This window comes from Oncorhynchus mykiss, chromosome 20 (assembly GCF_013265735.2).
Source record: "Oncorhynchus mykiss isolate Arlee chromosome 20, USDA_OmykA_1.1, whole genome shotgun sequence".
NCBI lineage: Eukaryota > Metazoa > Chordata > Actinopteri > Salmoniformes > Salmonidae > Oncorhynchus > Oncorhynchus mykiss.
The window spans coordinates 10,511,639-10,583,727 of record NC_048584.1 but is presented as its reverse complement, the minus strand read 5'-3'; positions in this window follow the sequence as shown (position 1 = coordinate 10,583,727).

The window sequence follows — 72,089 nt, the reverse complement described above, 5'->3', positions numbered from 1 at the left end:
ACCTAAAACATCTAAACTGGAACAACAATTTCAGTAATGAGTGCAATAAGTACAAGTATAACATATTGGATTAGTTTAGAAAATGTTACATTTATATTTGAGTAGCCTAATATTAAATAATCAATCAATGTACATGCACCAACATAGATAATGAAACAAATAACTCTAAAAATCTACCTGCAAAAGAGCATGCTGGGAGATTTTCGTTCAAAGTGATGTGTCTGAGTTCCAGGTCCCTGTGTTAGGGTCAAACTCAGGCCTTATGAAATGCATATGGTAGTTTCTCCAGCTCAAAATGCATATCAGCCAATTAAAACTGTTACTTGCACAACATAGAAAGCTACATTGAAGCTGGTCCAATCAGATAACCTGGCATATGATAGCCCTATGATAACCTCACCAGGTGGCAGTGATTATATCCTTCAAGAATTTTTTCATCAGCCTATCAAATATCTATGACTTTATATTTATCAGTCAATGGCATTTCATAAAATAGGTCAAACCTGGCCACAAGAGGTTTTCAACCTACAAAATCAAGGTTTACTTTTGATATATATCACACAGTAGAAGTCGGAAGTTTACATGAACATTTGCCAAATACATTTAAACTCAGTTTTTCACAATTCTTGACATTCAATCAAAAATTCCCTGTCTCAGGTCTGTTCGGGTCACCACTTTATTTTAAGAATGTGAAATGTCAGAATAATAGTAGAGAGAATGATTTATTTCAGCTGTTATTTCTTTCATCACATTTCCAGTGGGCCAGAAGTTTATATACACTCAATTAGTGTTTGGTAGCATTGCCTTTAATTTGCTTAAATAGGGTAAAATGTTTCAGGTAGCCTTCCACAAGCTTCCCACAATAAGTTGGGTGAATTTTGGCCCATTCCTCCTGACAGAGCTGGTGTAACTGAGTCAGGTTTGTAGGTCTCCTTGCCCGCACACGCTTTTTCAGTTCTGCCCACAAATCGTCTATAGGATTGAGGTCAGGACTTTGCGATGGCCACTCCAATACCTTGACTTTGTTGTCCTTAAGCCATTTTGCCACAACTTTGGAAGTATGCTTGGGGTCATTGTCCATTTGGAAGACCCATTTGCGACCAAGCTTTAACTTCCTGACCGATGTCTTCAGTATATCCACATAATTTTCCTACTTCATGATTCCATCTATTTTGTGAAGTGCACCAGTCCCTCGTGCAGTAAAGCACACCCACAATATGATGCTGCCACCCATGTGCTTCACGGTTGGGATGGTGTTCTTCGGCTTGCAAGCCTCCCCCTTTCTCCTCTAAACAGAATGATGGTCATTATGGTCATCTATTTTCGTTTCTTCAGATAAGAGGACATTTCTCCAAAAAGTACAATCTTTGTCCCCATGTGCAGTTGCAAACCGTAATCAGGCTATTTTATGGCTGTTTTGGAGCAGTGGCTTCTTCCTTGCTGAGCAGCCTTTCAGGTTATGTCAATATAGGACTTGTTTTACTGTGGATATAGATACTTTTGTACCTGTTTTCTTCCAGCATCTTCACAGGGTCCTTTGCTGTTGTTCTGGGATTGAGTTGCACTTTTCGCACCAAAGTACATTCATCTGAGTCTCCTTCCTGAGCTGTATGACGGCTGCGTGGTCCCATGGTGTTTATACTTGCGTACTATTGTTTGTACAGATTAACATGGTACCTTCAGGCATTTGGAAATTGCTCCCAAGGATGAACCAGACTTGTGGAGGTCCACCATTTTTTTTCTGAGGTCTTGGCTGATTTCTTTTCATTTTCCCATGATGTCAAGCAAAGAGGCACTGAGTTTGAAGGTAAGCCTTGAAATACATTTGTGGAGTGGTTGAAAAACGCATTTTCACGACTCCAACCTAAGTGTATGTAAACTTCCCACATCAACTGTAGGTTAGAGTCATTAAAACTTGTTTTCAACCACTCCACAAATTTCTTACAATCTAACAATCTATCGTTTTCCACAAGTTATTTTTCCAACAGTTGTTTACAGACAGATTTTTTTCACTTTTAATTCACTGTATCACCATTCCAGTGAGTTAGAAGTTTACATTCACTAAGTTGACTGTGCTGTGCCTTTAAACAGCTTGGAAAATTCCAGAAAATGATGTCATGGCTTTAGAAGCTTTAGAAGGTATGCACGTTGCGGGTGATAAATAATTCCACTTGTTGGATATCCTAACTCTGTCTGGATTCCAATAGGAATTACATTTAAGTTTTTAATCCAGCATAGTGGGACAAGTAGGGCTGATGTGGCCTGTAAACCAGGAGTTTCCTAACACCACTGTTTTAGGGTAGGAAATAGGCCTTCAAAGAAAAGCCTTATGATATATGTAATATCATAATATTTCATCGTAAAGGCTAATAAGGCTGGTGGAACCATTCATAGAGAGTTCTAGGAAGATCCTTTAGAGGATAAAAAGGTTATTGGTAGAACCCTTCATAGAGGGGTTCTTTATTACCAAAAAGTGTTCTACCTAGCACCAAATATAGTGCTTAAGGCAGGGGTGTCAAACTCATTCCATGGAAGGCCTAGTGTCAGCTGGTGTTTGGTTTTTCCTTTCAATTAAGACCCAGACAACCAGGTGAGGGGAGTTCCTGACTTATCAGTGACCTTAATTAATCAATAAAGTCCAAGTTAGGGAGTGAAAACCCGCAGACACTCCGTGGAATGAGTTTGACACCTGTGTCTTAGACACTCTAGGGCAGGAGAGGAGGTGTGAAGGGGGCTGATTACCAACAAATGGTGTAAAGCTGAACTTTGTCCGAGTGGGATTTGACTATTATCCCGTTCGGTATTGCTGAATGTTATCTGAGTTTGCCTGGTTGTGTGTGTGTGTGTGTGTGTATGTGTGTGTGTATGTGTGTGTGTGTGTGTTTGTGTGTGTGTGTGTGTGTGTGTGTGTGTGTGTGTGTGTTTGATAATAATAATTTGGTGGGTGCTTATATTTGGCCTTTTTCACACATGTACAAGCGTGTATTAATGTGTGAATTGCAAATGTGTTTTCTTGCATATCACATCTCCTCCTGAGACAGCCAGGGTCTTCCAATATCAACAGCGACCCTGGAGCAATTATGGTAAAGTGCCTTGCTCAAGGGCACTTAGACAGCTTGTTCACCTTGTTAGCTCTGGGATTTGAACTAGTGACCCAACGCTCTAACTGGCCCAACGCTCTAAATGATAGGCTACCTGCCTTGTGTGTGTGTGTGTGTGTGCGTGTGCACGCGCAGTGGAGGGTATACGCAAGTGTACGCCATGTACTGCACCCACTTACTTAAGGTATTATAATCAATAATGGAACAGATCAGAATGTTTAGCTTAAAATGTTAAGCGATTACATCTGAAACCTGTGAATTTCTGACTAAGTTGGCAGCCTCATTTATCTGTTTCAATAGCATGCCACTAACATTTTCGGTCACTCCGAGTCCAGATCCTTGATATCCTTTGTCTGCGCTTATGGACTGCCCTCTCCAATTCAAATGGCAGGTTTTCAATGGGATTCAATTCCCGGAGAGTGAGATGGCCATTGCAAAATGTTGATTTTGTGGTCAATTAACCATTTCTTTATGGAGTGTGATGTGTGCTTGGGGTTATTGTGGCCAAGTTTCACCTTTCTGGCAAACATGTTTTTGGCTAAAATGCCCTGCACTTGGTAGAGTTAATGATGCCATTGACCTTAATGAGGGCCCAACGGACCAGTGGAAGCAAGATAGACCTGTAACATCAAAAGTGAGCCAACCTATTTTACAGTGATATGTGGTTATTTTCTGCGTTTGCATTCTTTCGACGACAAACCCACCACTGTGGTGCATGGCCAAAGAGCTCTATTTTCATGTCATCTGACCATAGGACGGGCTCCAATCCAAGTGCTGTTTAGCAAACTCCAAGCATTTACATTTGCTGGGTTACGTGAAAATAGAGCTCTTTAAAAAAAATCATTACAATTTGTAAACATTTTTGAGCAAACTATACACTGTAGCTCAGTATTTGCTTTCTTTGATCATCTATATCACGGGGTGCCAATAATTTTGGTTGTGACTGTATTGGGGTGGCAGGTAGCCTAGTGGTTAGAGCGTTGGGCCAGTAACCGAAAGGTTGCTAGATCGAACCCCTGAGCTGCCAAGGAAAAAGTATGTCGTTCTGCCCCTGAATAAAGCACTTAACCCACTGTTCTTAGGTAAATAAGAAATTGTTCTTAACTGACTTGCCTAGTTAAATAAAGGTAAAAAACACATATATGTCTCTGTAGGGTTTTGACCTTAAAGCATTTGGTGTCCCGATCTGCACCATAAAGCATGTGTGAAACACAACTGAACCCTGGCTGAAATGAATCCTAGACCTGCGTGAGAAGTGGGTCTAAGACCAAGGACCAGAGTACCAGGAATGGTCATGTAGAATGTGTGTCTTGCTCATTGCAGCCTGAAATTGGTATTTTCTAAGAACAGTAATGAGGCTCTGTGAACTCTGTACTATCCTCTTTAGACGTGTGTCTCTGACTGTCATCTTTACCTCTCTGACTAGCCTATTACAGTAGCTGGATAACATGAAACTTACCCTAGATATTTATTCATACTTTTACTACTCAACTCCTTCATATAGTGCTAACCCCACGGCAACACACACACTCATGAATGCAGGCACTCACGCACGCACACACCAGATACAGTGGGGAGAACAAGTATTTGATACACTGCCGATTTTGCAGGTTTTCCTACTTACAAAGCATGTAGGTCTGTAATTTTATCATAGGTACACTTCAACTGTGAGAGACAGAACCTAAAACAAAAATCCAGAAAATCAAATTGTATGATTTTTAAGTAATTCATTTGCATTTTATTGCATGACATAAGTATTTGATACATCAGAAAAACAGAACTTAATATTTGGTACAGAAACCTTTGTTTGCAATTACAGAGATCATACGTTTCCTGTAGTTCTTGACCAGGTTTGCACACACTGCAGCAGGGATTTTGGCCCACTCCTCCATACAGACCTTCTCCAGATCCTTCAAGTTTTGGGGCTGTCGCTGGGCAATACGGACTTTCAGCTCCCTCCAAGGATTTTCTATTGGGCTCAGGTCTGGAGAATGGCTAGGCCACTCCAGGACCTTGAGATGCTTCTTACAGAGCCACTCTTTAGTTGCCCTGGCTGTGTGTTTTCCATGACGGCATAGTGTGTTACTAATGGTTTTCTTTGAGACTGTGGTCCCAGCTCTCTTCAGGTCATTGACCAGGTCCTGCCGTGTAGTTCTGGGCTGATCGCTCACCTTCCAAATGATAATTGATGCCCCTCGAGGTGAGATCTTGCATGGAGCCCCAGACCGAGGGTGATTGACCGTCATCTTGAACTTCTTCCATTTTCTAATAATTGCGGCAACAGTTGTTGTCTTCTCACCAAGCTGCTTGCCTATTGTCCTGTAGCCCATCCCAGCCTTGTGCAGGTCTACAATTTTATCCCTGATGTCCTTACACAGCTCTCTGGTCTTGGCCATTGTGGAGAGGTTGGAGTCTGTTTGATTGAGTGTGTGGACAGGTGTCTTTTATACAGGCAACGAGTTCAAACAGGTGAAGTTAATACAGGTAATGAGTGGAGAACAGGAGGGCTTCTTAAAGAAAAACAAAACTAACAGGTCTGTGAGAGCTGGGATTCTTACTGTTTGGTAGGTGATCAAATACTTATGTCATGCAATATAATGCAAATTAATTACTTAAAAATCATACAATGTGATTGTCTGGATTTTTGTTTAAGATTCCGTCTCTCACAGTTAAAGTGTACCTATGATAAAAATTAAAGACCTCTACATGCTTTGTAAGTAGGAAAACCTGCAAAATCGTCAGTGTATCAAATACTTGTTCTCCCCACTGTACATCTCCGTAGCTCCGGTTTTCTAGTATCATTGCCATATAAAGCTCTAACATTTTGTGTGTGTTTCAAGTTTCTATTGTCACATGCTCTAGTTCAGTGAATAGCCTTTCTTGCTTGCTCTTTCCCAACAATGCAGTATTACAAAAAAAAATGATAAAGTCAAAGTAGAACAAAAACACACAACAAAAATAGAGATAAGAAAAACACGAGAAAGTAAGTAAGCTATATTCGTTGTCCGTTCCAGGGTCAGTGCCAATACCATATTTACAATGTGCAGGGATACAGGAGTGTTAGTGGAAGCTCCTCAGAGGAAGAAAGTGACGACCATCCTACTCACTGAATTTCATTTTTAAAAAAAATACATTCACGTCCCCAAAGAACTGATTAAAACACTGTTTTGCATTGAAGGTCAATAGAAGCCTTAACAACATTCTGTAAGGTAGCAGCATAGAGAAGTAGACGAAGGAAAGCAACTTTCCGTCCACGTCTGGGTACATTGATTTCAATACAAAACCTAGCAGGCTCATGGTTCTCAACCTCTTCCATAGACTTACACAGTAATTATGAAGACTTCTGGAGTGTGTGGGTGAGGAAATTGAGTGTGTGTGTTGGAGTGTGAGTGTGTTTGTGTGAGCACGTGAGTGTGCATAGAGACTGTAATGCAAACATGTAAAATTTAAAAAAGAAGGGTGGGTGTGTGTGTGCTGGAAGTGTCTGTCTTCAAGACAAAATATTCTGACGGCCTGGAGGAAAGCGGCAATTAAAACTCGCCTGCAGTAGATTGCTATCATCATTAAAGCACCCCACACCCACCCAACCGCAAGTATGCACGCATGCACCCACAAGCACACACATTGTCCTAGTTCAAGCAAGCTTTGTATTCAGAACGTTTAATCAGCTGATTGTATGTTGGGGAGTCTGTGGAAGGAATGTACTCAGAAAACAACTGAGTTCTGGCCTTGGTCTATAATCACAAAGCCAGTATCACATTGTGTGTGAGGGTGTGTGTGTGTGTGTGTGTGTGTGTGTGTGTGTGTGTGTGTGTGTGTGTGTGTGTGTGTGTGTGTGTGTGTGTGTGTGTGTGTGTGTGTGTGTGTGTGTGCGTGTGCGTGCGTGCGTGCGTGCGTGCGTGCGTGCGTGAGTGCGTGCGTGCGTGCGTGCGTGCGGTTGAGTTTGGGTGTGTGTGTTTGGGTATGTGTGTGGCCGGCCCCTGGGCAAACACAGCTAATGGTGCTCATACTCATCTAATCTGTCCTGAGATTAACAGAGTGCTATTACTGTTCTCTCTTTCTACCTTTTTCTCTCTCCCTCTGTCTTTGGGGCTCACAATGAACAGCACAGTATTTGGAACCAGCCAGGTCGCTCAAGCTTCACTTCGAAATTGGATGTCCATCCATGTACTGAGGATGTCGAGAAATGCCTTCAAAAACCCACCACTAGGGGCAACAGTTGGCTTGGGTTTTGGGTTTTGCTAGAGAGTTGTAGACAGAGGTGATGGATGGTTGTAAGTTGCGAGCTCTGGCTCTGAGGGTTGCGTGTTCAATCCAAGTGCTAGACACTTGTTCAATTTTGGGTTTTTTAACCCTATCTCAAACCTTAACCCTTAACCTGACTATTCTGAACTAATGCAGCAGTAGCAGGTAACTCAAACAATCGACCATGGCAACACAGGCTGTCAATGTTTTTGTTGAAATGTGATGTTTGGAGCAACTTCAGCATTTTTACATTTGGAGAAGGTGTTCAAAACATTTGTATCTGAACTCAAATTGGTCAAACCGTTAATTCATGGGAAAATCATCTCTCCTCATCATTTATCCATATTTCTCTTTCAGCCTAAATAAGATGGCGTGAGAAAATCAAGAGTTTAACGAGAGCTTTGAACTGACCTTGATACCATGCAATCTATCTCTCTCTCTCTCTCTCTCTCTCTCTCTCTCTCTCTCTCTCTCTCTCTCTCTCGAACACGCACAGAAGCATACGCACATGCAGGGGCGGACTGGGACCAAAATCAGCCCTGGCATTCCTAAGACACTGGACCATTTATTTCCTCGAGGCCCCCGTTATTAACCAGATAATGATCGTTTTGACCAAAAAAAACAAGACAGGCCCATTGGGCAAATGTTCCCAAAATGCAAACACAGGTTTGATTTCTTCCACCAGGCTCAGGGGGTCACCCCTTCCATCCAAGCCCAGATGAGGTGGGTATGGTTGGGCAATCAGCCACGACCTGTCCCTGGAGAGGAGCGGCTGGAGGTTGTTGAGATGAGGCTGGCTAAGCAGAATCTGCAGATTAAACACAGGTGCAGTGTGAACTCTCAGCGGGAAGAGGATTTAACAAATGAAACAACTTTAATCGTTCTGAATGTAGTGCTTCATCTCCTAGGATATTTGAAGAAAGGTCAGTTAAAGAAGTATTTATGTCTGGGATGTCTGCCTGTAGTGTAATATTAATAGTTCATTGGACTGTATTACAGTGAAGGTCTACAGTATGTGTGCCATTTCAGTTGCTGACTTTTGATTTCTAATGTAAACTGCTGGATTTCTTTAACTTCTTATGGCTGGGGGGCAGTATTGAGTAGCTTGGATGAATAAGGTGGTCAGAGGAAACTGCCTGCTACTCAGGCCCAGAAACTAAGATATGCATATTATTATTGGATTTGAATAGACACTCTGAAACACTCTGAAGTTTCTAAAACTGTTTGAATGATGTCTGTGAGTATAACAGAACTCATATGGCAGGCAAAAACCTGAGAAAAAAATCCAACCAGGAAGTGGGAAATCTGCGGTTTGTAGGTTTTCAAGTCTTTACCTATCCAAGATACAGTGTACATTTGGTCCGATTGCACTTCCTAAGGCTTCCACTAGATGCAACCGTCTTTAGAACCTTGTTTCAGGCTTCTACTGTGAAGGGGGATTTATTTTTTGAAATCTGACACAGCGGTTGCATTAAGGAGAGGTATATCTTTAATTCTATGCATAACATTTGTATCTTTTATCAACGTTTATGATGAGTATTCCTGTAAATTGATGTGACTCTCTGCAAAATCACCAGATGTTTTGGAGGCAAAACATTACTGAACATAACGCGCCAATGTAAACTGAGATTTTTAGACATAAATATCAACTTTATTGAACAAAACATACATGTATTGTGTAACATGAAGTCATATGAGTGCCAACTGATGAAGATCATCAAAGGTTAGTGATTAATTTTCTCTATTTCTGCTTTTTGTGTCTCCTCTCTTTGGCTGGAAAATGGCTGTGTTTTTCTGTGACTAGGCGCTGACCTAACATAATCAGATGGTGTGCTTTTGTCGTAAAGCCTTTTTGAAATCGGATATTGTGGTGGGATTAACAACAAGTGTATCTTTTAAAATGGTGTGTAATACTTGTATGTTTGAGGAATTTTAATTATGAGATTTCTGTTTTTGATTTTGGCGCCCTGCACTTTCACTGGCTGTTGTCAAATCAATCCTGTTAACGGCATTTCAGCAGTAAGAAGTTAATGGCTTAAACGGTAGAATAGTTTTGTGCTCCAGAGTGGCGAGGAAGAGCGGAAAAGAGAGAGAAAGTACATGTTTCTAAAATGAGATACACAACAGGTGTCACGTATACTCACTCTCCGACGCTCGAGGTCGCCAGTCTGCTGATTATTACGCAAACCTGTCACCATCGTTACGAGCACCAGCACCTCATCAGATTACCCTGGACTTCATCACCTTACAGATTTCCTTTTATCCCTGTATCTGTCACTCCATTTGGTTCTTTCCCTAGGCGTTATTGTTTCTGTTCCGTTGTTTCATGTCTGTACACTACTCGTGTTTCTTGTTTTGTTCTAGGTCCATTTATTAGATGAGACGTTTTCAGATGTTCAAAAGGTTCTACAGCTGCACCATCGAGAGCATCTTGACGGGTTGCATCACTGCCTGGTATGGCAACTGCTCGGCCTCCGACCGCAAGGCACTACAGAGGGTAGTGCGTACAGCCCAGTACATCACTGTGGCCAAGCTTCCTGCCATCCAGGAAGGACCTCTGTACCAGGCGGTATCAGAGGAAGGCCCTAAAAATTGTCAAATACTCCACCGTAATAGACTGTTCTCTCTGCTACCGGCAAGCGGTACTGGAGTGCCAAGTCTAGGTCCAAGAGGCTTCTAAACAGCTTCTACCCACAAGCCATAAGACTCCTGAACATCTAATCAAATGGCTACCCAGACTATTGCATTGCCTCCCCACTTTTACGCTGCTGTTACTCTCTGTTATTATCTATGCATATTCACTTTAATAACTCTACCTACATGTACATCTTACCTCAATTACCTCAACTAAGCGGTGCCCTCACACATTGACTCTGTACCGGTACCCCTGTATATAGCCTCACTACGGTTATTTTACTGCTGTTCTTTAATTATTTGTTACTTTTATTTCATATTTTTTGTGGTATTCTTCTTAAAACTGCATTGATGGTTTTAAGGGCTTGTAAGTAAGCATTTCATTGTAAAGTATTTTTGCATTTCAAATCAAATCAAATTTTATTTGTCACATGTGCTGAATACAACAGGTGTTTTGTATTCAGCGCATGTGACAAATCAAATTTGATTTGATTTGAAATACACTCCCTGAACTTACTTCCCAACTCCTAGTGCACACGTTACAGAATAATTCCTCACTAAAGGGGAGCATCAGGGAGTGTTTTTTGTTTGTTTTGATAGGTGACGTCGGGTCCGGGTGCCATTACCGGAGCAACCGAGAATGCCTCAGCTAGCTCGTCAGGCTCCCATGCCTCAGCTGGCTTGGCAGATCCAGCGACTCAGCAGAAGCGATCGGCTCGCTTCTGGTCCCCGGGACCGTCCCTCTGGTCGGCGTCCTGCGGCTGGAGCCGCGCGTCAAGGAGGGGGTACTGTCACGTATAGTAACTCTCCGGTGCTCGAGGTTGCCAGTCTGCTGATTATTACGCACACCTGTCACCACCATTACGTGCACTAGCGCCTCATCAGTATCACCTGGACTCCATCACCTTCCTGATTTCCTTTCCTATATCTGTCACTCCCTTTGTTTCTTTCCCTTGGCATTATTGTTTCTTTTTCGTTGTTTAATGTCTGTACGCTACTCGTGTTTGTTTTTTTGTTCTATGTTAATTTATCAAATACACTCCCTGAACTTGCTTCCCGACTCTCAGCGTACAAGTTACAACAGGCAATAGACCGATAGAGAAGAGAATGGACCTATTTAGTAGCTCAGCCACTCAGCAGAACAACAGAACATTACTAGACTGGACCAAGCCCTGCAGACACACACGATAACACCTATTATGGGCCCGCAGGCTGTCCCTTGGTGTCTCTGTGCGTGCAGATGTGTGGCCTTGTCAGGAGAAGGACAGTTCAACCTTGTAGGTAATGTGACCTGGTCAGTAGATCTGTGTTTTCAGTGTACGTATGGGGAATGGAATGACTGGGGGAGGGAGGAGAGAGGAGGGTAGAGGATAGCAAGGAAAATGCAGAATAAAGCAGGGATGAAGAGGGGAGAGGGAGAGAGTGTGGTGAACTGCAAACACAGAGTACAGTCCCTCACCCTTATTTAAATTATAAATGCTTATAGAGTCAGAGAGACCGCAGGGCACAGAAAGGGCAGGGAGAGGGTCAGAGACACTCACGTACACACACAAACACACACACAAACAGGCATGCACACACGCACACACACACAGCAGGGGACAGTACACACAGAGGAGGCATAGGAGGCAAAGAGATTCAGTGGTGAGGTTCTTGGTTTACACTGACTTTAATATTACAATCACGTTTTGTAGGCTAGCCATTCTCCAGACAGTGCGACTGTAAACTTACAAAGGCATACACTACCGTTCAAAAGTTTTGGGTCACTTAGAAATTACCTTGTTTTTGAAAGAAAAGCACATTTTTTGTCCATTAAAATAACATAAAATGTATCAGAAATACAGTGTAGACATTGCTAATGTTGTAAATGACTATTGTAGCTTGAAACGGCAGATTTTTTTTATGTGATATCTACATAGGCATTGAGTGGCCCATTATCAGCAACCATCACTCCTGTGTTCCAATGGCACATTGTGTTAGCTAATCCAAATGTATCATATTAAAAGGCTAATTGATCATTAGAAAACAATTTTGCAATTGTTAGCACAGCTGAAAACTGCTGTCCTGATTAAAGAAGCAATGAAACTGGCCTTCTTTAGACTAGTTGAGTATCTGGAGCATCAGCATTTGTGGGTTTGATTACAGGCTCAAAATGGCCAGAAACAAAGTACTTTCTTCTGAAACTCGTCAATCTATTCTTGTTCTGAGAAATGAAGGCTATTCCATGTGAGAAATTGCCAAGAAACTGAAGGTCTCGTACAACGCTGTGTACTACTCCCTTCAGAACAGCGCAACCAGGCGCTAACCAGAATAGAAAGAGGAGTGGGAGGCCCCAGTGCACACCTGAGCAAGAGGACAAGTACATTAGAGTGTCTAGTTTGAGAAACAGACACCTCACAAGTCCTCAACTGGCAGCTTCATTAAGTACCCGCAAAACACCAGTCTCAACGTCAACAGTGAAGAGGCAACTCTGGGATGCTGGCATTCTAGGCAAAGTTCCTCTGTCAGTGTCTGTGTTCTTTTGCCAATCTTAATCTTTTCTTTTTATTAGCCAGTCTGAAAAAAAAGCCATATAGCTTTTTCTTCTCAACTCTGCCTAGAAGGCCAGCATCCCGGAGTCACACATAGACTCCTTCCTGTTGTTGATTGAGTTCAAATGTTTATATTGAGGGACATACTGTAAAACAGTTTTGAGTGAGATGAGAAAACACATTATAACATTTGTATCAAAGGGGCAACTTTATTATACCATCCCTCCCACATATAGTGCGCTCTGAATATATTCAGACAACTTGACTTTTTCCACATTTTGTTACGTTACTTATTCTAAAAATATTCTAAAATTGATCAAAATAAAACAATTTCCTCAGCATCTACACACAATACCCCATAAAGACAATTATGCTAATTTTTGCAAATGTATTAAAACCTAAAAACAGAAATACTTTATTTACATTAGTATTCAGACCCTTTGCTATGAGACTCAACATTTATTTCAGGTGCATCCTGTTTCCATTGATCATCCTTGAGATGTTTTTCTATTTTTTTGTATTTTTTAATTGAATATCCAAAACATACAATATACTTGCAGTGAAGCCGCTCAACAACTACATCATACCAGTCATCCAACAGACTCCCATTCAGAGCGACACACAGAAGCATCCAGGGTCAATGCCCTGCTTAAGGGCACGTTGACAGGTCTCCCACCAGGCCAAAAAACATGAACCCAAACCCTCCAAGATCCCCCCACAGTTCCTCAATAGCTGTCCCTCAAACCATTTGAGACCCATTTGAGATTACATGTATGTGTGTGTTCTTGTATGCGTTTATTTGAATGAGAGTGTGTATATGCGTGTGTAAAAACACCTGCACGACATCAGCCTCAGGCAAACCGGCGTTAGTTGTAAAAACACTGCCCCTCAGTGTCATTCAAACATACTTTTAATCATGTTTCATTTTTACTTTTTTTAAATGTTTATCTTTGACCATCATTCTATCTCCCGCACAGCAACTCCACTCCCTGCTGTGATGTTTAACATACAATAATAATCTATCTAATCGAATAAAATCCACAGATTGTGAGTTGATGATAAATACTTTTACGAAGAGTATTAGTATATTAGTAATTGACTGACCCGGTCTCTCCAGATCTCCTAACAGTACTATTTCTAGGGTCAGTTTTAGATCAATGCTATGCATTTCCAGCGGCTCCTGAACCTGAGACCAGAAACAGGCTACCTGAGGGAAGTACCAAAAAAAATGGTCTATTGATTCTGTATCCTCACAACAAACTCTGCAGAGCTTCGATGATTTTATGCCCCAAATATTCAACATTTTGTTGGTGGCAAGAATTCTATATAATCATTTTAGCTGAAAAGCACAAAATCTTGAATCTTGCGTTGTTTTATATATCAACTCATGCACCCTGTACCATGGAAACAGTACATCAAAAATCTCTTCCCAACTATTTTGCAATCTGTATGGCACAGTTGTCAACATCCTAGTCCTCAAATGAAACTGGTATACTTTCCTATTTATGCTATTTTTATTCCTCTGACAGTTTTGATCCTTTATATTGGGCAGACAGACCACCACCCTCCTCCATTTTTGGACTAATTCTGTAATCAATAGGTTGTATTCTTGGATTGAACAAACGTTCCTGTACAATTCTGATAACTCCATGAAGGACATAACTCTACCATTCCAATTTACAATATTTTTTAAGAACAAAATAACCTTTTCAAACATCTTTCCCATAAATACAGGTATTTTATCAACTAGCACATTTGGGTTCACCCATAATATTTGTTGTAATATTTGTCCTATCTTTTCAGGGGGATGAAATTGAAATTGTAGCCAGCTCTGCAATGCTTGTTGGAAAACGAGAGATACTTTGAAAAAAGTAGAATTTTCAATTAATAAAAAATGAGACATGGCAATCTGCACAAAGGCAAAAAGGCAATTTTTAAACAATGGATGAGTTTTTCTTAGTAATCTACTTGAGAACCATTTAGGGTTCAAGTAAAACGTTTGAATAAGTGAAGCTTTTAGAGAGAGGTTTAGTGCTTTTACATTTAATAATCTCAACCCACCAAATTCATATTAATTATACAGATAGATTCGTTTTATTTTGTCTGGTTTAGCCTCTCAGATAAAGCACAATATTTTTGCTCATATGATTTGAAAAACAAATCATCAGGAGTAGGCAGCACCATAAGAAAGTGAGTAAACTGAGATATGGCCAAGGAGTTAATCAGGGCAATTTTTCCATAAATAGACAGACCTCTCCATGTTTGCAGGATCTTGTCTATTTTTACATGTTTTCTAGTGAAATTCATTATGGAGAGCTCTTTTGTGATATGAATACCAAGTATGTCTACTTCACCATCAGCCCATTTTATAGGTAAACTGCAGGGTAATGTAAAAGGTGTATTTTTTAAAGATCCAATATGTAATATTATACACGTATCATAATTAGGGGTACCAAAACATTTCTGCAGTATTGAAGGTCCCCAAGAACACAGTGGCCTGTATCATTCTTAAGTGGAAGAAGTTTGGAACCACCAAAAGTCTTCATAGAGCTGGCAATCGGGCGAGAAGTGCTTTGGTCAGATAGATGACCAAGACACAATATGGTGAGCTTCAGAGTTTTTTTTGTGGAGATAGGAGAACCTTCCAGAAGGACAACAATCTCTGAAGCACTCCACCATTTAAGCCTTTATGTTAGAGTGGCCAGATGGAAGCCATTCTTCAGTAAAATGCACATGACAGCCCGCTATGAGTTTGCCAAAAAGCACCTAAAGACTCCCAGACCATGAGAAACAAGATTCTCTGGTCTGATGAAAACAAGATTGAACTCTTTGGCCTGAGTGCCAGGCGTCACATCTGGAGGACACCAGGCAAAATCCCTACGGTGAAGCATGGTGGTGGCAGTATCATGATATGGGGATGTTTTTCAGTAGCAGGCACTAAGACCAGTCACGATCGAGGCAAAGATGGATGGGCAAAGTACAGAGAGATCCTTGATGAAAACCTGCTCCAGAGTGCTCAGAACCTCAGACTGGGGCAAAAGTTCACCTTCCAACAGGACAATGACCTTAACCACATAGCCAAGACAATGCAGGAGTGGCTTCGGGACAAACGTCTGAATGTCTTTGAGCCCCATCCAACCTGACAGAGCTTGAGAGGATCTGCAGAGAAGAATGGGAGAAACTCCCCAAATACAGGTGTGCCAAGCTTGTATCGTCATACCTAAGAAGACTCGAGGCTGTAATCGCTGCCAAAGGTGCTTCAACAAAATACTGAGTAAAGGGTCTGAATACTTATGTAAAATGTGATATTTCATCATTTAAAAAATACTTTTGCCAACATTTTGATTTGTCATTATTGGGTATTGTGTGTAGATTGATGAGGGAAAAAACAATTTAATACATTTTAGAATAAGTCTGTAACCTAATAAAATGTGGAAAAGGTCATGGTGTCAGAATTCTTTCCGAAGGCGCTGTTTTTAGACAATATAAGGACACACGTGCACGCACAACTGGTGCAGCTGATGACAGATGAGACTAAATACTTAGTCTGTTCCCTCCCTAGCCCTCCAAAGCCATCTCCTGCAACCCTCCTCCCCATGGGACCATCTACATCACCCACCTCCTCTACATCCTCCGCCGCCCTCTGAAAAACTCCTCTGCACTCATCCGTCCCCCATCCATCCCCCAACCACTCTCATCTTAGAGTCCTGTACAGAGTCCCAGGAATGGTCACAGGTGCAAAGAGCAGGGACACGCTGCAGTAAATCTGTCACACACACACACACACACACACACACACACACACACACACATACACACACACACACACACACACACACACACACACACACACACACACACGAGTCCTCCTGCCCTTTATTCAGGAAGTTGAAAAGACTTATAAGTGTGTCTGATATAGGATAGGGCAATTGAAGCTACATATACCAATACAAACGACATCCCTCTACTCAGGGGATTTTATCACATCAATAAAAGTATGAATGATAGTGGGACTGACCAGTTGTATTTATTTTTGGCTTGCACGCACGCATGCGCACACATAAGTACACACTAACGTGATATAAAAATAAAATGTAATCCTGTGACGGTTTAGCAAAATGCCATGCATTACAAAACATGCTTATGTCAGTACACTGTAGTCAATGGGATGAGAAAAGATCCGCATCACCAAATTGAAGCATATATCAATACAAAGATAAGCATCACCAGATAAATCAATACATTGCATTCAATGGGAAAATATGAGTGCCACAGGGTTGACACTTAGGTCAATACATTGCAGTCAATGGAAAAGAGAAGCTTCACAGTGGTTGATGCCTATGTCAATACATTGCATTCAATTGGAAAAAAAATAGCGTCAGTGTTGTTGAAGCTTATTTCAATACATTGCATTAATGGGAACGATAAGCCTCACAGTGGTTGATGCTTACATGACCGGTTGGAGTCATTAAAACTTGTTTTTCAACAACTCCACACATTTCTTGTTAACAAACTATAGTTTTGGCAAGTCGGCTAAGACATCTACTTTGTGCATGACACAATACATTTTTACAACAATTGTTTACAGACAGATTATTTCACTTAAAATTCAATGTATCACAAATCCAGTGGGTCAGAAGTTTACATACACTTGGTTGACTGTGCCATTAAACAGCTTGGGAAATTCCAGAAAATGATGTCATGGCTTTAGAAGCTTCTGATTGGCTAATTGTCATCATTTGAGTCAATTGGAGGTGTACCTGTGGATGTATTTCAAGGCCTACCTTCAAACTCAGTGCCTCTTTTCTTGACATCATGGGAAAATCAAAAGTATTCCACAAGTCTGGTTCATCCTTGGGAGCAATTTCCAAACGCCTGAAGGTACCACATTCATCTGTACAAACAATAGTACGCAAGTATAAACACCATGGGACCACGCAGCCATCATACCGCTCAGGAAGGAGACGTGTTCTTTCTTCTAGAGATGAATGTACTTTGGTGCGAAGAGTGCAAATCAATCCCAGAACAACAGCAAAAGATCTCGTGAAGATGCTGCAGGAAACAGGTACAAAAGTATCTATATCCACAGTAAAACAAGTCCTATATCGATATAACCTGAAAGGCCGCTCAGCAAGGAAGAAGCCACTTCTCCATAACCGCCATAAAAAAGCCAGACTAAGCTTTACAACTGCACATGGAGACAGAGATCGTACTTTGTGGAGAAATGTCCTCTGGTCTGATGAAACAAAAATAGAACTGTTTGGCCATAATGACCATCGTTATGTTTGGAGGAAAAAGGGGGACGCTTGCAAGACGAAGAACACCATCCCAAACGTGAATCACTGCGGTGGCAGCATCATGTTGTGGGGGTGATTTGCTGCAGGAGGGACTGGTGCACTTCACAAAATAGATGGCATCACGAGGAAGGGAAATTATGTGGATATATTGAAGCAATATCTCAAGACAATCAGTCAAGTTAAAGCTTGGTTGCAAATTAGTCTTCCAAATGGACAATGACCCCAAGCATACTTCCAAAGTTGTGGCAAAATGGCTCAAGGACAACAAAGTCAAGGTACTGGAGTGGCCATCACAAAGTCCTGACCTCAATCCCATAGAACATTTGTGGGCAGAACTGAAAAAGCGTGTGCGAGCAAGGAGGCCTACAAACCTGACTCAGTTACACCAAAATTCACCCAACTTATTGTGGGAAGCTTGTGGAAGGCTACCCAAAACATTTGACACAAGTTAAACAATTTAAAGGCAATTCTACCAAATACTAATTGAGTGTATGTAAACTTCTGACCCACTGGGAATGTGATGAAAGATATAAAAGCAGAAATAAATCGTTCTCTCTACAATTATTCTGACATTTCACATTCTTAATATAACGTCGTGATCCTAACTAACCTAAGGCAGGGATTTTTTGCTGTCGGTTTGCATTAATACGTTGAAATCAGCCCTAGCCTTATCAGGAAGCCAGTGTAGAGAGGCTAGCACTTGAGTGATGTGATCCAATTTTGGGGTTTGAGTCAATATTCTAGCAGCCATGTTTACCACTAACTGAAATGTATGTTGTGCTTCATCTAGATAGCCGGAGGGTAGAGGATCGCAGTAGTCTAATCTAGAAGTGACAAAAGCACGGATTTGCTTTTCTGCATCATTTTTGGACAGAAAGTTTCTGATTTTTGCATTGTTACGAAGATGGAAAAAAGCTGTCCTTGAAATATTCTTGATACGATTGTCGAAAGACAGATCAGGGTCCAGAGTAACGGCGAGGTCCTTCACAATTTTATTTGAGATGACTGTACAAGTGTAATGCTCCGGGTGTCGTGGGTGTGGAGTCAAATGCAGGAGACAGAGAGTTCAATGCTGCGCGTCTTTTAATCGCACCAACGCACCACAGGGTGCTCACAAAAGTTACGTTCCCAAAACACAGGGAATCAAAATGTACAATGGGAAACAATCCCGACCGGGCACTACACGTGCCTATACCACAGAGCCGAAGGTTACATAGAAATAATCCCGCACAACAACCAGGCGGGCCGGCTGTCTAATAAAGACAAACTAATTAAACATACACAGGTGCTACCACTCAACATACAAGGAGGGGGAGGAAAAACAATCAGTGGCAGCTAATAGGCCGGTGACGACGACCGCCACCTGCCCGGGAAAGGGAAACACCCTCGGTCGGACTCGTGACAGTACCCCCTCCCTGACGCGCGGCTCCCGCAGCGCGCCGCCACCGGCCTCGAGGTCGCCCCGGAGGACGAGGTGCAGGGCGATCCGGATGGAGGCGATGGAAATCCCTCAACATGGAGGGATCCAAGATGTCCCTCACCGGTACCCAGCACCTCTCCTCCGGACCGTACCCCTCCCAGTCCACGAGGTACTGCAGGCCCCTCACCCGGCGTCTTGAGTCCAGAATGGCCCGGATCGTGTACGCCGGGGACCCCTCGATGTCCGGGGGGGGGGGGGGGGACCTCCGGTACCTCACTGTCCTGCAGGGGACCAGCTACCACCGGCCTGAGGAGAGACACATGAAACGAGGGGTTAATACGATAATAGGAAGGGAGTTGTAATCAATAACACACCTCGTTTATCCTCCTCAGGACTTTAAAGGGCCCTACACACTGCGGACTCAGCTTCCGGCAGGGCAAGCGGAGAGGTAGGTTTCGGGTCGAGAGCCAGACCCTGTCCCCCGGTACAAACACGGGGGCCTCACTGCGGTGGCGGTCAGCACTCCTCTTCTGCCGTCCACTCGCTTGTCGTAGAGATTCCTGGACGGCCCTCCAGGTCTCCTTGGAGCGCTGTACCCATTCCTCCACCGCAGGAGCCTCGGTCTGGCTCGGATGCCATGGTGCCAGGACCGGCTGGTACCCCAACACACACTGAAAAGGGGACACGTTAGTAGAGGAGTGGCGTAGTGAGTTCTGAGCCATTTCAGCCCAGGGAATGTATAGTGCCCACTCCCCTGGCCGATCCTGGCAATACGACCGCAGAAACATACCCACCTCCTGGTTCACTCTCTCCACCTGCCCATTACTCTCGGGGTGATAACCGGAGGTCAGGCTGACAGAGACCCCCAAGCGTTCCATGAACGCTCTCCATACCCGGGACGTGAATTGGGGGCCCCGATCAGAAACGATGTCCTCCGGCACCCCGTACATGGGTGAATAACGCCTCCGCAGTCTGTAGGGCTGTAGGGATACCGGGCAACGGGAGGAGACGGCAGGACTTAGAGAACCGATCCACAATCACCAGAACCGTGGTGTTCCCCTGAGACGGCGGGAGATCGGTTAGGAAATCTATGGACAGATGTGACCATGGCCGCTGTGGAACAGGGAGGGGTTGTAGCTTCCCTCTAGGAAGGTGCCTAGGAGCCTTACTCTGAGCGCACACTGAACAGGAGGAGACATAACCCTTAACGTCCTTAGCCAACGTAGGCCACCAATACCTCCCCTGAAGGCTCCCCACTGTCCTCGTCACCCCAGGGTGACCCGAGGAGGGTAGGACGTGAGCCCACCGAATCAGTTTGTCCCGAACACCAAGCGGCACGTACCTTCGCCCCGCTGGACACTGAGGAGGCGCGGGTTCAGCCCGTAACGCCCGCTCGATGTCCGAGTCCACCTCCCATGCCACTGGGGCTACCAGCTTCGAGGCGGGAAGGATGGGAGTAGGTTCGGTGGACCCATCCTCCGTGTCATAAAGGCGGGACAGTACGTCAGCCTTCACGTTCTGGGAGCCCGGTCTATAAGACAAAGTAAACCGGAACCGGGTGAAGAACATGGCCCACCTTGCCTGACGTGGGTTAAGTCTCCTAGCTGCCCGAATATACTCCAGATTCTGGTGGTCGGTCCAGATGAGAAAGGGGCCCCCTCAAGCCAGTGTCTCCACACCTTCAGAGCTCTAACCACCGCTAGCAACTCCCGGTCCCCCACATCATAGTTACGCTCCGCTGGGCTGAGCTTCCTTGAGAAGAAAGCGCAGGGGCGGAGTTTTGGTGGCGTACCCGAACGCTGTGATAGCACGGCACTCACCCCAGCCTCGGACGCGTCCACCTCCACTATGAATGCTAGAGAGGGGTCCGGATGCGCCAACACGGGTGCATCAGTAAACAGCGCCTTCAACTTGTTGAATGCTCCGTCCGCCTCTGCTGACCACTGCAAACGCACCGGGCCCCCCTTCAGCAGTGAGGTGATGGGAGCCGCTACCTGGCCAAAACCCCGGATAAACCTCCGGTAGTAGTTGGCAAAACCCAGAAACCGCTGCACCTCCTTTACCGTGGTCGGAGTCGGCCAATTACGCACGGCCCTAATGCGGTCACCCTCCATCACTACCCCCGAGGTGGAAATGCGATATCCCAGAAAAGAGACGGCTCGTTTAGAGAACACGCTTGACGTATAGGTCATGCTCCAGCAGTCTACCAAGCACCTTGCGCACCAGAGACACATGCGCGGTGTGAGTGGCCGAGTAGATCAGAATGTCATCGATATAAACCACCACTCCCTGCCCGCACAGATCTGACCCTGAGAATCTTGTCTACAAAGGATTGAAGAATGGCTGGAGCATTTTTTAACCCATACGGCATGACGAGGTACTCATAGTGGCCTGATGTAGTACTAAATGCGGTTTTCCACTCGTCTCCCTTCCGAATACGCACCAAACTATACGCGCTCCTGAGATCCAGTTTTGTGAAGAACTGCGATCCGTGGAACGATTCCACCGCCGTAGCGATGAGAGGTAGAGGGTAACTATACCCCACTGTGATGGCGTTTAGACCTCTATAATCGATACACGGACGCAAACCTCCCTCCTTTTCTCGAGGAGACGGGTGAAATGGAGGACCGAATGTACCCCTGTCCCAGCGTCTCCGTGACATATGTCTCCATTGCCAACGTCTCCTCCTGGGACAGCGGGTACACGTGACTCTTGAGAAGCGCAGCGTCTACCTGGAGATCTATCGTACAGTCCCTTCCCGGTCGATAAGGTGGTAATTTAGTCGCTTTCACTTTACTGAAAGCGATTGCCAAATCGGCATACTCGGGGGGAATGCACACCGTGGAACCCTGGTCTGGACTCTCCACCGACGTGGCACCGATGGAAACTCCCAAACACCTTCGAGAACACTCCTCTGACCACCCCTGGAGAACCCCCTGTCTCCACGAAATTTTAGGATTGTGCCGGGCCAGCCAGGGAGTCCCCAGCACCACTGGAAACGCAGGCAAATCAATAATAAAGAAACTGATACGCTCCCTATGATTCCCCTGCGTCACCATGTCCAGTGGGACCGTGGTCTCCCTGACCATCCCTGACCCTAATGGCCGGCTATCTAGGGAGTGCGCGGGGAAAGGAGAATCTATCGGCACCAGCGGAACCCCTAACTTAAGGGCGTGTCTGCAATCCATAAAGTTCCCAGCTGCGCCTGAATCGACTAGCGCCCTATGCTGGGAAGAGGGAAAAAAGCGAAGGAAAAAAGTTAAGACAAACATGTCTTAAGGGGGTTCTGGGTGAGTTTGATGCTGACTCACCTGGGGTGACCGAGAAGCGTTCCGCCTGCCATCTCTACTCCCAGACGGACCCCCCCAGCACCGATCAGACGTGTGTCCTCTCCGACCACAGTTGGTGCAGGGAAGGCCTCCTCCTCCGGTACCCCTCGGCGCAGCCCCTCCCAACTCCATCGGAATGGGAGCGGAGGGGCTGGGTGGTGGAACGCACAGGACCCTCTCTGAACGCCCGCGGGCAGCCAGCAGATTATCCAGGCGAATGGACATGTCAATCAGCTGATCCAGTGACAGAGTGGTGTCCCGACACGCTAACTCCCGGCGGACGTCCTCTCAGAGACCACACCTGTAGTGGTCCATAAGGGCCCTGTCGTTCCACCCAGATCCGGCTGCCAAGGTCCGGAACTCCAGCGCGTAATCCTGGGCGCTCCTCCTCTCCTGCCTGAGGTGAAATAGTCGTTCTCCCGTAGTCGTACTACTCTGGGTAGTGCTCCCGCGCTGAGTCTGGGCCATTCCAGACTGCATTCGCCCACTCCAGGGCACGACCCGTGAGGCAGGAGATGAGGACACTCACCCTCTCTGCTCCTGAGGGAGTGGGTCTGATGGTGGCCAGGTATAGCTCCAGCTGAAGCAGAAACTCCTGGCAACCCGCCGCCGCTCCATCATAAGCCCTCGGTAGCGTCAGACGGTGGGTGCTGGAGTCGGGAGATGGGGAGTCCGGAACCGTGGGTGCCGAAGGTGGAGAGAGGAGCCCACTCCTCTCCCATCTGTCCATTCTCTCCATCACTTGATCCATCGCGGATCCGATCCGATGAAGGACGATGGTGTGGTGGAGAACCCGTTCCTCCATCGATGGGAGTGGGTTGGCTGCTGCTCCTGCTGACTCCATTCAATTTGATAGGTGCGGGATTCTGTAATGCTCCGGGTGTCGTGGGTGTGGAGTCAAATGCAGGAGACAGAGAGTTCAATGCTGCGCGTCTTTTAATCGCACCAACGCACCACAGGGTGCTCACAAAAGTTACGTTCCCAAAACACAGGGAATCAAAATATACAATGGGAAACAATCCCGACCGGGCACTACACGTGCCTATACCACAGAGCCGAAGGTTACATAGAAATAATCCCGCACAACAACCAGGCGGGCCGGCTGTCTAATAAAGACAAACTAATTAAACATACACAGGTGCTACCACTCAACATACAAGGAGGGGGAGGAAAAACAATCAGTGGCAGCTAATAGGCCGGTGACGACGACCGCCGAGCGCCACCTGCCCGGGAAAGGGAAACACCCTCGGTCGGACTCGTGACAACAAGCATCAAGATTAATTGCCAGAAACCAACAGCAGATCTCTTTGTTTCTTGGGACCTAGAGATAGCATCTCTGTTTTGTCCAAGTTTGAAAGTAACACATTTGCCACCATCTACTTCCTTATGTCTGAAACACAAGCTTTCAGAGTATGCCGTTTTGGGGCTTCACCATGTTTCATTGAAATCTACTACTGTGTGTCATCCACATCGCAGTGAAAGTTGACATTGTGTTTCCGAATGACATCAACAATAGGTAGAATACATAGTGAAAACAATAGTGGTCCTAAAACGGAACCTTGAGGAAGGCCGAAACTTACAATTGATTTGTCAAAGGACAAACCATCCACAGAGACTAACATATATATTTTCGACAGATAAGATCTAAACCAGGGAAGAACTTGTCCGTATATACCAATTAGGGTTTCTAATCTCTCCAAAAAGAATGTGGTGATTGATGGTATCAAAAACAGCCCTAAGATCTAGGCGCACGAGGACAGATGCAGAGCTTTGGTCTTGGTAATTTCACAAGTACAGTCTCAGTGCTATGATGGGGTCTAAAACCAGACTGAAGCATTTCAAATACGTTATTTGTCTTCAGGAAGGCAATGTATCCACTTAGGCTTCATGTCCGTCATGCCTTTCTCTAGGCATCAACACTGTGAGGATAATCTTCCCACCTTTGAATGCAATGTATTCATTTAGGCATCAACCCTGTGACAATATTCTTTCCCCATTGAATGCAATGTATTGACAAAAGCATCAACACTATGATGCACATCTTTTGACATAGAATGCAATGTATTAATATAAGCGCTAACCACTGTGAGGTCATCTTTTCCCACTTAATGCAATGTATTGACATATGCATCAAACACTGTGAAGCTCATCTTTTCCCATTGAATGCAATGTATTGACTGTGACGTCATCTTTTCTCGTTGAGTGCAATGCATTGGCATAAGCATACATTTGGTGAAACACATATTTTCCCCTGGAATGCAACGCATTGACATAAGCATCAATTTGGTGATGCTCAAATGTTCCCATTGACTGCAATGTATTGACAAAAGCTTAATATTTTGTGAAACCTAACATTTTGCAAAATCATCACAGGATGACATTTTGAAGGTAATAATGGGCAGCACAAGCATACACTCACACACACGCACACGCGCACACACACACACATCCCCTTAAACACATCTGAGAGCTGCTAAACATCTGACTCCCCACTGTCATCTTGGTCTACTCAAATTATCTAATCCCCCACACACACAAACATGCACAGGCACACACACACAGAGCACTATAGGACAGATGGGAGACAATGGGGCAACTGCCAAAAACACAACCACCAACACCCCCCCCCCCCCCCCAGGCCCCATCCCTTTGTGCCCTCTAAAACGGATTAACTAACCAGAGGGGCTGATGGCTAACTAGATTACACTATGGAGATATGGGAGAGGGAGTGGGAGAGCAGATATCTCCTTAAGTTACAGATATGTGATTTTCAAGCCCAAGGTAAAGTGCCGGTGTGTGGTGACCTTAATCCAACACACAGGGTGACAACTATATAATGGATTTAATCATATGAATACGTCCTACGTGTCCCCCCCCCCCCCTCCCCCCCAGAAGGCACAACACAAGAGACCAAAGATATCCATGACAAATAGCAGAAATTGGAATTGATCATAAAAGATTGCACTAGATTTCCCCGTCACTAGGTATGTTTCCATCCAATTGTCCAATTGGCGATTTTACACAATTGGCGAACATACACTAGTTGTATGTTTCCACCAAACTGACTTGTTGCAGATAAAATCAATACCTGATATTGGAGTGCACACAAAATGAAATTTAGAATTTGTTTAAATTTTCACAAAATTAAAAATTGAAAGTTCAATGTGTTTCTCTTGCATTTTCAACTCCACCCATAGTTTTGGCACAAAAGCTGTTGCGTTAAATAGCAAAAGTGCCTACTCTGTGTTGGCACTTGCGGTCTAGCGAACAGTTCGCAGATACAGCTCGGGTATGCTCTGTGGGTAGGCTTGTCTACATGAACAGATTATGGATAGACCCTTGACATTTATTAGACAGGAGCATAAAACTCATACCATGCACTTTCACCAGCCTGTGAAGTTCATCATAAATTAGAGTCGTTTCCACTGTCATTTGTCACATTATTAATTTTACAGACGCAAAAAGATCCCTCCGTTTCGAACGAACAAATGATCTGCCGGCATTTATAAAATATAGTGGGGTTTCAAGTTTCTATCACAGCTGTCGTGATTTATTTTTATACAGTATGACTTTACTCACATAAAAACTGTGGATAGGAACATTACTGAAAAGGAATTAAGGAAAAGAATTCCGTCACTCAAAGACAAAAAAATCCTGTGATCCCGATGGCATCTTAAACGTGATGATTGAACACAGTTGTGAAAAATTCTAATTGACTATCTTAAAATGTTTCACTCTAACATTAAGTGTAGGGTATTTCCATGAGATTTGGAATAAAGGACTCATATCCCCTATCTCTAAGAGATTAACACAAAATGTTTAACCCAGAAATAACAGATGTGTCGATGTGAACAGTAACCTGGGGAAGGTACATTGTACTATATTATACATTATACAGGTTTGTAGCCTAAGCATGTTTCCACATGTTGGAAAGTGGGATTAAAATGTATTTAATTCAAATTTTTGGTCAACGATCTACACAAAATACTCCGTAACGTGGAAGTGGAAGAAATATTCTAACATTGTAAAATATATATCTATATATACACACACAGTACCAGTCAAAAGTGTGGACACACCTGGTCATTCAAGGGTTTTTATTTTCTACGTTGTAGAATAATAGAGAAGACATCAAAGATAACACATGTGGATATGTGTAGTAACCAAAAAAGTGTCAAACAAATAAAAATGTATTGTTTATTCTTCGAAGTAGCCACCCTTTTCCTTGATGACAGCTTTGCACACTCTTGGCATTCACTCAACCAGCTTCACCGGGAATGCTTTTCCCAACACTATTTGTGGAGGTCCCACATATGCTGAGCGCTTGTTGGCTGCTTTTCCTTCACTCTGTGGTCCAACTCATCCCAAACCATCTCAATTGGGTTGAAGTCGGGTGATTATGAGACCAGGTCATCTGATGCAGCAGTCCATCACTCTCCTTCTTGGTCAAATATCCCTTACACAGCCTGGAGGTGTGTTGAGTCAGTGTTCTGTTGAAAACAAATGATAGTCTCACTAAGCGCAAACCAAATGGGATGGTGTATCGCTGCAGAATGCTGTGGTAGCCATGCTGGTTAAGTGTGCCTTGAATTCTAAATAAATCACCAACAGTGTCACCAGCAAAGCACCCCCACAACATCAAACCCCCGACTCAATTGTTCAAGGTGAGAACCACACGTGGAGATCTTTCGTTCACCTACACTGCATCTCGCAAAGACACAATGTTTGGAACCACACATCTCTAATTTATACTCATCAGACCAAAGGACAGATTTCCACCAGTCTAATGTAAATTGCTCGTGTTTCTTGGCACAAGCAAGTATTCTATTCTTATTGGTGTCCTTTAGAAGTGGTTTCTTTGCAGCAATTTCACCATGAATGCCTTTTTCAAGCAGTCTCCTCTGAACAGTTGATGTTGAGATGCGTCTGTTACTTGAACTCCGTGAAGTATTTATTTGGGCTGCTATTTCTGAGGCTGGTAACTCTAATTAACTTATCCTCTGGAGGGGATGTAACGCTGGCTCTTCCTGTGGCGGTCCTCATGAGAGCCAGTTTCATCATAGCACTTGATGGTTTTTTCGACTGCACTTAAAAAAACGTGAAAAGTTCTTGAATGTTCCGCATTGACTGACCTTATGTTTTAGAGTAACGATGGACTGTCATTTCGCTTTGCTCATTTGAGCTGTTCTTGACATAATATGGGCTTGGTCTTTTACCAAATAAGGCTTTCTTAATTCCACCCCGTCCTTGTCACAACACAAAATGAACAAGGTACACCTGTTAATTGAAATGCATTCCAGGTGACTACCTCATGAAGCTGGTTGAGAGAATGCTAACAGTGTGCAAAGGTGTCAAGGCAAAGGGTGGCTACTTTGAAGAATCTGAAATATAAACTCTATTTTTTGGTTACTACATGATTCCATATGTGTTTCATAGTTTTGATATCTTCACTCTTATTCTACAATGTAGAAAATAGTAAAAATAAAGAAAAAGCCTGTAATGAGTAGGGGTGTGTAAACAATTGACTGGAACTGTATACATACATACACAGTACAAGTGAACATATACAATTGAAGTCGGAAGTTTAGATACACTTAGGTTGCAGTCATTAAAACTAGTTTTTCCAACCACTCCACACATTTCTTGTTAACAAACTATAGTTTTGGCATGTTGGTTAGGACATCTACTTTGTGCAAGTAATTTTTCCAACAATTGTTTACAGACAGATTATTCCACTTATAATTCAATGTATCACATTTCCAGTGGGTCAGAAGTATACGTACACTAAATTGACTGTGCCTTGAACATCTTGGAAAATTCCAGAAAATTATGTCATGGCTTTAGAAGCTTCTCATAGGCTAATTGACATAATTTGAGTCAATTGAAAGTGTACTTGTGGATGTACTTCAAGGCCTACCTTCAAACGCAGTGCTTCTTTGCTTGACATCATGGGAAAATCCAAAGAACTCAGCCAAGACAGAAAAAAAATTGTAGACCACAAGTCTGGTTCATCCTTGGGAATAATTTCCAAACGCCTGAAGGTACCGCGTTCATCTGTACAAACAATAGTACACAAGTATAAACACCATGGGACCACGCAGCCGTCATACCGCTCAGGAAGGAGATGCATTCTGTCTCATAGAGATGACGTACGAAAAGTGCAAATCAATTACAGAACAAAAACAAAGGACCGTGGGAAGATGCTGCAGGAAACAGGTACCAAAGTATCTATATCCACAGTAAAACAAGTCCTATATCGACATAATCTGAAAGGCCGCTCAGCAAGGAAGAAGCCACGGCTCCAAAACTGCCATAAATAAGCCAGACTATGTTTTTTTAGCTGCACATGGGGACAAAGATCAATTTTTTTTGAGAAATGTCCTCTGGTCTGATGAAACAAAAATATAACAGTTTGGCCATAACGACCATCGTTATGTTTGGAGGAAAAGGGGGGATGCTTGCAAGACGAAGAACACCATCCCAACCGTGAAGCATGGGTGGCAGCATCATGTTGTGGGTGTACTTTGCTGCAGGAGGGACTGGTGCACTTCACAAAATAGATGGCATCACGAGGGAGGAAAATTATGTGGATATATTGAAGCAACATCTCAAGACATCAGTCAGGAAGTTAAAGCTTGGTCGCAAATGGGTCTTGCAAATAGACAATGACCCCAACCATACTTCCAAAGTTGTCGCAAAATGGCTTAAGGACAACAAAGTCAAGCTATTGGAGTGGCCATCACAAGCCCTGACCTCAATCCAAAATAAAAATTTTGGGCAGAACCAAAGCGTGTGCGGACAAGGAGGCCTACAAACCTGACTCAGTTACTCCATCTCTGGAGTGAGCCAAAATTCACCCAACTTGTTGTGGGAAGCGTGTGGAAGGCTACCTGAAACATTTGACCCAAGTTAAACAATTTAAAGGCAATGCTGCCAAATAATGTTTGAGTATTTCTAAACTTTTGCCGCACTGGGAATGTGATGAAAGAAAGAAAACAAGAAATAAATAATTCCCTCTATTATTATTCTATTATTCTTAAAATAAAGTGGGGATCCTAACTGACCTGAGACAGGGACTTTTTACTAGGATTAAATGTTGGGAATTGTTAAAATGGGTTTAAATGTATTTGGCTAAGGTGTATGTAAACTTCCGACTTCAACTGTATATACACACTGTGCATTCAGAAAGTGTTCATACCCCTTGACTTTTTCCACATTTTGTTACGTTACATCCTTATTAGAAAATGGATTAAATAGTTTCCCCCTCTCACCAATCTACACACAATACCCCATCATGACAAATCAAAACAGTTGACTTTTATTTGCAAATATATAACATAAATACCACATTTACATGAGTTTTCAGACCCTTTACTGAGTACTTTTTTGAAGCACGTTTGGCAGCGATAACAGCCTCGAGTCTTGGGGAGTTTATTCCATTCTTCTCTGCAGATCCTCTCAATCCCTGTCAGGTTGGATGGGGAGCATTGCTGCAGAGCTATTTTCAGGTCTTTACCAGAGATGTTCAATCGGTTTCAAGTCCGAGCTCTGGCTGGGCCACTCAAGGACCTTCAGAGACTTGTCCTGAAGCCACTCCTGCATTGTATTGGCTGTGTGCTTTTCATCAAGGATCTCTCTGTACTTTGCTCCGTAAATCTTTTCCTCGGTCCTGACTAGTCTTCCAGTCCCTGCCACTGAAAAACATCCCCACAGCATGATGCTGCCACCACCATGATTCACCGTAGGGATGGTGCCAGGTGTCCTCCAGATGTGGCGCTTGGCATTCAGAGTCTTGGTGGTTCCAAACATCCTCAATTTAAGAATAATGGAGGCCACTGTGTTCTTGGGGACCTTGAATGCCACATAAATATTTTGGTACCCTTCCCCAGACCTGTGCCTCAACACAATCCTGTCTCAGCGCTCTACGGACAATTCCCTCGGCCTCATGGCTTGGTTTTTGCTCTGACATGCACTGTCAACTGTGGGACCTTATATAGACACGTGTGTGCCTTTTTAAATCAGGACCAATCAATTGAATTTACCACAGGTGGACTCCAATCAAGTTTTGGACAATCTCAACGGTGATCAATGGAAACAGGATGCACCTGAGCTCAATTTTGATTGTCATAGCAAAGGGTCTGAATAGTTATGTAAATGTATTTAAGTTATTTTTGAAATATATTTGCAAAAATGTTTAAAAACCTGTTTTCACTTCATCATTATGGATATTGCGTGTAGATTGATGAGGGTAACCATGTATTTAATCAATTTTAGAATAAGGCTGTAACATAACAAAACGGGGAAAAGGTGAAGGAGTCTGAATACTTTCTGAATGCACTGTATAACACTAATATATATTGATTAGATACGTATTCTACCCCCTGAGTCAATACATGTTAGAATCACCTTTGGTAGCAATTGAGGCTGTGAGTTTTTCTGGGTAAGTCTTCAACATCTTTCAACACCTGGATTATGCAACATATGCCCATATTCTTTTAATAATTATTTAAGCTTGTTGAGCATTGCTAGACAACCATTTTCAGTTCTTGCCATAGATTTTCAAGCAGATTTAAGTCAAATCTGTAACTCAGTAACATTCACTGTCTTCTTGGTAAGCAACTCCAGTGTATTTTGGGGTCTGTCACGCCCTGATCTGTTTCACCTGTCATTGTGCTTGTCTCCCTTCCCCTCCAGGTGTCGCCCATCTTCCCCATTATCCCCTGTGTATTTATTCCTGTGTTTTCTGTCTGTTGCCAGTTCATCTTGTTTGTTCAAGTCTACCAGTGGTTTGTCTCAACTCCTGTTGTTCCCTAGTCTCTCTTTTTCTCGTCCTCCTGGTTTTTGAACTTTGCCTGTCCTGAGCTTGTACCCGCCCGTCTGACCTCTGCCTGTCTCTGACCCAGAGCCGTCCTGCCGTCCTGTACCTTTGCTCCACCTCTGGATTACCTACCTCTGCCTGACCTGACCCTGAACCTGCCTGCCCCTGTGGTTACAATAAACATTGTTACTTCACACAGTCTGCACTTGGGGCTTACCCTGATTCCTGATAGGGTCTTATGTTTCAGGTTATTGTCCTGCAGAAAGATGCATCCATCTCCCAGTGTCTGGTGGAAAGCGGACTGAATCAGGTTTTCCTTTAGGGTGTTGACTGTGCCATTCCATGACATTTTTTTCCTGAAAAGCTCACCATTTCATGATTGCATGCATACCCATAACATGATGCAGCCACCACTATGCTTAAGCCGATGGAGAGTGGTACTCAGTAATGTGTTCTGTTGGATTTGCCCCAAACATAACATGTTGTAAAAAAAGTTAGATTTTTTGCTTACTTTAGTGCCTTGTTGCAAACAGGATTCACGTTTTGGAATATTTTATTCTGTACATGACTCCTTTTCACTCTGTCAGTTAGGTTAGTAATGTGGAGTACTGTAACTACAATGTTGATCCATCCACAGTTTTCTCCTATCACAGCCATTAAACTCTGTAACTGTTTTAAAGTCACCATTGGCCTAATGGTGAAATCCCCAAATTGTTTCCTTCCTCTATGGTAACTGAGTTAGGAAGGACGTCGGCATTTTTTAGTGACTGAGTGGGTTGATACCACCCAAAGTGTCATTAATAACTTCACCATTCTCAAATGGATATTCAATAACAGTATTTACTTTTACAAATAGGTGCCCTTCTTTGCAAGGTATTGTGGTTGAATCTCTGTGAAACTCACTGCTCAACTGAGGGACCTTATAGATAATTGTATGTGTGGGGTACAGAGATGTGGTAGTCATTCAAAAATCATGTTAATTATACACTATTATTTCACAAATAATGAGTCCATGTAACTTAATATGTGACTTGTTAAGTACATTAATATGGAGGTGGTCCCTGCACAGGGATAGCTCAGCGGAAATTTCAGAGCGCCACCTATAGTACTTTACTTAGTACTCGTTAAATCTCAAACTTTCATTAAAACACACATGCAAGGTACTGAATTAAAGCTACACTAGTTGTGAATCTAGCCACCAAGTCAGATTTGTAAAATGCTTTTAGGCGAAAGCATGAGAAGCTATTATCTGATAGCATGCACCCCCCAAAATACCAGCACGACACGTAAACAACAGATTTTGCGGTAGCCGGCGCTACCCAAAACGCAGAAATAAAATATAAAACATTCATTACCTTGGACGAGCTTCTTTGTTGGCACTCCTATATGTCCCATAAACATCACAATTGGGTCTTTTTCCCGATTAAATCCGTCATTGTATACCCAAAATGTAATTTGCTGAAGGCCAGTCTGATGCTGCAAAAAGTCCATTTACAAGACGCAACGTCACTTTTTAAAAGTCGCCTATAAACTTTTACAAATCAATTCAAACGACGTTTCTAAACCAACTTTAGGTATTAATAAACGTTAATGATGTATCAAATTGATCACGGGGCGATCTGTATTCGATAGCAGCAAGTCTGGAGAACATCGTCCATTTTTTCAGTTTCACAACATACTGTGGTGCGTCAGAAGAAGGGAGGGGTCTTCGTGTTGTAACCAGGGATAAATGATTCTGATATTGATAGCAATGGTGACATCGTGTGGAAGCTGTAGGAGTTTACAGGGGGTTCGCATATATTTTCTCTCGTCTTAAACAATTTATTGAATGGCGGATGAATATTTTTGTTTTGTTTTTGGTGAACAGTTTTACCAGGGATTTTTACTCCTAAACACGTTCTGTTATAGCCACAGACCCGATTGAACCAGTTTTAGAAACTTCAGAGTGTTTTCTATCCACACATACTTATCATATGCATATACTATATTCCTGGCATGAGTAGCAGGACTTTGAAATGTTGCGCGATTTTTAACAAAAAGCTGCGAAAATTCGCATCATCCATAACAGGTTTTAATATTTTACTCCTAAACTTATTTAGGCTTGCCCTATCAAAGGGGTTGAATACTTATTGACCCAAAACATTTCAGCTTTTCACTATTCATTCATTTGTAAAAATTTCGAAAAACATAATTACACTTTGATATTATGGGGTATTGTGTGTAGGCCAGTGACAAATAAATCTACATTTAATCCATTTTAAATTTAGGCACTGTATGTATAAATTAATTGGCAGTCCACCGCACCTGGTCTCACCCTGCATGATACGGAAGTTAAATTCCTGCTGTATGCAGACGATCTAGTTTTGTTTTCACCCACAAAAGAGGGTAATCTAAATATGCTACATTAGTTCGGTCAGACATTATCCCTGACAGTAAACTTCAAGAAGACAAAAAACGAAAATTGGCAATGTACTATTGCTATTGCGAGAGAGGCAGACCTGGCTCTCGAGAGAAGATAGGCTATGAGTTGCACTTCCTAACCTCCTGCCAAATGTACAACGATATAAGAGACACATATTTCACTCAGATTACAAGGACCAAAAAAGTATCTTAAAGCAAATCAAATATAACCTGTTAAGTCTACCCTCTCCTTTTTCGAACATTCTGTTAAAAATCAGATTCCACACGATGTCGCCATTGTCGTCATTTTCCTGAGAGTTATTTCTTGGTCAAACAAAGGAAAGAGATTCCATTTCTTCCGGTCTCCGACAGGATGTTTTGGAGGAGAGATTTTCGACCATGATTTGAAGACGTGGAGCTATTGAATACACATCGCCCCGTGATCATTTTGATAGATTATAAACGTTTACTAATACTTAAAGTTGGATTACAAAAGTATTTCGAAGTGTTTTGTGAAAGTTTATCGTCGACTTTTTTAATTTAAAAAAATGACGCAGCGTTTTGAAACAATGTTTTTTTCTGAATTACACAGTTTCCATAGATGGCTATTTTGGGTATATATGGACCGATTTAATCGAAAAAAAGACCCAATAGTGATGTTTATGGGGCATATAGGAGTGCCAAGAAAGAAGCTCGTCAAAGGTAATGAATGTTTTATATTTTATTTCTGCTATTTGTGTAGCGCCGGCTACGCTAATTATTTTGTTTACGTCGCCTTCAGGCATTTTGGGGTGTTGCATGCTATCAGATAATAGCTTCTCATGCTTTCTCCGAAAAGCATTTTAAAAATCTGACTTGTTGGCTAGATTCACAACGAGTGTAGCTTTAATTCAATACCCTGTATGTGTGTTTTAATGAACGTTTGAGTTTTAACGAGTACATTTAGCATTTAGCGTAGCGCATTTGCATTTCCAGGTGCCCACTTGAGACGTCTGCGTCTCAAGTAGGATCAACAGGTTTTTAACAAGCGCCGTATCTGTTAGGTGAAATCATTGCAGCAAAATGTGTGCAGTCATCACAGCAATATTTGTGACCAGCAGAGAACAAACACCAAAGTATATACTGTATATCCTAGGCCTAAATGTATCTGTTTATTTATTTCCCCTTGCAATTTCACTGTGCATCTACTTTTTGCACACACAGCACATGCTCTCGCACACTTGCCAGCTTGCTGGTGGATCCAGGAAGTTGTGTAAGGTGCAAGTAGTTGAATTTGTTTGTGAGCTATTTTATCTTAATTTATAGGCTATTTTATATATTATTTAGTGTATCGACCGAAGGCCTGTACAGGTCCGGACCAATACACTCATTTTTTTGTGCTTGTTTTTGTACATAGGTAATAGTTCAACATTTCAATAGTCTTTCTCTTTTGAAACTTTTGTGTGTTTAATGTTAACTGTTCATTTGTGATGGTTTATCTCACTTGCTTTGGCAATGTTAACGTATGTTTCCCATGCCAATTAAGCACCTTTAGAATCTAATAGAACTGAGATGGAGAGGGGGGTGGGGGGTGGGGAGCACATAATGAGTGGTAGAGACAGAGAGATATACAGAGAGGAAGAATGAGAGCGAGAGAAAGAGAGCTTAATTTAAGAAGACCAGGAGTAGGGCTTTTATTGCTCCATCTCATTTGTGCCGATAAAAAAAAGCGTAACAGACACATACTCAAACTCGCCGCACTTTTTATAGACTTAAACAGCTACAAATGATCAAGATATCAAAGAGTCACCAACAAAAAACGTAAACGATAGGTCTATAGCAAATGCAGCACATTTTTCAAATGCAAATATCACTTTTTGGTAGCGCTCAAAGCATGCCATTTTCAAACCCGAGCAATTAGGTCAATCCTACATGACAACAAAATCATAAACAACAGAGTCAGCTAACAAGTCCTCAGTTGTTGGGTTATAACTCAGGTGAAAAAGTTTGGCTAATCTATATTCAATATTTCCAAGTCCTATTTTTGAAGATCAAGGTGTATTAAACGGAATGACTGGAAATCTGACCTACTCTGTTTTCTGTTATGCTTGAATATATAGCCTAATCATATTATTATCTGGAGTAAAAGCCTACATAACCAACCCATAAAGTAAAATGAACATCGATTTATGGCCAGCTATGTAAACTCAGGTCAACATGGATTGGGATGAGTCTTGTCCTTAAGCAGAACTGATTCCGCTAGATGGGCCAGCTGCAAAGTCACAATTGGCTATATTGTAAAAATGTGCTTTAATTTAGGTTAGGTTTAGGCACTAGGGTTAGCAGTGTTATTAAGGTTAGGGTTAAGGTTCAAATCAGATGTTCCTGACAAAAAACGCTAACCTGGACTTTTACCATCGCCATCACAATTCCATCCATCATGGAGCACTCTCATTGGACAGCCAGCCACTCAAGGTCAAAGTGGTGAGAATGGACTATGTGGTGTCATAGTGAGATGAGATAATGGGATAGGCAAACTGAGTATTTACATATCATAGCTGGTTAAGCCAACTGCTGGTCTGAACAGCATGCTCAAGGGAGAATAACCAATATCCATTGAAGTAACTTTTAGTCCAGGGATACACTAAATCTTGATCTAAGCATCAAGCCACACAACATATTACATGGAAAAGCCACGCATATGCGCTTAACTTTCTGAAAATGTACTTTGAGTGAGTGAAGAACTGTTTCTGGCTCCTGGTTCCATTTCGTGTTTTTATAATGAGTTGATATGAATCAGCACTGTCATTCAGGTAATACCTCACTCAGCCCTGAGACAAACAGCATGACTGATCACGCTCATGATTACACCTCTACTGGGAGGGAGGAGGGAGGGAGAGGAAGGAAGAGAAGGAGAGAGGAAGAAACAGGGAGGGAGGAAGAAAGAGAGAGAGAGAGGCAGATATGGTGGAAGAGAGATAAAGAGTAGGATGGGAGGATAGAAAGAAACATAATAATGATGATGGAGATAATGAATGTTATTAAAGAGGGGACTAGCGTGGTTCTGGTACCGGTTCCGACCAACATTTTCACTTACAAATAGATCTGTAGATCTGAATGACTTGCATTCAGCGATAGCCATAGTTCTCATGGACTTGGGAGTATATATCTTCCGCCTCTGTGTCTCAGGCTGTGAAACCTTGCACCACTTGAAGCTACTATTTCCTTCGCTCTTCCGACTGTCCATCAACTTCTGACTGAACGCTATGGTCACGTTCCCCTGCTCAGGCGTTGCATGCATCAACCAATGGTGGCGTGTCACGTCGACGACTCTGCCATGGGCAACCAGATTGCTATAACATATGATGTAGCTAGCTGATACTTAAAATACCTATCCAGGAATAAGATCTGGCATGGGTCAAGAATGACTGAGCAGAGGAATGCACCCTCCATCACTGCCACTGACAAGGCACATGCCTGGAATCCGTATGCTGCGTTCATAACCAATTGGGAAGGTGGTATTTACCACTTGAATGCCCCTTCCACTGGTAATTACTAGTGGGAAACTCATCTATCCCTGAGCTCTGACTTCTCCAGGGTGGGGGAAGAAGTTTTGATCAAGAGAGACCTTTAGAAAATATGTGCATTTTACAGTTATAAAGAAGGTGAAATCATATAGTAAATCACGTTATTATATGATTGTACTATCGTTAGAAAGCATATGTAATTTCAAGCCTTATACCGTTTTTTAAAAGTAGAATATACATCACAGAAAATATATTTCATATTTTCATCATATTTGTACTGTACTGAGCTTGTGTCCTCAAAAGTGACTACTCCTCAGCAATTTATAACTACATTTACCAAAAAGGTGAGATTTTAATATTTCTGGCAGTATAAGCTTTACTAGATGTTGTTTATGGCCCTCTCATGACAAGTGATTACTTTAGTCTATTTAGGCTAATTTTTTTAGTCTAATTTTGACATTACATTTGACCAGTTCTGTAGGTGTTCTTCTATGCTTCCTGTCAGACAGCAGGATATGTCTCTACTTTACCTCAATGGCTCTTACTTTTTTTCAATGGCTCTTCAGACCTGAAGACCAATGACCAATGACCCCAATGGCTCCTAAGAAACATATGGTCAGGCATGTACTGACTGTCACATGAACATACATTTATAGATGGAATCTCTTGTTGGAAATGAGAATCCTCACAATCCTCAAAGTTCCATAGACCTTTGATCTCCAGTGTCACTGGTTTGGTTACGCTTTCCCTCTGTATGCATTCAGGTAGTGTTACTCATTGCACAAGTTTGTTTTCACTGAAACACCCCCCACTACCCATGGTATATAGACATTTTAAGACTGTACAGTTTATTATATTGCTGGTATTACACGTCGCCCACCTATACAGCTCACAGTTGCGAAATTAAAACCACCCTCTCTTATATTAAAAGTTGGACCAATAAAACAGCTCATATAAAACACCCACCTGTTTGAGAGAGATGGAGAAAGTGGGCGAAGAGAGAGAGAGAGAGAGAGAGAGAGAGAGAGAGAGAGAGAGAGAGAGAGAGAGAGAGAGAGAGAGAGAGAGAGAGAGAGAGAGAGAGAGAGAGAGAGAGAGAGAGAGAGAGCAGTAAGACAGAGGAAGTTAATTAGAGATATAACACAGAGATCAAATAAAAGCAGGATAATTCAGTGGAGTCAAATATGGATTCAATTCTGGGGGACCTTTTTCCCGGAGACACACGCACAACACGCACGCGCAAAGACCAACACACACAGACTGGCTGCAGCGCTGATATGTTGAGAGCAGGCAATCAGCCTGAACACCTGAGACCTGGAGGACCCGAAGCCAGCCGCCAGGTTGGAGGGACTGCTGGCTACGCCGCTAAGTGACATTTAACAAACCAATTAAAACCTGCTTTAGAACAACAATTAAAGAGCCATTAGGAAGTAATGAGAAAAATATTACCTGTAAGGCCAGAGAATGCGTGAACACACACACACACACACACACGCACACACACACACACGCACACGCACACGCACACACACACACACACACACACACACACACACACACACACACACACACACACACACACACACACACAACACCTGAATACATTCACTATGGGTTTACGTCACCAAAGTTTATGTTCACCCAAATACACTCAATCTACACTGTAATGGAAAACTGTAATTTATACAGTAATTTGGGGTATTATCAACAACAAAATACTCGTTTTACTGCAACATACTGTCAAATATAATGTTTTGTGGGAAAATGTTGTGGTTGGGGAAAGAATTGCTGTATTTCAAATGATACTTTAAATCCACCCCACAGAATACAGTACCATACTATATCTTTGGAACGCCGACAACCTTTCAACCACTAGCGGGTGCATGGTATATAAAAACACATTTACTGTTCTACAAAGATCCTTTCTCAATTTCAAAGGTACTTTGTAGAGCAATCAAGTTTTTTTATTCTGGATTAACAGCCATACTATATTGTATTCTGTAGGTTTAACAAAATGAATCAGGTGTGCTAGCTCTGGAACTGCTGGGGGTCCCTGAGAAGAGAATTACCGACTAAGGTGATCATTCTCACGTGCCACAAAACCATATATGAGTGTGTTACAAAATACTGCTACTGGCCATAGTCAGCTGTAAATTAATAGTATAGCACAATAGATTAGATAAACTGGAAAGACACTCTCACTCACGGATGCACAAAAAGCACTATAGACAATTCACGCCCCGTAATTTTATAATGAGCTGCCGCCCCTATGTTTTAAAATAACCCTTGTTTGAGCTAGAAAGAACCATTGAAGGTCTCAAAGGGTTCTTTGGATCAATATGGTTCCACATAGAACCATCTCCTTCCCCCAAAAACCGTTGAGGAACCTAATTTCAGCTCCCAAGTGGCAGAGCGGTCTAAGGCACTGCATGTCAGTGCTAGAGGTATAACTACAGACCCTGGTTCGATCCCAGGCTGTATCACAAGTCCCATAGGGTGGTGTACAATTGGCCCAGCGTCGTCCGGGTTTGCGGAGGGTTTGGCCGGGGTAGGCCGTCATTGTAAAATCAGAATTTGTTCTTAACTGACTTGCCTAGTTAAATAAAGCAATTTCTTAACTTTACTGCCAATGACAAAAACACGGTCCCATCATCTCTCATCTCTTTAACCTTCAGCTGCTCTGTCTCTCTCTGCCCTTGAGTGACAGAATAGCAGTGTAAACACACACAGACACAAATGCATGCAAACACACAGAACGCCGTCATCTGTGGGTACACACACACACACACACACACACACACGCCCAAGGTGACAGAGTGTATCTGTGTGTGCAGCAGTGTTGACCATGTTGGGCTTGAACCAGCATGAGGCCATGCTTGTGCCCAGTGAAACAAACTCCAACCACAGCCAGTTTATCATGCCTGGAGTTCAGTATCATCCTCTGTAGCTACTGGGTTCTAAATCTATCTCTAATCCCTCACACAGCATGTTGCTGTGCACACAGAGAACACAAAGAAATAGAGTGGTAAGCAAAACTACATTCTTATTCCACCCCCATTTCTCAAAAGTCCTAAATTCCTGTTTAGCTAAATCAAAATAACATGCAGCTTTCTTATTTTTCCACCGTGTTTGTGTTTTTGTGTGTGTGTGTTTGTGAATGTTTGTGTGCGTGTTTATGTGCATGCATGTATGTGTGTGAGTGTACGTGTGTGTGTGTGTGTGTGTGTGTGTGTATACAGTATATACAGTAGCAGTCAAAAGTTTGGACACACCATCTCATTATAGAGTTTTTCTTTATTTTTTACTATTTTCTACATTGTAGAATAGTAGTGAAGACATCAAAACTATGAAATAACACATTCGGAATCATGTATTAACCAAGAAAGTGTTCATCGATACCAAAATATACACAGCCTGGAGCGGGGTATTCACATATATATATATCATAAAAACACAGCATTGTAGACATGGAAATAATAAATGAAAATGGATATGGTCAATGCAGTAATCTGATCATCAGCGTAGATTATGTCTACCATCCAAATGTCATTACTGTAAACAGCAATACTGCACAACAACATCAAACAATGTGGGATGGTTGAGTGAAATTACTGAAATGGAAGTGGGGCATAAAGAATGCAAACACACTGACATGCAGGCACACACGCACACATGCACGTACGTGCACAAACCTATCCCATCCCTTTAAAACCTCTTTGGGCTAGGGGGCAGTATTTTCATGTCCGGATGAAAAGCGTGCCCAAAGTAAACTGCCTGCTACTCAGGCCCAGAAGCTAGGATATGCATATGATTAGTAGATTTGGATAAAAAACACTGAAGATTCTAAAACTGGAATAATGTCTGTGAGTATAACAGAACTGATTTGGCAGGTGAAACCCCGAGCACATTCCATCCAGGGAATTTTTTGTTGTTGAGGTCATTGTGTTTCCCAATTGTTTTCTATTGAAAACCCTATTTATGAGGAACCTGGTTGCAGTTTCTATGGCTTCCACTAGATATCAAAAGTCTTTAGAAATTGATTGATGTTTTTCTTTTAAGAAATGAAGAAGTATTGTTGTTCTTTGTCAGTGTCCCTCCAGGTGGACTCCACTGTTTTGGTGTGTGTGAACTGGAACGCGCTTCACGTTGTTTTTATCTGGTATTAGAAACTGTTTATTCCGTCTTAAATTTGATCGATTATTTACGTTTTAGGGTACCTGAGGTTGGATTAGGAACATTGTTTGAAATGTTTGGACCAAGTTTACAGGTAACTTATTAGATACTTTGTAGGCATGTTGGGCGAGTTGAAGCCGGTGTATTTCTGAATCAAACACGCCAAATAAATGGACATTTTTGGGACATAAAGAAGAACATTATCGAACAAAAGGACCATTTGTGTAATGCTCGTCTGAAGAAGAGGACCAAGGTGCAGCGTGATACGTGTTCATGACATTTTATTAAATCAGAACACTAGAACAAAAATAGCAAAGAGAAAAACAAACAGTTCTGTAAGGTAACTATACCTATACAGAAGACAACTACCCACAAACACAGGTGGGAAAAGGCTGCCTAAGTATGATTCCCAATCAGAGACAACGATAGACAGGTGCCTCTGATTGAGAACCACACCCGGCCAAACACAAAGAAATAGAAAACATAGAAATACAGAAACTAGAATGCCCACCCTAGTCACACCCTGGCCTAACCAAAATAGAGAATAAAAGCCTCTCTATGGCCAGGGCGTGAAAATTTGTGATGTTTCTGGGACATTTTGGAGTGCCCACAGAAGAAGATCTTCAAATTTAAGATGTTAATTATATCGCTATTTCTGACTTTTGCCTGGTTGAAATCTGATTTTTATGTGTTTGTATGCGGGGCGCTGTCCTCAGATAATCACATGGTCTGCTTTCGCCGTAAAGCCTTCTTGAAATCTGACACAGCGGCTGGATTAACAAGAAGTTAAGCTTTATTTTGATGTATTACACATATATTTTCGTGAATGTTGAATATTGATATTCCTGTAGTTTGAATTTGGCGCGATGCCATTTCACTGGATGTTGTCAAATCAATCCCGCTAAAGGGATTGACCATCAGTCATCGTTGACACCTTATTAACTGTGTATCTGTACCCTGCTTAAACACACACACACACACACACACACACACACACACACACACACACACACACACACACACACACACACACACACACACACACACACACACACACACAGAGGTTTACTTTACATTCCTGTATTGATGTCACTTGCTAAATCCAATTTAATCAGAGCAGATGAAGGGGATGAGACAGGTTAAAAAGGATTTTTAAGCCTTGAGACAATTGAGACATGGATTGTGTATGTGTGCCATTTAGAGAGTGAATGGACAAAATATTGAAGTGCCTTTGAACGGGGTATGGGAGTAGGCGCCAGGCACACCAGTTTGTGTCAAGAACTGCAATGCTGCTGGGTTTTTCACGCTCAATAGTTGGGTAGAACTAAATATTAGGAAGTTGTCCTTAATGTTTTGTACACTCAGTGTACCAAAGGAATTTCTATAAATTGACTCTTACTTGCTGTGAATATGAAGCTCTGGGTTCTCCCATGCGGTGTGTGAGGGTGAGTGTGAGAGAGGGAGAGATTATTTGCCACAGATCACACAGACCCACAAAGAATTTGAAAACAAATCAAACATTGATAAACTCCCATATTTGTTAGGTGAAATACCTCAGTGTGCAATCACAGCAGCAAGATTTGTGGCCCGTTGCCATGAGTAAAGGGGAACCAGTGGAGCACAAACAACATTGTAAATACCACCAATATTTATCTGTTTATTTATCTTACCCTACTATTTGTACTACGACTGTTTAAACATTGCTAAAACACTGTTAATAGCTGAAAACATTTTAAATGTATTTTTCAATTTGAAACCTTTGTGAGTGCAATGTTAAATTTATCATCGTTTTTTGTTGATGTTGTTTTCTTCTCACTTTTGCTTATTGTTTATTTCACTTGCTTTGGCATTGTAAGCATGGGTCCCATGCCAATAAAGACATTTTGAATAGAATTGAGAGAGAGAGAGAGAGAGAGAGAGAGACTCCCCCAGTCAGAGAGAGTGATGGTCAGGTGAGCAACTTTGGTTTTAGAAGTCGTGTGACATAATATTATTTATTTTGTATTTATTTTTTAGGGGGTAAATCAGCTTTAATATTGTGCCTTCCATCAATGTAATTGTCTGCATAATTTGCAAACCCCCATATATATTTTTTGTAAATATACATATTTTTAATATGCTTTCCTTTGTTATTTCCCCCTTACCCTACCATCCAAATAAAATCAAATTGTATTGGTCACATACACATGGTTAGCAGATGTTAATGCGAGTGTAGCGAAACGCTTGTGCTTCTAGTTCTGACAGTGCAGTAATAATCTAACAATCCCTCCCCTAATTGGAGTAAACTAATGGACAAAAACACTTAGGCTTCTACTATCAGCTTAAACATACTATATACATTTTATGGACACAGTATATTTTACATTAGTTATCTTTTGTATGTTTTTAGTCCCACCCTTCAGCTCCACTCAACCCCTCCCCTTTATCTCTGAACACCATCCAGTTTTGATCTACATTTGCCATATAGTTTTCAATTGTGCTGGGATGTTTCACAAACGTTCTGAACCTTTCCATCCCCATAGATTCTACATATTGCAAAAATGTTCTTGCTAAGATTATTATAATATTATTGATAGATTGACAATTACTTTTTAAATCACCCAGCAGTGCTATTTGCAGAGTGGGACAAAACTTGGCAGGCGGTCATTTTTGTGTGTGAGGGCATCTAAAGCAGGGGACCCCAACCACCGGGCCGCGGACCGCTACAGGGCCGCACAGAAAGGATAAATATTTTTTATATTGGTAATATAAATAATTATTATATACAATTCTAGGCTATTTGTGCAGTAATGACATTGAACTTGATACAGTCTGATGGCTCCCTTTTCTCACCACTCTAATATATGTCACGCCCACAACAGTTTACAGATTTTGAACTTGAGTAATGCGCGCGCCCGCCGCGAGTTCATCACGGTCTGCGTGAGCTATGTTTCCCGCCAACTTATACTAGATAGCTACGTTAGCTGACATGAATAAAAACAAACAAACTTCGCTGGAGAGCTTCTTCAGAAGGGTTAAGGGAGATAAAAGGCCCAGCGATGATGTCGAAAATGCAGAGACAGCAGAGCCTGAGACTGCAAAAAAAGGAAAGCCTCACTAAATAGAAAATGTGATGAGTACTACCTAAAATATGGCTTTATTGTGACAGGTGACTCACATGCTCTAAGCCCCTTGTGCGTAATATGTGGAGATAGGCTGTCACGCTCTGACCATAGAGAGCTTTTATTCTCTATGTTGGTTAGGTCGGGGTGTGATTTAAGGGTGGGTTATCTAGGTTAATTATATTTCTATGTTGGCCTAGTATGGTTCCCAATCAGAGGCAGCTGTTTATCGTTGTCTCTGATTGGGGATCATATTTAGGTAGTCATTTTTCCGTTGTGCTTTGTGGGATCTTGTCTATGAATAGTTGCCTGTGAGCATTATAGTAGTGGCACGGTTCGTGTGTTCATTTTGTTCTTTAAAGTTTTCTATTCCAAAATAAAGGATGGAAACATACCACGCTGCATCTTTGTCCACTCCTTATAATGATTGTGACTTAGGCTATCTAACGAGGCTATCCAGGGGGAGATCGCTTGCCAGAGTGGTTGAGTTACGAGAGCCACTGCAGAGATTTCTTTCCAAAAAAAGGTTACCACTGGCAGCACATTTCAATGACGAGGAATGGTTCGCAAAACTCGCTTACCTGTGCGACATTCAACCTGCTCAACAAACTCAATCTGTCACTTCAGGGGAGTATTACAACTGTCTTTAAGTTGGCAGATAAAGTGGCTGCATTCAAAGCCAAACTGGAACTGTAGGGACGGCGAGACGACAGGGACATATGTGACATGTTCCAAAATTTAGATGTGATTGAGACTGTGCCGTCTTTCTCCCAGCTGGTGCGCGATCACCTAGCTTCGCTGTCAATGGAGTTTGAGCGTCACTTCCCAACCGCCAAAGACCCACGAAGCGCGAAGGAATGGATCCTCAACTCATTTGTGAATGTCCCAGGTGAATCGTCCATGTCCTTGCAGGAAGAAGATCAACTCCTTGAGCAAATGACAGTGACCTGAAAAGTATGTTTGAGAAGATCATCTCTGCCAACGTTATGTATTAAAATCAAGGCCGAATATCCTGGGTTAGCCACAAAAGCACTGAAAACGTTGCATCATTTCCAACATCCTATCTCTATCGAAGTGGGGGTTTCCGCAATGACGTCAACAAAGACTAAATTACGGAGTAGACTGGACATAAGGAACTGTATCCCATCACAGCTAGATGGGACCGTCTTGTTGGGGACCGCTGATCTAAAAGCACATTTCCTGCATTTCTACAAAATCTAATATGACCCATGGACCTTCTAGGCGTCTACTCAAACTACAAAACATTTTTTTTTAAATGCCCACAGTCATCAAGCTAGGTAAGAGATGATAAAATATGTTTAAGTGATTGATAAGACTGAACTGCTCTGATAATTCATTAATCAATATTGTGTTGCATCTTCAACCAAATTAACAACTCTTACAAATACACTACAGACTTAACTTTGATTGTCTTTAAGACATCCTCTAAATCAAATTTCTGCCAAACTGCCCAGCCAACTCGAGCCGCCTGCACGCCTGACCCCCACCAGTCTAGTCAATAACTCAACTCTCTCCCCAACACAACTTCCTTCCCATCTTTTTTTTCTGTCTCAAAAGAAAGGTTTGGAAAACAAAAGATGAATGAAAACACACATACACCTACACATCAACAAACAGAAACAGTACACCCTCCGTATAATTCATATCATAGGCCTAATAGTACTGTAGAGCTCTTTTTACTTGCACACAATCTAGCTGGGTCACCCCTAGGGGTCCACGGCCTGTAGCGCTCCAACCCAACACACCCCACTCAGCTTTAGGATCTTAGTGAAACATTCGTTATTGGTTTCAGGATTGTTAGGCCAAGGCCAGAGTGACAACAGTACAGCAAACCCACAAGGCCAGGACTGAGCAGCCCAGCAGCTAGGGAATGCCTAAATAGGTATCTCCCCTGACCTGGGCATGTTTTCAAAAGACTCCTTTCGTCATACAGTATTCCATAAAAGGCATTCAGACCTTATGAAAGTTGCACAGTATACCCTTAATCTTAAAACAAATATAGAGATACTGTACATATCTTGTCATTAATTCCATACATTGTGGGAGGATAACCAACCTTCCAATTAATTGCAATGCATTTATTAGCCACTATAAATGCTAGGTTACACAGTTTATTCTGATAATAGTCTCCAGTATCAACATTTAAAAGCAAACAAAAGCAGGGAGAAGGGAGAATCTGTAGACATGCTGAGATAAAATAACATACTCTTTGCCAGAATTCAGCCATCCTTCAAAAGACCACAAGATATGCAAATATGTTCCCTTTTGTGCTTTACACTTCCAGCACAATAATACAATTTCTGAGTCATGATATTCAGTTTCCCTGGAAATAATCTGTTCTATGGCTGGTCTTAAACTGCAGTAATTTATTTCTGAGATTATATGAACATGACTGGGCATTTTAACATATCTGTATCCATTCATCATCAATAGCGTCTCTCAGGTCTTCCTCACATTTTTGTTTTGCATGTTTTGTGTCATCGGGAAAAGCCTCTATCAACCCTTGATACAGTTTGGAAATGTTGTATCTGCAAAAATTCACCTCAACTCACCTCTGCCACAAACTGGTCTTCCCTGGTTGCCTGACCCTGCTGAGACCCCTGTCACCATCTGATCCTCCTAAAATGAGGCATGACGAAAGATTAACTTGGTGTACATTTACACATTTATCCAAGAATATAATAAATGGTTCAATAATTGAAATTATCATTATTCTCACATGCCAGACTGTAGCTTTAAGCTATATAATTCACTGAATATACTGCAAAATTCACTTGAGCTCCGTAAACTGGTCTTCCATTCCAAGTAAACAGCAGTTACCTTGCCAGCTACATCAGTCAACTAAAGAGTAGCCAGTTTCTGTTCTGCTACCTTTTACAACTCGGTGAAAGTGCACAAAACATTCACACTGAACCATGCTCAACTCTTCCGTGCTGGTCCAGCCAGCCTTCCAGAAGCTTTGCCTTCACACAGCCTGTCAGCCCCCTCTGTGGTGTCCACGTGGTCCTAAATCCAGTCGGATAAACAGTCCAAACAGCCTACCCGGCCGCTCAGAGGCGTTCTCGTGTTCTTAAAGCACAACATTGCTGAAACTGAGGGGGACAAAAATGCAATTTCAGAATTTGGGGGGGTTATAGGACGTGTCTAGACTTGACAGTTCATGCAGCTTTAGTGTTCTGATCATTGAATTTCAAATGCGTCATGCATCTACACCTACATTTAAATGAGTCTACAGTGTCCACAGTGTGTCCGGATTCCCTTGTCATGCACTATATTCAAATGCCAGTATGAAATTCTACAAACTGTGGAATAGGCTAAATATGATAATAACACAACAACATCTGATGGCATTAGCTGACTATTGTAGCTAACTAGCTAACTTAACTCTTTACCTAGCCACCAAGATAGCAACCAATGCCAAAGGGATTGCAAATGGGTTAGCATAAATCTATCATATCTAATAAATATTAGCTAGCTGGCTAGCACTTATGAGTCCAGCAAACACTGTCCTCACACGCTAGGAATGTATTATAATGAAACGGTGCCTCTTGGTCCCAAAACACACGTTTTCTGGAAACTTGTGGGAGGAGTGCTGATAACATTTCCCACTATATGCGCTTTCGGCAGCCTGATGGCATCCAGAAGTGGTCAGCCAGATCTGAATAGAATCAGACAACAAAGTGACCCGTCTTTTCAATGCAATCTTCACACTCTGATAGCAGAAGTCGGACGTAAGTGTAGACACGACCATAGGCACTCAGAGAGATGAGGCTAGACGAAGAGAGGACAGGAGAGCAAATTGAGAAGGGAAAGGGAGGAAGCACAGAGGGTAGACTGCCAAAGAGTAAATAGAGTGAGAGGAGAGAAAGAAAGGGGAGAGAGACAGACGGTGAGATAGACAGACACACAGAGAAAGAGAGAGAGAGAGATGTTAGAGAGAAACAGAGCAAGAAGGGGAGTGAGGTAGAAAGAGTAGAGGAGACGTTGGGGAGATCAAGAAACACAGAGACGGGACGGATGTCTCTGAAGAATGAGGTGTTTGAGAAAGCCAAATGGTCTGAATGCTTCAATCAGTGAGAGACTTTACATTGAGCTTCCCTTATCAATCAGAATACATTATCATACATTATAATCAACTTCCTGTAATTAAACAACCGTATTAATTAGAGTACAGGAAATAGCCCAGATCAGAGAAACCTCAGACCTCAGATCCCCTAACGATGTTGTTATCAACGTCAGCTTTATCTTTAGTACAGAATCAAATCTAATGAAGTTGTGTTTATGGCAAAGTTGTCACTCAAACTAATGGCTGGTTACTCCAGTTGAAGTCGTTTTTCAACTATTCCACAAATTTCTTGTTAACAAACCTATAGTTTTGGCAAGTCGGTTAGGACATCTACTTTGTGCATGACACAAGTAACAATTGTTTACAGACAGATTATTTAACTTATAATTCACCGTATCACAATTCCAGTGGCTCAGCAGTTTACATAACCTAAGTTGACTGTGCCTTTAAAAAGCTTGGAACATTTCGGAAAATTACGCAATGGCTTCAAAAGCTTCTGTGAAGGTGTACCTGTGGATGTATTTCAAGGCATACCTTCAAATTCGGTGCCTCTTTGCTTGACATCATTGGAAAATCAAAAGAAATCAGCCAAGACCTCAGAAAAAACATTGTAGACCTCCACATGTCTGGTTCATCCCTGGGAGCAATTTCCAAATGACTGACGGTACCACGTTCACCAGTACAAACAATAGTACGCAAGTATAAACACCATGGGACCACGCAGCCGTTATACTGCTCAGAAAGGAGACGTGTTCTGTCTCCTACAGATAAACGTATTTTGGTGCGAAAAGTACAAATCAATCCCAGAACAACAGCAAAGGACCTTTTGAAGATGCTGTAGGAAACGGGTACAAAACCTTCTATTTCTACAGTAAAATGAGCCCTATATCGACCTAACCAGAAAGGCTGCTCAGCAAGGAAGAAGCCACTGCTCCGAAACCAGCATAAAATAGCCAGACTACGGTTTGCAACTGCACATGGGAACGAAGATCCTACTTTTTGGAGAAATATCCTAGAACTGTTTGGCCATAATGACCATCGTTATGTTTGGAGGAAAAAGGTGGAGGCTTGCAAGCCGAAGAACAAATCCCAACTGTGAAGCACGGGGGTGGCAGCATCATGTTGTGGGGATGCTTTGCTGCAGGAGGGACTGGTGCGCTTCACAAAATAGATGGCGTCATGAGGTAGGAAAACTATGTGGATATATTGAAGCACATCTCAAGACATCAGTCAGGAAGTTAAAGCTCGGTCACAAATGGGTCTTCCAAATGGACAATGACCCCAAGCATACTTCCAATGTTGTGGCAAAATGGCTTAAGGACAACAAAGTCAAGGTATTGGAGTGGCCATCACAAAGTCCTGACCTCAATCCATTAAATGTTTGTGCTGAACTGAAAAAGCATGTGCAAGCAAGGAGGCCTACAAACTTGACTCAGTTACACCAGCTCTGTCAGGAGGAATGGGCCAAAATTCACCCAACTTATTGTGGGAAGCTTGTGGAAGGCTACCCGAAACATTTGACCAAAGTTTAACAATTTAAAGGTAATGCTACCAAATACCTATTGAGTGTATGTAAACTTCTAACCCACTGGGAATGTGATGAAAGAAATAAAAGCTGAAATAAATAATTCTCTCTACTATTATTCTGACATTTCTCATTCTTAAAATTAAGTGGTGATCCTAAATGACCTAAGACAGGGAATTTTTATTAGGATTAAATGTCAAGATTTGTGAAACTGAGTTTAAATGTATTTGGCTAAGGTGTATGTAAGCTTCCGACTCCAACTGTAAGTGACAGTTGGGAAGGTTGTGCGTGTGTCTAGCGGTCAGTGAGTCAATTGTTTCTCACAACTGCCGTCTGTCTCCAGTATGTGTATGTGGTGTGCGTGTGTTTCTAGCCGTTGGTCGGCTGTGTCTCAGAGGACAGTGTCTGTTGTCTGTCTCTAGTGTGTCCTCCAGTCTGGGGTATTCAGGGCAGGAAATATATTTTAACACAGTGACACACCCAAACACACACTCACACATGCATGCATGCACACACACACACATACACACACAGAAACACTGGACATGCGTTATATCATCCATCTGTTAGCCGTTTAAAGTTCCCAATCGCTACATTCCAATATCCATATTAGGATACTACTTAGAATGCACGTCCAATACATTTCTTCATTTTAAGTGGTAAGCTATTGTGTATAATGGACCAGAACCACAATCTATTTTCCCCTTACTAACATCAGTTCTGTGTGACTTCAGGTTTCCTTGCAGTCAGTCAGCCCTCGGCTCTCTGGTTCAGTATTCTGTGAACACCATTCGTATATCACATCCTGCAGTGTAAATTAGATGGAGCTGGTGTTGTGGGCTTCTTACTTCCTTGGGCTGAGCTGTAGGCTCCTGTTGAATCATGAGTATACACAACAGCTAAAGGCAGGTTCCTTTAGACGAGACGGCCTACAGGGAGGAGGTGAGGGCCCTCGGAGTGTGGTGTCAGGAAAATAACCTCACACTCAACGTCAACAAAACTAAGGAGATGATTGTGGACTTCAGGAAACAGCAGAGGGAACACCCCCCTATCCACATCGATGGAACAGTAGTGGAGAGGGTAGCAAGTTTTAAGTTCCTCGGCATACACATCACAGACAAACTGAATTGGTCCACTCACACAGACAGCATTGTGAAGAAGGCGCAGCAGCGCCTCTTCAACCTCAGGAGGCTGAAGAAATTCGGCTTGTCACCAAAAGCACTCACAAACTTCTACAGATGCACAATCGAGAGCATCCTGTCGGGCTGTATCACCGCCTGGTACGGCAACTGCTCCGCCCTCAACCGTAAGGCTCTCCAGAGGGTAGTGAGGTCTGCACAACGCATCACCGGGGGCAAACTACCTGCCCTCCAGGACACCTACACCACCCGATGTCACAGGAAGGCCATAAAGATCATCAAGGACATCAACCACCCGAGCCACTGCCTGTTCACCCCGCTATCATCCAGAAGGCGAGGTCAGTACAGGTGCATCAAAGCTGGGACCGAGAGACTGAAAAACAGCTTCTATCTCAAGGCCATCAGACTGTTAAACAGCCACCACTAACATTGAGTGGCTGCTGCCAACACACTGACACTGACTCAACTCCAGCCACTTTAATAATGGGAATTGATGGGAAATGATGTAAATATATCACTAGCCACTTTAAACAATGCTACCTTATATAATGTTACTTACCCTACATTATTCATCTCATATGCATACGTATATACTGTACTCTATATCATCGACTGTATTCTTATGTAATACATGTATCACTAGCCACTTTAACTATGCCACTTTGTTTACATACTCATCTCATATGTATATACTGTACTCGATACCATCTACTGTATCTTGCTTATGCTGCTCTGTACCATCACTCATTCATATATCCTTATGTACATATTCTTTATCCCCTTACACTGTGTATAAGAGAGTAGTTTTGGAATTGTTAGTTAGATTACTTGTTATTACTGCATTGTCGGAACTAGAAGCACAAGCATTTTGCTACACTCGCATTAACATCTGCTAACCATGTGTATGTGACAAATAAAATTTGATTTGATTTGATTTGATTTAGAGATATCATCTCTAAAGAGTAGGGACCCAGACAGGGGAAAATATAGAGCAGAGGGTGTGGCCCTCTGGAGTGAGTTTGGGGCTCTCTGATTGGTTGTCTTTGTCCATACATGTCTATTTCCCCTCCTCTAACTGGCCGCATGGTGTTTCCTCAAGCTGGGATAATCTCCGGTCAGCCATCTACCAGGTCAGCCATCTACCATGTCATCATCCGGTGCCACCCTTACTCTTCCATACCTTCACCAGATTCCCACATCCCTCCCTCAGTCTTTCCCTTCTTCCTTCCCTCCTTCCCTCTCTCCCCCACTACTTTCCCTGACAACTTTTCAATACTTAATATCCCCCAAAACACAAATTTAAGAAAACATTGTCATCTTCCGAGACAAAACACCCATTTAACAGAACACTGTCCGTTTGAAAAAGATATGGTGTGCGTTCGGTGTGTTCGTGTCCATCTATCCTCCAGCCCAGCCTGGGTCATTGTGACCCAGAGAAAGGAGAAGTGTCATAGCTCTTCTGAGACGGTGAAATAGGTTGGGACAGATGGTCACAGCTAAACGCGTCAGCATGCTTCAGTTTGGCTGGTGCCTAGCTGAACAGTTTGGCTGGTGCCTAGTTGAACTCGGCTAGGCGAACCGAACGAGTGTGCTCGCATGATCCCTTAGAAGACCTTCACATCGCTCGTTGAATGACAACAACAACTTTGTTGAAGAATCCCTACTGTTGACCAATTACTGACGAAGGGGTGACTTCAGCTTGCCTCAACAACAAAAACAATTGTGTGCACGAACAGCCCAAAAAAACCTTGCTGAAGACCCAAACAATCAGAAACCTCACAAAATATCATCATAGTATATGCACAAACTGTTCCGAACTGTTTCTGCTGGGAAGCTGAAGTGTGTGTGTGTATATTTGTGTGAGGAAATGGATACGCGCGTATGTGTAATCTGTGGATGAGAGCAGAAGAAGACGGTATCTGTTTGGTTATGATACAAAGGAACAAGTCAGATATTAAAGCAACATTAAGATCAGTGACATCTGTGGATATAAATAAACTCGTCTTCCTGTCTGGTTAACGTTTGTCTTACACTAACGGTCAAAAGATTTAGAACACCTACTCATTCAAGGGTTTTTCTTTATCATTATAACAGTGGAGACATTAAAGCTATGAAATAACACATATGGAATGATTGTGTAACCAAAAGTGTTAAACAAATCAAAATTTATTTTATATTTGAGATTATTCAAATAGCCATCCCTTGCCTTAATGGCAGCTTTAAACACTCTTGGCATTCTCTCAACCAGCTTCACCTGGAATGCTTTCCAACAGTCTTGAAGGAGTTCCCACACATAATGAGCACTTGTTGACTGCTTTTCCTTCACTCTGCGGTCCAACTCATCCCAAACCATCTCAATTTGGTTGAGGTCGGGGATTGTAGAGGCCAGGTCATCTGATGCAGCATTCCATCACTCTCCTTCTTGGTAAAATAGCCCGTACACAGCCATGGAAGGTGTGTTGGGTCATTGTCCTGTTGAAAAGCAAATGATAGTCCCAATAAGCCCAAACCAGATGGGATGGCGTATTGCTGTGGTAGCCATGCTGGTTAAGTGTGCCTTGAATTCTAAATAAATCACAGACAGTGTCACCAGCAAAGCACCCTACACCATAACACCTCCTCCATTGTTTACGGTGGAGGTAATACACATGCAGAGGCCATCCGTTCACCCAAATTGCGTCTCACAAAGACATGGCGGTTGGAACCAAAAATCTCCAATTTGGACTCCAGACCAATGGACAAATTCCCACCGGTCTAATGTCCATTGCTTGTGTTTCTTGGCCCAAACAAGTCTCTTCTTATTATTGGTATCCTTTAGTAGTGGTTTCTTTGCAGCAATTCAACCATGAAGGCCTGATTCACACAGTCTCCTCTGAATAGTTGATGTTGAGATGTGTCTGTTACTTGAACTCTGTGAAGAATTTATTTAGGCTGCAATTTCTGAGGCTGGTAACTCTAATGAACTTATCCTCTGCAGCAGAGGTAACTCTGGGTCTACTATTCCTGTGGCGGTCCTCATGACAGCCAGTTTCATCATAGCGCTTGATGGTTTCTGCGACTGTCTTTGTCTTAAAGTAATGATGGACTGTCATTTGTCTTTGCTTATTTGAGCTGTTCTTGCCATAATATGGACTTGGTCTTTTACCAAATAGGGCTATCTTCTGTGTACCCTTCCTTGCCACAACACAACTGATTGTTTCAAATGCATTAAGAAGGAAAGAAATTCCACAAATAACATTTTAAGAAGGCACACCTGTTTTAATTGACAGAATGCTGGTTGACAGAATGCCAAGAGTTTGCAACGCTGTCATCAAGGCAAAAGGTGGCTATTTGAAGATTCTCAAATATACAATCCATTTTGATTTGTTTCACACTTTTTTGGTTACTACATCATTCCACATGTGTTACTTTATAGTTTTGATGTCTTGACTATCAATCTACAATGTAGAAAATAGCAAATATAAAGAGAAACCCTTAAATGACTAGGTGTTCTAAAACTTTTGACCGGTAGTGTATATCTATTCCTGATAGGCCCGTGTTGGAGGAGAAACCACAGGTGGCTTCAAATCCATAATCCCACTTCTGCGGTTGAACCCAACTACATGCTCTAAGTCTGGGTGCTTTACATATAAAATGCAATGCAACCGCCAAAGCAAATGTAGACATTTGCCATACCTGCAGGCGACAGTGTCTTGCCTTTTTTAGTTATGGAGTGTGGTGATGTCTATAGATTATGGAGTGTGGTGCTGTCTGTGGTGATGTCTGTAGATTATGGAGTGTGTTGCTGTTTTAATTATGGCGTGTTTCAGTCAAATTGTGCAAAAGTGAAACAAAAACCATAGCTCAAGGTTTAATAATCCCATCCTCAACCCCATCCCCAATGCCCTGCTACAGTAGGTGGTAGCAGGTATTATGTTGCCCATAGTGAACGGTTGGAAATGGTGTGGAAATGAAATGCTACGCCATGCGGCTGGACAGCACATAATCCACTGGAGTTTGGGCTGAGAAAATTGTGGCAACAGTCCAAAAACACAGACAACAAAAACAACCCTTAGAAGTGGGAGGTATTACTACTGACACAGTACTGTGCTGTAGGCCCCTTGTTACATCTCACAACCCCACTGACAGAAACATGAATTGGCATTTCTAAGCCTCTGCTGCCATTGACATAAAGTGTCATGAAGTGACATAAAGTGTCATCCGTGGTGCAGCACGTTGTTCACCAGTGACAGCGGCATTACAGCTGACGTCAGTCAGGACTACACTGTCTATCTGTGTGTGAGTCAAGGTGTGTGTGTGTCAGATGGTATATTTGGTAGCGACATGGAGAAAAGGAGCCATCCCATTTGGAGCAATCCATCAATACAATTAGTCTGCTTGTGTGTGCGTGCGTGTATGGACCCAGTAGTTGACTATGTAAAGCTGGTACTGTCGCTGTGTACCAGCTGTACTATCTCATCTTAGTCTACTCCATTCTGTAATTAAAAATGTCATGAGAAATGCAGCTCAATAAAATAACAATGTAATTACATTGTGTTGTATCTGTTGTAGGAAACAAGTGCATTAACTTTTAATGGATTCATTTGCAAAGTGGAATAATTCATTCATTCTCACATTTGAGTTCTCAGATTGGAGTCAGTGATGCAAAATGTCCCACACATTATTAAATGTAATATCTCAGAGCCCAAAACTTCCAACTTCCTGTGCCGAGAGGAGGTCTGGGGTAGAGTTCATTACACACTTTCTGTGGCTAGGTGAATATTCACAGCTCAGCCAAAGCAGGGTGTGTGTGTTTATTTGCATTCTTTCTTGAGTGTGTGTCTCTGTGTGTGCATGCAAGTGTATGTGTATCTGATGTATGTGCAGATGCTACAGTTTGAACTGGTCCAATCCTGGCCACACAAACAGTCTGAAATACTTGTATCTAATTCCATGGGCCTCAATTCATCCCATTAAATATTAAAGCAGCTCTGACTGTAATAAGGCTGGTGGAGATTAACAGACGGATCCCAGATCTCAGGAAGCCTGGAGCAGAAACAACAAGACAAGTAATTAAAGCGAGATGGACGGAATGAGGGAGAGATGGCGGGAGGAAAAGAAAGACATAGAGAGAGAGAGAGAGACAGAGAGAGGATGGGGGTGGAGATAGAGGGGCAGAGTTGTGGTGTTATCATTTGTCCTGTTTTTGTGTTACCTTTAATAACAGTTTAAGTACACAGTCTCGACTCGACACCAACCCAATCACAAAGAAAAAGCTAATATAAACCAATGAGCATTAAAACCTGAACAAATAACAGAGAATAACCACAGGGATGTGCAGAGATACACAAGGAACGCAAAGAGAAGACTCAGTGTGTCAGGAGTCTTCCCGCCAGTCCAGATACACCCCTACTTTCTTTGATGGGAATTTATCAGGAATTACAGTGCTCTTGTTATTATCCCCCCCCCCCCCCCCCCACACTCTGCCTCCCAGTAGCAGCGCCCTGACAGACCCTCTTTACACAATACCTGTTATCAGTTGGTGAACCTAGGATGACATTGAGGAGTTTTCCACATCAGTCAACGGCTTCAATAATAAGTGCATCGAAGATGTCGTCCCCAGAGTGACCGTGCGCACATATCCCAACCAGAAGCCATGGATTACGGGCAATATCCACACTGAGCTAAAGGCTAGAGTGGCCGATTTCAAGGAGTGGGACTCTAATCCACTTATAAGAAATCCCAACATGACCTCCGACGAGCCATCACACAGGCAAATCGTCAATACAGGACTAAGATCGACTCCTACTACGCTGGCTCTGAAGCTCCTTGGATGTGGCAGGGCTTGCAAACTATGACAGATTATACAGGGAAACTGAGCCGTGAGCTGCCCAGAGACGCAAGCCTACCACACGAGCTAAATGCCCTCTATCCTCGCTTCGAGGCAAGCAACACTGAACCATGCATGAGAGCACCAGCTGTTCTGGAGGACTGTGGTCTCGCTCTCCGTAGCCTATGTGAGTCAGACCTTTAAACAGATTAACATTCACAAGGCCACGGGGCCAGATGGGCTCCCGAGTGGCACAGCGGTCTAAGGCATTGTGTCTCAGTGCTAGAGGCGTCACTACAGACACCCTGGTTCGAATCCAGGCTGTATCACAACCAGTCGTGATTGGTAGTCCCACAGGGCAGTGCACAATTGGTCCAGCATTGTCTCGGTTTGGCCAGTGTAGGCTGTCATTGTAAATAATATTTTTTTTCTTAACTCACTTGCCTAGTTAAATGAAGGTTACATTTTTTTATGTTTAAATTTGAGATTTCTTGGATACTCGCAAGAAACAAGAAGCCCTTCACAAATGCGTAGATTGTCAAATAATGTTTTTTTGGCCTCAGCCGAAAAATTGTTTGCTGATTTCCCCAACAAGGAAGCTATTTTAAAGCAAATTAAGGTACTGCAACTCTCAGACTCGACCATAACAAGACGCATAGAAGACAACTAATTGCTGACATACCCGTGATTTAGTATTGTGCTTGACGGAAGCACGGATGTAAGTGACATTGCCCAATTATGTGTGTGGTCCACTTCCCTCAAAACGAGTCATTAAGAGATTAACTTTTTATTACTGCCCTTTCAGGGACAAACACTAGGAGAATATATTCTGAAAGTCCTTGCTACATTTTTTGCTGATAACAATATTGACTGGACAAATCTGGCATCTGTGTGCACTGACAGTGCCCCAAACATGCAAGGGAAGGAGAAGGGACACAACAATGAAGATTGTGAAACAAAAACAGAGGAACAGACTGACCAATACACACCTGGATTGCCTCACAAGGATAGCAACAACAGACAATACATTTAGAATTAATTCAGTCAAGGAGCAGAAAGGACACTTTCGCTCATCCAACTACTGATGTAACCCTTAATATGGGTCTTATACAGTGGGGCAAAAAAGTATTTAGTCAGCCACCAGTTGTGCAAGTTCTCCCACTTAAAAATATGAGAGAGGCCTGTAATTTTCATCATAGGTACACTTCAACTATGACAGACAAAATGAGAAGAAAAATCCAGGAAATCACATTGTAGGATTTTTAATGAATTTATTTGTAAATTATGGTGGAAAATAAGTATTTGGTCAATAACAAAAGTTTATCTCAATACTTTGTTATATACCCTTTGTTGGCAATGACAGAGGTCAAACGTTTTCTGTAAGTCTTCACAAGGTTTTCACACACTGTTGCTGGTATTTTGGCCCATTCCTCCTTGCAGATCTCCTATAGAGCAGTGATGTTTTGGGGCTGTTGCTTGGCAACACGGACTTTAAACAAAGATTTTCTATGGGGTTGAGATCTGGAGACTGGCTAGGCCACTCCAGGACCTTGAAATGCTTCTTACGAAGCCACTCCTTCGTTGCCCGGGCGGTGTGTTTGCGATCATTGTCAGCCCGAAAGACCCAGCCATGTTTCATCCTCTTCCTCTGCCCTTGCTGACGGAAGGAGGTTTTCACCCAAAATCTCACGATACATGGCCCATTCATTCTTTCCTTTACACGGATCAGTCGTCCTGGTCCCTTTGCAGAAAAACAGCTCCAAAGCATGATGTTTCCACCCCCATGCTTCACAGTAGGTATGGTGTTCTTTGGATGCAACTCAGCATTCTTTGTCCTCCAAACACGGCAAGTTGAGTTTTTACCAAAAAGTTATATTTTGGTTTCATCTGACCATATGACATTCTCCCAATCTTCTTCTGGATCATCCAAATGCTCTCTACCAAACTTCAGACGGGCCTGGACATGTACTGGCTTAAGCAGGGGGACACGTCTGGCACTGCAGGATTTGAGTCTCTGGCGGCGTAGTGTGTTACTGATGGTAGGCTTTGTTACTTTGGTCCCAGCTCTCTGCAGGTCATTCACTAGGTCCCCCTGTGTGTTTCTGGGATTTTTGCTCACTGTTCTTGTGATAATTTTGACCCCACGGGGTGAGATCTTGCGTGGAGCCCCAGATCGAGGGAGATTATCAGTGGTCTTGTATGTCTTCCATTTCCTAATAATTGCTCCCACAGTTGATTTCTTCAAACCAAGCTGCTTACCTATTGCAGATTCAGTCTTCCCAGCCTGGTGCAGCAGGTCTACAATTTTGTTTCTGGTGTCCTTTGACAGCTCTTTGGTCTTGGCCATAGTGGAGTTTGGAGTGTGACTGTTTGAGGTTGTGGACAGGTGTCTTTTATACTGATAACAAGTTCAAACAGGTGCCATTAATACAGGTAACGAGTGGAGGACAGAGGAGCCTCTTAAAGAAGGTCTCTGTGCCTCTTAAAGAAGGTCTCTGTGAGAGCCAGAAAACTTGCTTGTTTGTAGGTGACCAAATACTTATTTTCCACCATAATTTGCAAATAAATTCATTAAAAATCCTACAATGTGATTTTCTGGATTTATTTTCTCATTTTGTCTGTCATAGTTGAAGTGTACCTATGATGAAAATTACAGGCCTCTCTCATCTTTTTAAGTGGGAGAACTTGCACAATTGGTGGCTGAGTAAATACTTTTTTGCCCCACTGTACATGTGATGTAGCCTATTTGATGTGTGTATGTATATATTTGTGATGTGCTGCATTGCTCTGAATTTGCTCTCAATTGATAATATTGGAAGAAAAGGTACAACAAATGAAATATCTGTCCGGCCCTCTGAATGATTGTCTCAACCCAAAGTACAAAATAGTAAGTAACACTGGTTTGGAGGTCTCAAATATCACTTTCATTTGTATCCCTTGTTGTGACTCTAGCGGTGGAAAACCTCTAATGCGGTTTTCCAACATCAAAAGTCAGATCAATAGGGCAGTGTTGCCATTGTTAATATAAGTTTTTCTTTCTCTCGGTCTCCAACCAACATACACACTCACAAGCTGAAATTTGTGAACATTGTACAATCCTATATAGAGAGAGAGACTTAAATATCACATTAATTTGTATGTATCCACTGTTGAGACAAAGTTGGTTCCTTTTTCAGTCACGTCTTTGGTCACGTTTGCGTGGGTCAACCAAGAACACCCTAATGACTGGTTGTCAAATAGAGCCTCTCACTAGCCAAGCGTTGGCTGCATGGTGCAGTTGGTGAGAAGTTATGACTGCAGTTGCTCTTCACCAATTTCATCCTGCAGCCAAGGCCTCCATTTTGGGAGGCTCTATTGTCAACCAACCATTAAGTGTTTTTTTTTGTTTGACCCACACGAACGTGATCGAGACATGACTGAAACAGGAACCAACTTTGTCTCAACAGTGGATACATACAAATTAATGCGATATTTAAATCTCTCTCTATATAGGATTGTACAATGTTCACAAATTTCAGCTTGTGAGTGTGTAATGTGTTGGTTGGAGACCGAGAGAAAGAAAAACTTATATTAACAATGGCAACACTGCCCTATTGATCTGACTTTTGATGTTGGAAAACCGCATTAGTGTCCGACTTTCTGCTGTTGCAGTTGCACCAATGGATGTTACCTATACTTTATTATCGCACGAGTCATGATGGCAGTCAAATTCCACGTGACCATTTAGTCACGGTAATTAGGCTTCTCCAAGCTCCGATGCTGCTGAAGGTCATTAGTAGCCTACCAGACTTGCTAATTGCCTGGTACTCTGCACGCTATTGTCCCTCTAATCACTCTGATATCAATGCAAATGTGATCGAAAATCTAATCAAACACTTCATGAGAGCCCATGTTGTGCAACATTTGTATAGGCTACACAATTGCGTGAGAAAGCAGAGTTTTGATGTACTCTGTTAAAAGAGGAGGATACCATCATCTGGGCCTACAATTTATTAACTCTCTTATTAAGCAGATTGCTTCGCTTTACAACAGGAGTAACCCATCTGGCTGGAATGAAAATGAACCACAGGAAAAGCATCCTCCATATGCTATTTAATTGCATAAATAGCAAATATATTTTTCCCCCCATGCCCCATGCCCCTGTTCTGAGACAGGTGTATGAAAATGGTCCATTGTAAACTAATTTCACATGTACAGTATATTATTTAGTACAGTGGGGAGAACAAGTATTTGATACACTGCCGATTTTGCAGGTTTTCCCACTTACAAAGCATGTAGAGGTCTGTAATTTTTTATCATAGGTACACTTCAACTGTGAGAGACGGAATGTAAAACAAAAATCCAGAAAATCACATTGCATGATTTTTAAGTAATTAATTTGCATTTTATTGCATGACATAAGTATTTGATCACCACCAACCAGTAAGAATTCCTTCTCTCACAGACCTGTTAGTTTTTCTTTAAGAAGCCCTCCTGTTCTCCACCTGTATTAACTGCACCTGTTTGAACTTGTTACCTGTATAAAAGACACCTGTCCCCACACACAATCGAACAGACTCCAAACTCTCCACAATGGCCAAGACCAGAGAGCTGTGTAAGGACATCAGGGTTAAATTGTAGACCTGCACAAGGCTGGGATGGGCTACAGGACAATAGGCAAGCAGCTTGGTGAGAAGGCAACAACTGTTGGCGCAATTATTAGAAAATGGAAGAAGTTCAAGATGACGGTCAATCACCCTCGGTCTGGGGCTCCATGCAAGATCTCACCCTGTGGGGCATCAATTATCATTTGGAAAGTGAGCGATCAGCCCAGAACTACACGGCAGGACCTGGTCAATGACCTGAAGAGATCTGGGACCACAGTCTCAAAGAAAACCATTAGTAACACACTACGCCGTCATGGATTAAAATCCTGCAGCGCACGCAAGGTCCCCATGCTCAAGCCAGCGCATGTCCAGGCCCATAAGAAGTTTGTGAATGACCATCTGGATGATCCAGAGGAGGAATGGGAGAAAGTCATGTGGTCTGATGAGACAAAATAGTGCTTTTTGGTCTAAACTCCACTCGCCGTGTTTGGAGGAAGAAGGATGATTACAACCCCAAGAACACAATCCCGACCGTGAAGCATGGAGGTGGAAACATCATTCTTTGGGGATGCTTTTCTGCAAAGTGGACAGGACGACTGCAACGTATTGAGGGGAGGATGGATGGGGCCATGTATCGCGAGATCTTGGCCAAGAACCTCCTTCCCTCAGTAAGAGCATGGAAGATGGGTCGTGGCTTGGTCTTCCAGCATGACAACGACACGAAACACACAGCCAGGGCAACTAAGGAGTGGCTCCGTAAGACGCATCTCAAGGTCCTGGAGTGGCCTAGCCAGTCTCCAAACCTGACCTCAATAGAACATTCTTTGGAGGGAGCTGAAAGTCCATATTGCCCAGCAACAGCCCCGGAACCTGAAGGATCTGGAGAAGGTTTGTATGGAGAAGTGGGCCAAAATCCCTGCTGCAGTGCGTGAAAACCTGGTCAAGAACTACAGGAAACGTATGATCTCTGTAATTGTAAACAAAGGTTTCTGTACCAAATGATAAGTTCTGCTTTTCTGATGTATCAAATACTTATGTCATGCAATAAAATGCAAATTAATTACTTAAAAATCATACAATGTGATTTCCTGGATTTTAGTTTTAGTTGAGTTGAGTCAGTATGTTGGCAGCAGCCACTTAATGTTAGTGGTGGCTGTTTAACAGTCTGATGGCCTTGAGATAGAAGCTGTTTTTCAGTCTCTCGGTCCCTGCTTTGATGCCCCTGTACTGACCTCACCTTCTGGATGATAGCGGGGTGAACAGGCAGTGGCTCGGGTGGTTGTTGTCCTTGATGATCTTTATGGCCTTCCTGTGACATCAGGTGGTGTAGGTGTCCTGGAGGGCAGGTAGTTTGCCCTCGGTGATGCGTTGTGCAGACCTCACAACCCTCTGGAGAGCCTTACGGTTGTGGGCGGAGCAGTTGCCGTACCAGGCGGTGATACAGCCCGACAGGATGCTCTCGAATGTGCATCTGTGAAGGTTTGTGAGTTATTTTGGTGACGCCCAATTTCTTCAGCCTCCTGAGGTTGAAGAGGCGCTGCTGCGTGGGTGGACCAATTCAGTTTGTTCGTGATGTGTACGCAGAGGAACTTAAAACTTACTACCCTCTCCACTAGTGTCCCGTCGATGTGAATAGGGGGGTGCTCCCTCTGCTGTTTCCTGAAGTCCACGATCATCTCCTTTGTTTTGTTGACGTTGAGTGTGAGGCACTCCAAGGGCCCTCACCTCCTCCCTGTTGGCCATCTCGTCGTTGTTGGTAATCAAGCCTACCACTGTAGTGTCGTCCGCAAACTTGATGATTGAGTTGGAGGCGTGCATGGCCAATGAACAGCATTCTCACATAGGTATTCCTCTTGTCCAGATGGGTTAGGGCAGTGTGCAGTGTGGTGCGATTGCGTCGTCCATGGACCTATTTGAGTGTGTCTAGGGTGTCAGGTAGGGTGGAGGTGATATCGTCCTTGACTAGTCTCTCAAAGCACTTCATGATGACGGAAGTGAGTGCTACAGGGCAGTAGTCATTTAGCTCAGTTACCTTATCTTTCTTGGGAACAGGAACAATGGTGGCCCTCTTGAAGCATGTGGGAAAAGCAGACTGGGATAAGGATTGATTGAATATGTCCGTAAACACACCAGCCAGCTGGTCTGTGCATGCTCTGAGGACGTGGCTTGGGATGCCGTCTGCGCCTGCAGCCTTGCAAGGGTTAACACGTTTAAATGTTTTATTCACGTCGGCTGCAGTGAAGGAGAGTCCACAGGTTTTGATAGCGGGCCGTGTCAGTGGCACTGTATTGTCCTCAAAGCGAGCAAAGAAGTTGTTTAGTCTGTCTGGGAGCAAGACATCCTGGTCCGCGACGGGGCTGGTTTTCTTTTTGTAATCCGTGATTGACTGTAGACCCTGCCACATGCCTCTTGTGTCTGAGCCGTTGAATTGCGACTCTACTTTGTCTCTATACTGACGCTTAGCGTGTTTGATTGCCTTGCGGAGGGAATAGCTACTCTGTTTGAATTCAGTCATGTTTCCGGTTATCTTGCCCTGGTTAAAAGCAGTGGTTCGCACTTTCAGTTTCGCGCGAATGCTGCCATCAATCCGTGGTTTCTGGTTTGGGAATGTTTTAATCGTTGCTGTGGGTACGACATCACTGATGCACTTGCTAATAAATTCGCTCACCGAATCAGCGTATTCGTAAATGTTGTTTGACGCAGTGCGGAACATATTCCAATCCACGTTATCGAAGCAATCTTGAAGCGTGGAATCAGATTGGTCGGACAAGCGTTGAACAGACCTGACCACGGGAGCTTCCTGTTTTAGTCTCTGTCTACAGGCTGGGAGCAACAAAATGGAATTGTGGTCAGCTTTTCCAAAAGGAGGGCGAGGGAGGGCCTTATATGCGTCGTGGAAGTTAGAATAACAATGATCTGCCTCCCGAGTGGCTCAGTGGTTAATGGCGCTGTACTGCAGCACCAGCTGTTCCACCAGAGACTCTGGGTTCGCGCCCAGGCTCTGTCGTAACCGGCCGCGACCGGGGGGTTCGTAGGGCGACGCACAATTGGCATAGCGTTGTCTGGGTTAGGGAGGGCTTGGCCGGTAGGGATATCCTTGTCTCATCGGGCTCCAGCGACTCCTGTGGCGGGCCGGGCGCAGTGCGCGCTAACCAAGGTTGCCAGGTGCACGATGTTTCCTCTGACATATTGGTGCAGCTGGCTTCCGGGTTGGATGCGCGCTGTGTTAAGAAGCAGTGCGGCTTGGTTGGGTTGTGTATCGGAGGACGCATGACTTTCAACCTTCTTCTCTCCCAAGCCCGTACGGGAGTTGTAGAGATGAGACAAGATAGTAGCTACTAAAAACAATTGGATACCACGAAATTGGGGAGAAAATAGAGTCAAATAAAGTTCGTTCAGGGCTGTCTGTGTCTGCTTGGGGCGGCTGTGATTATAATCATAGAGAATTCTCTTGGTAGATAATGCGGGCGACATTTGATTGTGAGGAATTCTAAGTCAGGTGAACAGAAGGACTTGAGTTCCTGTATGTTGTTATGATCACACCATGTCTTGTTAACCATAAGGAATACCCCCCCGCCCATCTTCTTACCAGAAAAAGGCTTGTTTCTGTCGGCGCGATGCATGAAGAAACCAGCTGACTGTACCGACTCCGATAGCGTGTCTCGAGTGAGCCATGTTTCCGTGAAGCAAATAACGTTAGTCTCTAGTGTCTCTCTGGAATGCTACCCTTGCTCGGATTTCATTAACCTTGTTCTCAAGAGACTGGACATTGGCGAGTAATATGCTCGGGAGCGGTGCGCGATGTGCCCGTCTCCGGAGCCTGACCAGAAGACCACTTCGTCTGCCCCTTTTACGGCGTTGTTGTTTTGGTTCGTCGGCTGGGATCCGATCCATTGTCCTGCTTGGTGGGCAAAACACAGAATCCGCTTCGGGAAAGTCGTATTCCTGGTCGTAATGATGGTGAGTTATATCCAGTAGTTCCTCCCGACTGTATGTAACAAATCCTAAGATGACCTGGGGTACCAATGTAAGAAATATAACGTATAAAAACGAAATACTGCGTAGTTTCCTAGGAACGCGAAGCGAGGCGGCCATCTCTGTCGACGCCGGATGTGTACAGTTGGACAAGATGAGGGAAAAAGGAAACCACACACTGCTATTGATAGTATCACTGATCTTTAATAAGCTTACGTTTCGGCCTCACGGCCTTCGTCAGAGCTTTTGTGAGTTAATAATTTTTTATTTGCACCCTTATGTAGACCTAACCCTACCCACATCCGTTCCACGCATCGAAAGGGGTTGGAGGCAAAGGAAAAACAAATAAGTGCTACCAAATATAATAACATGCATTTCATTAATATTTGAATAAAGTGTGTAAATAAGACGTATTAAACATGCCTGTAAAACCACAACGAGGACATCGACCAACCCAGCAAGTCTTCATAAATCATTGGGTACATCGTAAGAAAAACGTCAGAGTAATCTGAAATAGGGGCATAATTCATATTCACAACATAACATACATAGGCACCTTCTTCACCACATAAAATGTTCCATAAAATTGTCAGACTCCAGCCCCCCAAGTTATAGACTGTTTTCTCTGCTATCGCATGGCAAGTGGTACCGGAGCGCCAAGTCTAGGACCAAAAGGCTCCTCAACAGCTTCTACCCCCAAGCCATTAGACTGCTGAACAATTCATAAAAATTGTTCTACCCCCCCCCCACACTGCTGCTACTCACTGTTTGTTTGTTACCTATGCATAGTCACTTCGCCACCACCAACATGTACAGATTACCTCAACTAACCTGTACCCCTGCACACTGACTTGGTACCGGTGCCCCCTGTATATAGCCTTGTTATTGTTATTCTTATTGTGTTACTTTTTATTTTAGCCTACTTGGTAAATATTTTCTTCTTCTTGAACTGCACTGTTGGTTAAGGGCTTGTAAGTAAGCATTTCACAGTAAAGTCTACACTTGTTGTATTCGGCGCATGTGGCAAATAAAGTTTCATTTGATTTGACAGTCTGTGTGGGTGGACCATTTCAGATTGTGAGTGACGTGAACACTGAGGAACTTGAAGCTTTCCATCTTCTCCACTGTGGTTCCGTGGATGTGGATAGGGACCAGCTCCCTCTGCTGTTTCCTGAAGTCCACAATCAGCCCCTTCATTTTGCTGACATTAAGGGAGAGGCTATTTTCCTGGCACCCCTCCACCAGGTCCCTCATCTCCTCCCTGTCACTGTTGGTAATCAGGCCTACTACTGTTGAGTCGTCTGCAAACTTGATGATTGAGTTGGCAGAAGTGCTACATTAGTGAATGAATGCATGGAAAGAAAAATGGCATGACAGACTTTCTGATATTGAAATGGTTGTTTAGCTCATGTTTAGCTAATAATTTTTTATTTTAAACAATTTAATCCTTTCCTCAAGAGGAGTAAAGTAGTTGTCTTTTTTTCACCTTTATTTAACTAGGCAAGTCAGTTAAGAACAAATTATTATTTACAATGACGGCCTACTGCCAAATGATGCAGTGCCTTAGACCACTGAGCCACTCTGGAGCCCTAAAACAACCGTCTTATTTAGAAAACAGTTATTCTACTATCAGAATTGACTACTAAGTCTAAATACAATAATTTTGGCCATAAAGTCAGCCTCATCCAAAACAGACTTTTTTGAGACGTGGTCATGACCGCATCATAACGTAAATTAAGTTTGGGTTTGTATGAATCCTGCCCACAAGTCCGCAACTGACAGTACACAAGTAATCAGCAATTTGTGACCCAATCGTAATGCATTTCGTAAATTTGGCTTGACTTAGGATATCCCTATGGGAATAGTTAGGGATTTGATTTTGATTTGGCTAGTTAGTGTAATTTACCAATGCTCCCTATCTTAAAATTCCAATAGCTCAACATTTAAATGACTTAAACACCTCGATAAAAGTATACATTGTATAAATTCATGTACAAATATTCAAAAGCATTTACCGAGAACTAAAAGGTGTGCAACATTAAAATATTGTCTCATTTACCATGTGTAATTTTTTGACGGACCCTAAATAGCCTCAGAGAGAGGCTAACTTTGAAACTGTTCCACACCAGACGGCTGAAGCTAATTGGCGAAATAATTCCCAACTGCGAACACACACAAGAGACGCCCACATCAAACCACACCCCAAAACCAACACGTTTAAAGCTTTGCTTGATCCATTACAAACAGGTATGAGGAGACTACTTCACTGATTCTAACCTCTCCATCCAAGAAGAACCACAGCATGAGAAGGCTCCCATGACTCTAATCACTGAAGAAACATCTCTCTACAGATGTCATAGAAAGAAGACACACAACATGTCATTAATTGCATTGTTAAGTTTGTTTTTCCCTCATTATTAAACACACACATACACACAACCAACCTTGAGGGGACACATACTTTAGTTCAGTAGCATTCAAAATGCTATTTTCCCTAATCCTTAAACCTAACCATTGCACTAACCCTTATCCTAACCTTAACCCTAAACCCAAAAACCTAACCGTAAGCCTAAAACTAACCCTAGCTCCTAACCCTAGACCTACTTCTAACCCTAACCCTAATTATAACCTTAACCCTAAACCACCTAGAAATAGCATTTTATCTTGTGGGGACTAACAATATGTCGCCAGTTGGTCTAATTTTTGTTTGTTTACTATTCTTGTGGGGACTTCTGATCTAAGTATAGTTAAACACATTCCCCCGCCCGCCCGCCCGCCCGCACGCACGCACACACACACACACACTCAAAATACAACCACTGCATATCAGTTATGTACAGTGCCTTGCGAAAGTATTCGGCCCCCTTGAACTTTGCAACCTTTTGCCACATTTCAGGCTTCAAACATAAAGATATAAAACTGTATTTTTTGTGAAGAATCAACAACAAGTGGGACACAATCATGAAGTGGAACGACATTTATTGGATATTTCAAACTTTTTTAACAAATCAAAAACTGAAAAATTGGGCGTGCAAAATTATTCAGCCCCTTTACTTTCAGTGCAGCAAACTCTCTCCAGAAGTTCAGTGAGGACCTCTGAATGATCCAATGTTGACCTAAATGACTAATGATGATAAATACAATCCACCTGTGTGTAATCAAGTCTCCGAATAAATGCACCTGCACTGTGATAGTCTCAGAGGTCCGTTAAAAGCGCAGAGAGCATCATGAAGAACAAGGAACACACCAGGCAGGTCCGAGATACTGTCGTGAAGAAGTTTAAAGCCGGATTTGGATACAAAAAGATTTCCCAAGCTTTAAACATCCCAAGGAGCACTGTGCAAGCGATAATATTGAAATGGAAGGAGTATCAGACCACTGCAAATCTACCAAGACCTGGCCGTCCCTCTAAACTTTCAGCTCATACAAGGAGAAGACTGATCAGAGATGCAGCCAAGAGGCCCATGATCACTCTGGATGAACTGCAGAGATCTACAGCTGAGGTGGGAGACTCTGTCCATAGGACAACAATCAGTCGTATATTGCACAAATCTGGCCTTTATGGAAGAGTGGCAAGAAGAAAGCCATTTCTTAAAGATATCCATAAAAAGTGTTGTTTAAAGTTTGCCACAAGCCACCTGGGAGACACACCAAACGTGGAAGAAGGTGCTCTGGTCAGATGAAACCAAAATTGAACTTTTTGGCAACAATGCAAAACGTTATGTTTGGCGTAAAAGCAACACAGCTGAACACACCATCCCCACTGTCAAACATGGTGGTGGCAGCATCATGGTTTGGGCCTGCTTTTCTTCAGCAGGGACAGGGAAGATGGTTAAAATTGATGGGAAGATGGATGGAGCCAAATACAGGACCATTCTGGAAGAAAACCTGATGGAATCTGCAAAAGACCTGAGACTGGGATGGAGATTTGTCTTCCAACAAGACAATGAGCCAAAACATAAAGCAAAATCTACAATGGAATGGTTCAAAAATAAACATATCCAGGTGTTAGAATGGCCAAGTCAAAGTCCAGACCTGAATCCAATCGAGAATCTGTGGAAAGAACTGAAAACTGCTGTTCACAAATGCTCTCCATCCAACCTCACTGAGCTCAAGCTGTTTTGCAAGGAGGAATGGGAAAAAAATTCAGTCTCTCGATGTGCAAAACTGATAGAGACATACCCCAAGCGACTTACAGCTGTAATCGCAGCAAAAGGTGGCGCTACAAAGTATTAACTTAAGGGGGCTGAATAATTTTGCACGCCCAATTTTTCAGTTTTTGATTTGTTAAAAAAGTTTGAAATATCCAATAAATGTCGTTCCACTTCATGATTGTGTTGATTCTTCACAAAAAAAATACAGTTTTATATCTTTATGTTTGAAGCCTGAAATGTGGCAAAAGGTCGCAAAGTTCAAGGGGGCCGAATACTTTCGCAAGGCACTGTATGCAGTCATACTCGTCAGAAATGCAGCTCCTCACATGTGCTGTGTCCGCCATCTAGTGGAGCACAGTGAGAGATGCTGAGTCGGTAAAGAACACAAACACACAAATAATGGTACACATCTTTATATAGGAAGCATTGTGAACAAGCTGACTCTATGCTTCCTCACTGGTACCATTTCTCAGTACATTTTGATGTTATTTTTTGGTCACTTCACCAGACCTCCATTTTGGTTAAGTGTGTTACCTGTTTAATCTATCTATTCTAAACTAAATAATTTCTGACTAAATCATTATTAAATATAAATTACAAAAGACATTAAGAAGTAAATCAAATAAAATGGTTTAATGATTTTGCTAATCTAAAGCAATACTTACAAATATTTTTCTGTCATCAGATTGCTATAAACTATGATGTGGTTGGCTAATATATTTTATTGCCTATTCAGACATTGTAAGATCTGACATTTGCTGCAACGTAGACGGGCAGGAACTAGACCTCGATTACTAATTGTGGAGTTGTGCCTGACTAAATTGCAGACGCCTTCTAGATCTTACAATGCCTGGATAGGTGTTTTTAACATATCAGCCATAACCCCGTAATATGATAAAGCAATCTACTTGACTGCTGCCCAGCTGATGGCATGGCACAAAACCATTGGTTGCAATGTAGTTGGGAGTTTTTAACTTGAAGATGGACCTTCTGGAGAGTGGACTCTCTGGCCAATCATCATTCAGAGACTAGAGTTATGAGTATCATTTGTTGAACCACAAGAGGGCAAGCTTGTTCCTCCTAGAAAATAGGACAGAAATTAGGACAGAAATTAACTCAGTCTTGAGAGAGCAAAAGAGATAGGCGATAGAAAAACAGTATGCGTCAGAATTTTATAGACAGGATAAATATCATCTAGGCAGGGGAATTTAAGAATCAAGGTAAGGAAAGACACAATCATACAAGATATTTCAGAAATGCCACAGCCTAAGCATGTATACATTTTTTTTTTTTAATGTGGAATTAAAGGATGTGGTTAATTGTCAAACTGACAACACTGCCTGTGTAGACAGAGTCTTGTACAGAATGTAAAAAAAAGGGCTTGGTTCATCACTGATTAAGATGCCTGTGGGTATGATGTGCTTCCTATCATACTCTCTCCCATTGGATAAAGAAGAGTGTGTGTAGAAACAGTGGAACATAGGTTGGGAGAAGTATGATTTTGAAACCCTCTGTCAGCTTGATAAAAAAATTTATGACCATGAAGTGTCATATATTGTCAGTTTGACTAGTGTGTGTGTGTGTGTGTGTGTGTGTGTGTGTGTGTGTGTGTGTGTGTGTGTGTGTGTGTGTGTGTGTGTGTGTGTGGTAAGCAGGTCACAAGGGGTCTTCTCCTCCTCTTCCCTCCTCTCCAGACAGCCAGTCTGTCCGTCTCTAAGTGGGTAGCTTTTGGAGAGCTGAGGAGAAGTGGGGGAGATACGGGGGTTACTCGGCTGCTGCTATAGAGAAATCAGTTCAATCTTCAATCCATTTGCTTAACCACTCACACTCTGTCGGGAGTCAGGACCTTTCATCAGTATGAAGGGCCTTTCTCTCCCTCCCTCACCATATCTCCCTGCTTGTCTCTCCCTCCCTGTCACTCAATCCCTTTCCGTCCCTCCCTCCCTCCCTCCACGTCTCTGTCTCCCTCCCTGTGCCACCGTGTAGAGCATGACACGACTGCTAAATCAGGATGCTACAGCATAATCAAGATCTAGGTAGAGTAGAAGTTGCCTAGACCAGGCACAGATCTAGGTAGAGTAGAAGTTGCCTAGACCAGGCACAGATCTAGGTAACAACTTACCAACCACAAATCTTAACCTGTTATAGAAACCAGTAATGATAGAGACTGGCACAACATGAGACACGGGAGAGAGACAGCTGCCCTGTAAACAGTACGCGCACACACACACACACGAACACACATGCACACACGCATAC